The following is a 66,890-nucleotide window of genomic DNA, read 5'->3' on the forward strand; positions in this document are numbered from 1 at the left end:
TAAAAAGATATATTAATTAACTTATGGAACCAAAACATGATTAATTTATAATTTTATATACTTTTCTAACTCTCCAAATCTCTCTGCACAAGGTCTGTCCTAATTTGAGGTTAGCCTGATATGAGGAAGGTCGCCACTGGGGATGATCAGTTGATTCGGTTGAGACCTAATAACTCCAAGTTGACTTCTCTCTCTCTCCCTCTCTCATGACTTAGCTAGCATAAGTAATATTATACTACTGAAAAGCGTGGGTTCTTTCTTCCTTGATCATATGAACCCTATACAATTAATCTCTATATATGCACTACAAGCAGTTTCAACCTTTCCCAGAGAAAGATCTGAAAACCAAAATAAGTAGACAACATTTCAGTCTCACAGGAAGGCAGATTGGAGAAGAAGAAAAACCAAAAGAATGATGTCTGGGGCTCCATCTAATTGTTTCCAAACTATGTTACAACAGCAACAACACCATCTAGGGTTACAAATCTATGAAGATCCTCATCAGGTTTCTTCATTTTCACTCGAACCAAACTCCTCGTCATCATCGGTTCCTGACAATCACTCAACCTCTCTCCTCTGCAACTTCTCAGTCCTAAAAGAAAAGGTTCATCAAGCCAAATCACTAGTCAGCATCCTCATCTCTCCAAATCATCATCAAAGTCAACCCCAAGAGTCAGCCACCATCGCCCTAGCAAGCATGAGCAATATCATACAAGAAATCATCGTCACGGCTTCTTCTATGATGTTCACATGTCAACAGATGGCCCTTGTTTCCACTACTACTCCAGGTAACAACATCAACAACACTAATACTAGCACCACTACTACTGGTCAATGTCTTAGTAATCCTTCTGATCATCGTGAGCATAATCGCTTATCGGAAACAAACTTTGGTGGCGGTCATGGTAATAAAATTGATCAATCTGGTTTCTATTCTACTCGTGAACAAACTCTCGATTGGTTTAACGACAGCTACAATGATTGTACCACGGCAGATACGAGTACTAGGATTGTCAATCAAATTGGCAACAATGATAAGCATGTGCAAGGCAAGGAATTGCCTGTTTCTTCGAACTACGACATTATTGAGCTAGATGCTTCGGATTTGTTGGCTAAGTACACCCATTACTGCCAGGTTTGTGGCAAAGGGTTCAAGCGCGACGCAAATTTGAGAATGCACATGAGGGCTCATGGAGATGAGTACAAGACGATCGTTGCTCTAAGCAACCCCATGAAGAAAACTAACAACAATAATGATAGTGCAGGAGGCATAGATGGAAACATGGCATGTTCGACGAAATTGCCAAGAAAGTATTCGTGTCCGCAAGAAGGGTGTAGGTGGAACCAAAAGCATGCGAAATTCCAGCCTTTGAAATCGATGATTTGTGTGAAGAATCACTACAAGAGGAGCCATTGTCCCAAGATGTATGTGTGCAAGAGGTGCAACAGGAAGCAGTTCTCGGTGTTATCTGATCTACGCACCCATGAGAAGCACTGCGGCGATCTGAGATGGCAGTGTTCATGTGGGACAACATTTTCAAGGAAAGATAAGCTGATGGGGCACGTCGCGTTATTCACCGGGCATACGCCGGTTATGATCACTTCTTTGACAAGGATTGGGAAGGTTGATCAGCAAAGCCATGGATCACAGATGTAAATGGGATGAATATTGAATGGTAAAGGATATAATGGTTTTATTTGTGTTTGATATGTACATCCTTTATCTTATGTGTCAACAAAAAGGTTAAGTTAAGAATAATTAGCAGCTTGGTTTGTGAGTTTAGAGTGCATTGTAATTAATTAACCGTACTTTAATTATTCTAGCTATGAAACTTTTGATTCAATTTTCAAGGCAAAATTTTGTACTGATAGTATTAGTCATTAGTTACTAGAATCCGGGAACCTATTTAGTTCGAATTACAATGCAATCCGATCATTATCTAATTCAATATTCTTAATCACATCATTAGGATATAAATAATTTACGACACCATAATTTTGATTTCCTTAATTCATATGATTCAGATGAGAATTAGAATGCCTTCCTAAATCACGATCAATATTCGCTCTAAGATTCTCGAATCATATTGTCGACTATTACCTTCACTTACTCAAGGTTACAGATTTCTCATCACACACGCACATACATCTATGAACAAGTCAAGGGCCTCAACAACGCATGGAACACGCCCGTGGTGGAGCATGGTCATTTGTGTTGCAACTCTTAAGGTTTCTTGCTTGATATGTAAGTAGAATTCCATGCAAGAACTCTCGATTGATCTGTTCAGTGAATTCACTCTCTATTAAGCACCTACACACTTGTCTTAGTATCTACACATAAATGACTTGAGACTGGTCATTCTCCCAATTAAGCAAACTTAGTGCATATCAGTCTTTCTGAATTATCAATGTCCATTTAATAATCATATGGTTGAGAACAGTTTATGTCATGATAGTTGGATAAAAGAATGTCTCTTGAATCTAACTTCTTTAGATCACTTCTTCCCTTATTCATTATCTATGGACTCACTGTTCGGATGTATAACAATTAATGAGATAGTCTTTACCAATGATTTTACACTTCAATTAGATTAGTTTGATAAATCATTTGTATATCCTAAAAAGTTACATATAATAATTGGTTTTTACAGCGTACAACAAGCGTAAAGGCTTTTCGAAACGTGAAAATTTCAATCTAAGCACAATATGTTAACCTTTTATCTAGAGACATTTGATAATGGTTTCAACTACTTTCGTTGCCATATTTAATTTTCTAGCATGTTGTTTACATGAACGAACAAAAATTAGTTTTCGCAAAATATTACTTGAACTACTTTCGTGTATTAATTTCTTAGATTATCAATGTCCATTTGGATCTAGGAATGTCACTTGAATCTTGTCAGTGTATATGTCTAAAACATGCGTGCAAAGCAAACAATCACAAAACTAATCTCCAAGTCACTTCCCAGTGGCGAGTGAGCTGGCTTTCAATCTTCAAGTTTTCCACACGAGGATCCAACGCCAGGCAATGCTATGGTACTAAATGATATGGACAAGAGGAAGTGCTTAAGAATATCAATGAAAATACGAATTTGGAGTTTATGGAGTAGGAACCATGACTTCTTAATATTGGGTTTATGGAGGAACTTGACCTCTGAATAATTCACGTTCACAGTTCTCTTACATTTTATTCAATAAACCCTGCACCTTTATGTAGGTGTCATGTACGATCGAACATAAAAAATATAAGGAACTCAAGTGACCATATAGATGAAGATAATCCCACCAACTAGCCGCTAATATTAGTGCGTAAGAGAAGAAAATAATTGTGCAGAAATCACATATCAAAAAGTAGTTTCTATGCGCAGCTTCTGCAGGTTTTATTATAAGAACCATGATGGTAGACCTTCGGTGGGGGGTACATTACTAAGCAATAATAATTTGTGTGGCGGAGGCTGCTGTGCTGAGGATGGGCCTTCGCTGATGCAGATTGGGTAGGATGTGTCTTTGACAGACGATATACTAGTGGCTGTTGCATTTTCTTAGGCTGTTGCATTTTCTTCAGTTGAAGATCGAGCAACCCACGGTTGCTCGATCTTCAACTGAAGCTGAGTATTGGTCTCTTGTACTTACAGCTGCACAATGGACATGTAAAATCTCTAGGGATATATTGGCTTTCCATGGCAGCAAGTCCCAACGCTAACATTTCTGCTATATCCTTAGCTTCTAATCCTGCCTTTCACGCTCGAAAGAAACATACATTGAGATCGACTATCACTATATCAGGTGGCTGATATTCACACCAAGGCCTTATCAAAATCCAGATTTCATTACTTGCAATCCAAGCTCTCTCTCGGTCCTCCTGCGCTCAGGGTTTAATCTGCAGCCACATCACAAACAGAAATGTCTACACAATGACAGCTGTGAACAGCTTACTATTACTCTAAGTCAAGATTATTAAGGTTTTATTAGCTTCGCTAATTAAGTGATTAGTGAGTTCAGAGAAATGTATATATACTGTCAGCTAATCTAGGTCATAAAAATGATATCGTATTGTTACCGAAAAAAAAATGATATCGTATTAGGCTTTTTATTCCGGGTTGTGCTGCACATGCTACCCAAATATACCTCTCTTGTATTGGTTGCCCTAAAAGCTTTTATATTTACTCTGCTCCTTTAAGTGAAAAAAAATAAGGGTGCTAATAGTAACACTCCAAAAATTTCATTGTGCACTTCCTATAAGTGTATTTTTTTGTTCTAAATATAAAAAATATGGAGTGCAAAATGAGATTTTTAGAATGAAAATAACAGTTCTAATAAATAATCGATAATTAATATGTAATAGAGTAAACTTGATATAAGTTCAATTTTGTGAGTCATTATTGGGTTTAGTTTACTTTATTGTGTTATGTTCCTTCTTTGATTATTCACATCAACATTTTGTTATTATTATTTTAATGGTGATAAATGTTTATCTTTTACTCAATTTTAAGATTAAATATAAAAACTAAATATTGTTTCTCCCTTTCCCCTCCTAATTCGGATCTCAGTTTTATCTTTTACCTCTATCACAAGTTAAATGTGTTAGTAGGTACTGTATATGATATATATAGTATGGATTTATAAATGTGTGAAAGATGAAATTTCTTTGAACTATTTTCATGGATGATACATAGATTAATTTTTATTTATTTTCATAGACCTCTATCACATGTTAATGTATTTTATCAATATATGATATAAGTATCGTATATGATGACATATAAATTTTCTTTTACCTATATTCTGTGAGAGTGGTTAAATTTTCATATGAAAATGAGTAAATTACACAAAACTACCTCATGTTTTAAACATTGCAATGTCATACCTCAACTTATGGATTCATTGCAATGTCAGACATCCGTTAAGTTTTTTGTCAGTTTAGCTATTAACTGCTGACGTGGTAGGCAGCAAACCCACTCACTCATCCAACTGGATTGATAAATTAATAAAATATTAAAAAATTAAGAATTTTTTTGTAACAACAAAATTAAAAATAATGAAAAGGGTCCCACCACTAAGCTTAGCAATTCCTTCCCCATCACCATGTGCATTCTCCTTCTCCCACACCAGACGTCGCCCTCACCTTCATAACTTCGGCAAAGTCCTCTTCTTCTCCGACCACCGGATTTTCCCCACTGGCGATTGATTATTTTTGATATTTTTTTCTCCTTTTAGGCTCCTCCAATTATGAAGTTCAAAGGTTATGGAGGAGAGAGAGAGGTGCTGGGCAAATTGACCGGGCATGGAGGAGAGAGAGAGAGGTGCTGGTAGGGGTGGGTGTGGGTTGGTTTGGGTTGATTTTAAGCCAAAACCGAAATTAAACCGACCTAATCGGTTAGGCCAAAATTGCAAACCGAAAACAACCAAGCTGGGTCTAAAACCAATCAAGTCGGTTAACTGACAATTGCGAGTTGGTTTGGATTGGTTCTCGGTTTATGTAAAGACCAAAATACATAACAAATTTCTCTTCCAAAAGCTACAGAACGTAGCACCACGATGAGTGATTGCTAAAAGGAAATCACAAATGAAGCAGCCCAAGAAGAGCACCAAAGCAGCAATTGCTGCCTTCTCCAAATGGTCCCCCTATTCTTCTCCAAATAGACCCTTAGAGCAATTCCACCCCTAAAAAAATGTGCTAGCACCCAGCGCATTAATCCACTCAGTGAACAATGATAAACCCCAATGAACAGTAACTTGCCAAATGCATCTCCACCCCTAAAAAAATACGCTAGCACAAACGATCTCCACCCCTACAAAATGTGTTGGCACCTAGCCCATTTAAAATAATTTAAATTTGTTTATAAAAGAATAAAAGAATAAATAATTAAAATAATTTTAATTTTGGATAAGATTTTTAACTAATCTCGTCACACCACATGTCATTATCCGAACGTACTATTTTGTGAATATATTTCCGCTAAGATTTTCAACCAATCCCGAAGCACCACGTGTCACTATCTGTTTACAATAATTTAGCCAAAATTCCAATAAGATTTTTAACCAATCCCGACGCGCCACATGTCATTATCCGAACGTACTATTTTGTGGATAGATTTCCAATAAGGTTTTCAACAAATCCCGACGCGCCACATGTCACTTCCGGTTTACAATAATTTAGTCAAGATTTCGATAAGATTTTCAACCAAAGTGCCACGTGGCATTGTCCAGAATCTCATCCCTTCATTTTTTGTTCATATAAACCCTACATCTATCTTCACACCAAACTTAATCCTTCTTTTTAGCTTAGAATCCTTCTTCATCGTTTTCAAATCTTCAGTTCTTATAATGTCTTCTTCAAGGAGAGTATATAAACAGTTTGAGGAGCAACATAGAAGGTTATTGGCACAACAGGAAGAATTGGTCAATCTCGAGGAAGGTGGAGGTGGAGATGAGGCTTTTGCAATGGAGAAGGATGAGGATGATGACCATAGAAGGCAGAGGGCCTCACATTCCCGCCGTGTCATGGAAGTTGTGGTCAGATAGCCAAACTCAGACGTGCCGCAAGCTTCAATAGAAAAAGGGAAAGACGAGGTAAAGATCTATTGGAAGATTATTTTATTCCTAATAACGTATTCCCTGATCATGTTTTTAGACATCGTTTTAGAATGCAATGAAGTTTGTTTGACAAAATCATGAGTGCTATTTGCAACCATGATCCATACTTTGTGCAAAAAAAAGATGCTTTTCATGTTCTAGGTCTTTTTCCTAAGCAAAAAATTACGGCTGCCTTGTGAATGCTTGCATATGGAGCATCTGCAGATCAAGTGGATGAGATCGCAAGGACGGGAAAAACAACTGTTCTGGAGTCCCTGATGTGGTTTTTCTCTGCAGTTGAAGCCCTCTAGAAACCCACGGCAAGGGACATGCGAAGGCGTATGAGGAATGGTGAGATGCGAAGCTTCCCTGGCATGATTGGAAACATCGACTGCATGCACTGGACTTGGAAAAACTGTCCAACTGCATGGCAATTAGCTTATGGTAACAGAAAATGAGCCAAAAATATCATTTTGGAAGCGATGGCTTCATTTGATACATGGATTTGGCATGCTTTTTTTGGTGTTCCAAGAGCTCAGAATGACCTAAATGTCTTTGCCCAATCTCTAGTGTTCGACGAACTGCTACAAGGAAAATCGCCGAGATGCACATATTGGGTTAATGGTCATAAATACAAGGGACCATACTACCTTGCAGATGGCATTTACCCAAGGTGGTCAACGTTTATCAAAACAGTGCCACATCCATAGAGTGAAAAAGAAAAACACTTTGCAAAATGTCAAGAGGGGTGTAAGAAGGATGTCAAGCGTTGTTTTGGTATCTTGCAAGCTCGTAGGGCGATTGTCAGGGTTGCTGCTAAAATGTTTGATGTCGAGGCTCTTCGATCCATCATGATGACATGTATTATTCTCCACAACATGATTGTGGAAGATGAATATGATTATGATGTCGTCGATGAATACGAGCCGGATTTGATGAACAACTCAAGAACACGTATCTACTGTGCTCATGACCAGACCGAAGATCCCATGCAACATGAGCCGTTGGAACGGGATGGACGTTGCAATGAATTGATCGTTCAACGATACACTTCAATACAAGATCCATACTGGCACGTAACCCGCCAAAATGACTTGATTGAGCATTAGTGGGGATTGCAAGAAGGTGAAGATAATTAAAATGAGCTTGTGGTTGAAGAATAAAGTGTATTTTTTTAAGTTTATGTAATTTTATTTAGTGTGTTTTTTTTTTAAGTTTATTTGGTGAGGTTATGTAAATTTAATTGGTGTTTTTTATTTTTAAGTTTATTTGGTGAGTTTATGTAATCTTATTTAGTGTGTTTCTTTTTTAGTTTATATGGTGATGTTATGTAATTTTATTTGGTGTTTTTTTTTAAAAGTTTATTTGGTGAATTTATGTAATCTTATTTGATGTGTTTAAATAAAGTACAAAAAATAAATTTGAAATTGCACAAATTTCTAAAAATAAATAAGAAATTACATAAAGTACTAATAATAAATAAGAAATTACACAAAGTACTAATAATAAAAAAGAAATTACATCTATTAATAAAAATAAATAAGAAATTACATAAGGTACTAAAACAAAGACGAAATTAGATAAAAATTACATAAGAAATTAAATAAAGTACTACAAATAAATACGAAATTATATAAAGTCTCTGGAGCTAGGATCTTCGTTGCTAGGATTTGTGTAGCTAGAACCCCCTTGACTTGTTTCCACATCTCTTGCATGCCTCATTCGCATGATGTCTCTTTTTTCCGATGTCCAAAAATGTTTTGAATTCGGAGATAGTCTTACTAGAGGTTTGTTCATAGTGTCACGATCTGCTTGAGCCATCATTTCTTCTCTAAGCATCTCATTTTCTCGATTAAGTGCTTATCTAATCATCTCGTTCTCTCAATTAACTATTTCTCTTTGTCTCTCAGCCGCCGCATCACGTCTCTCAGTAGCTGCTAATATTGCTGCCATAACAATAGCTTTTTCCTCATCTCTAGCCGCTTCCCTCCCCATGTTCAGTTCACCTTGGCGAGCAAGTTTGTCTATATATATAGTGTAGTCATTTTTGGAAGAACTACCTTTTTTCTTTGATGCCTTTTTACCTTAAGGCCTGAAGGACTGACGAGTTGGTTAGGTCTCCGACACTTCTTCAAGCGTCCCTTCCGTGTCTTCAAATGTGTCGCCTTCTTGTTCGGCCGTGTCTACTTCTGGCAAACTGTGTAGACCCATACCGTGCATGACAACTTCTGGACCAGTTGCCACAATTTTGTATATGGGGCAATCTTTGAAAATTTCCCAACATTCCCATTTGCTGAATGATTTGTTCTGGTTCTTTGCATTGTAGAATGCTTGTGCTTGTAGTGTCTATAAATGTGGGATAAGACAATATTAAAAAATGCAGGTGTAACACAAATAAATAAATTAAAATATTGATGCTGGTGGAATGCATATAAATAAATAAAAATATTGTCACCTGATCCGCTAAACTTGTCCCACTACGCAGATTAATGGAAGCATGAGAGATGGTGTTTTTCCAACAAGTAAAGGATGTGTTGAGTTTTTTCCAACGACCTTGAAGACCTTGACTACTTCTGGCGTCTTTTCCATTTACATTGCAAAACGCTTTCGTAATTTTACTCCACATTTCTCGCTTATCCATCTCATCACCCGTAATCGGGTCATAAGTAGTGTGAACCCAACATTCACACAACGTAACATCTTTAATGACCTTCCATGAAGTCATTTTTTTCTCTCAAAGTGTAGAAAATATTGAAATGTAGAAAGTGTAGAAAATATTGAAATGCAGTGTAAGGTGGAAGATGAAGGTTAGGTATTTATAGAACAAAAAAAAAAAACTTTAAAAATTTTCTTTATTTAAAAAAAATTCATAATTTTTAATAAATTCTAATTTAGTTAATTAATCTGGACCGTTGGATTTGAAAAATATTCAAATCCAACAACCTATAAGGTGCCACTTGGCCAACGGTCATAATTTTGATTGTTGTGCCTTTTTTTTTATTTTTTTATAATTTTTGGGGGGAAAATGTAGACTGTTGATCTGTGATCGGATGGTCCAGATCAAAATTCAAATTCAATTTTTTTTTACCACTGGAAATCCAACAGCCCAGGCTGGGCCACGTGGCCTCCCTATCTGATGGCTGAGTGAGCCTGCGTATGCGGGCCCTCTTCTGATTCCTTATTGGCTACTCGCGCCTAGTCGCATGTGCTTGGGGCAAAAAAAAAAAATTGAACTTCCCTCTGACGCCACGCTGGCGTCATATGGGCTTATCCATGCCTATGTCGATTTTGGGTTGGCCTGGAGACCAGCTTGGGCTGGGTGCCAACCTATCTGCTGGGTTGGAATGGAAAGCCTGGGTGCTGGCCTATCAGGTCCCCGGTGGTGGAACTGCTCTTAAACTAAACAGGTTTTGTTTTCATGTGGTGGAAACACAGTAACTTGTAAATAACTAATCATTTAAAATATTACACGTATTAATTATAATTAAAAAATAAAATTAGATATATGTGGGTTGGTTCGGTTAACCGTACCCTAAAAATTTTGAAAACTGATTAAGGTCAGTGCTGTTTGGTTTAACCACCGAAAATTAAAAAACAAAAAACAAAACAAAACCAAACTAAACCAAGTCGCCGGTGCTGTTCGGGCGGTTCGGTCGGCTTTTGTATTATTTATTTTTAAAATGTCCAACCCTAGGTGCTGGGGTCTGGTCTGCAGTGGCAATAGGCGTGGTGACTAAGAGCAGCTCCAACCCGAGGGATAGGCTGAGGAACATGGCTTGAATGCCCAAGTGATGAAGCCCAGCGTGTGCTGGCGAGCGAGCTCAAGTAGGCCCGAGGGAAAGGCCCGTGGATTCATGCCAGCCCGAGCGCCTGAAGGCAGTCTGATGTGGGCTAATGTGGTGTTGGGATGTCGTCATTCTTTTGCTTTGGCTCTCTCTATCTTTTCTCACAGAGTTTTACATAAGGTTTTGGATTTGGGTTTTTTTTTCTTTTTCTGAGGAACGGAGGAGAGCGAAAGAGGAGGCTACGTGGAGAGATTTTATGTCGGCTAGCTTTGATTTGGTGGTGTTTAGGGCTCCGTCGAAGCTCTGGATTTTAACTGCTGCTTGCTCTGCCATTTGCTTTATGCTTCTCTGATTTTTCCGGCAGAGATTCAATCCGGTGATTCGACCTGTTTCGATGAATTTGAGACCAAAAAGGTATGTGGGTTTTTGGTTATTTTCTCTAAATCTTTGTTAAACCATTGTGGGTTTTTCGATCTTGGGTAGAGTTTTTTAGTTTTTTCAATTTAAATCTTACTAGTTATAGTTGAAATTTGTAGGATTTGTTCTGGATTGCAATATTTTGGGGCTTTTCATATAAAAAAAAAATATTTTATTACCAATTGCCAGTACTATTCAAGGGGTGAAGATGCAAAACACGGTAACTGTTCATTAAGAGCAATTATTGTTCACTGGAGGATAGCATAGTGGATAGCCCTAGGAGTCTTCCACCATGCTGGAATTGCTCTAAAGATATTGAAGGTTTCGTGCTTCTTGATTTGCGTGGGTTGTGCAAGAATTTGGTCTATATCTGCAGGTGCAGATCTGCAGCTATCGCTGCTGCCGAGAGGTGGGGTGCCGCAGGTCTGGGGCACGGATTGCAGGAGCCGGTCGTGAAGAGGACCGACGTTCACCGAAACTTGGGTCTGGCTGAAGCATGGGGCTTCGTGATGGTTGCTGTTGAGAAATGGCGACGAGATTGATGAAGACGACATTTCTGGAGGGGAAGAGCGAAGAGAGAGACATCGTCGGTGGCTGGGCTTCGTGGTTGAGTTGCAGGGGTTGATTTGAAGCTCTGGCGGCGGGAGGGATTGGATGGGGGAGATTTTGAATCCTTGGTTGCAGAGGACCTGACTCGGTTTTTTTTTTTTTTTAGGTTATGAGGTTGCAGGTGAGGATGGCGTCAAGGAGAATGAATGCACGGGGGTGATGGGGAAGGAATTGCTAAGCTTAGTGGTGGGACCTCTTCATTATTTTAATTTTCTACTACAAAAAAGTTTTTTTTTTTTTTTTTCAATAAATCATGAACTTTTAATATTTTATTAATTTATCAATCCAGTTGGACGAGTGAGTGGGTACACTGTTTGTCACGTTAGCAGTTAACAGTCAAATTAACAAAAAATTTAACGAATGTCTGACATTGCAATGAATTCATAAGTTGATGTATGATATTGCAATGTTTGAAATATAAGGTATGAAATTGTGGTTCGATTGAAGTAGTTTTGTGTAATTTATCTTATTTAAATATTCTAATTAAAAATTTTCACAAAGGTTTATAAATAATTTTTTTAATTAAACTTGCAAAATAGAAAAACTGGACTAAATTCAACAAGAGTTCAAAATTTTAACCTAGATCAATAAAATGAAATGAAATACGCAATGTGTTTTGGGTATAGATTCAAAGGAAAATTGATGAAAAAAGCTTGAAAAATTTAAGTTTTAATTAAGAAGATAAAAATACGTTATTAGTAAATAATATCATAAATAACTTTTTAAAATAAAAATATTATTTTCATTTAAAAGTGAACAATATTAAGAAAGTTTTATTAAAACTTTGATGGAAGGGTCCTAGATTGAATCTTGAATTGTGCTTTCTTGAATGGAGGGACCCAGTTCCAGATTCGATAAGAATACAAATTATTTTCACCAAAGCGCGCCTTAAAAGCCCCAATCCCGCCAAACCCAAAAATCCCAATTTAAAAATAATTCTAAACAAATTCTACCGCTCAAACAAAACCCGATCTCCACCGTCTATTCTATCCCCGAACATCCAACCGCTCCACGTCACTGATCCGTGCGGCACCATCGCAACCAATCAAATCTCATCACCTTCCCCTATATATACAGAATCCCAAATCCAACCCATCTCATTCACTCACAACCTTCGTCTCAGATAGCTCTGCATTTCCCTCCTTTTCTGCAAACCCTAGTTTTTCAGAAACTCTGACACCAATGGCTCCCAAGGCAGAGAAGAAGCCGGCTGAGAAGAAGCCCGCGGAGGAGAAGAAGGCTGAGAAGGCCCCCGCTGAGAAAAAGCCCCGTGCCGAGAAGAATCTCCCCAAGGAGGCCGCCGGCGAGAAGAAGAAGAAGAGATCGAAGAAGAGCGTGGAGACCTACAAGATCTACATCTTCAAGGTCCTGAAACAGGTCCACCCAGACATCGGAATCTCCAGCAAGGCCATGGGGATCATGAACAGCTTCATCAACGACATCTTTGAGAAGCTCGCTCAGGAGTCGTCGCGGCTCGCGAGGTACAACAAGAAGCCAACGATCACTTCCCGGGAGATTCAGACGGCGGTGAGGTTGGTGCTCCCCGGTGAGCTCGCCAAGCACGCTGTCTCTGAGGGGACTAAGTCGGTGACCAAGTTTACTAGCTCTTAAGGATTTGGTGTTGTAATTTGGGAAATGGGTATTTGGGGATGGCGATGGAATTAGGGTTTTTAGGTGTAAAGTTTGAATTTGGGGCTGGGGTCTCGAAGGGTACGGATGCTTAGGGTTTTATGGTATTTTGAAATTTGCTTTTGTTGGAATCCAATTGGGACCATCTGCTTGATGATTTCTGGATACAACGGAAGGATTTATGTTTTGCTGACTTCTGGAAATGTTATTTTTATTTGGCTTAATTTCTTGCATTTGTTTTGCATTTAATTTTGATTATTGTATAAATAATTAGGAATATTAACACAAGATTATGAGTTGCAAAAATTGAAATGGTTTTGGATACTTAAACACTGATGAGCAGTGAGAGGGCCGTGGGGGAGGGTAGAGAGGAGCGTGAAACACAAACAAAATTAACTAAAAATGTGGTAAAATAGAGGGCCGTGGCTATAGTGGCACATATAGCTACGATTTACTCTACTTGGTAATTAAAAAAACTATTGCTACAATTGCGGACGTTGGCCAATCTGGGTGCTTTGCGCATTGCCGTCTTCTCTCCTTGAGTCTCGCCGTCTCCCCCTTGGTGTGACAATGGTTTACAAGACGAGCGAGAGAGTATGGATGTGCAATTGCAGATGTGATATGGTTGACGGCGTCAATGGTTTTTGTATCGAGCAGTTTAGGGTTTTATTGTGAAAAAGGTGAGTCAGTGATCGAGAAAGACTTGGATTGTCTGCCCTTCTATTTCGGTGCCCTCTCCGTGCCCTCCTGTTTGTGTGGTCACAGTTAAGCCACGTCAACATTTTATATTACTATTTCTTTTATTATTTTTATAAAAAAACAACATAAAATATTGACGTGGCTTAACCGTGACCACAAAACAGGAAGGCACGGGAAGGGCACCGAAATGAGAGGGCAGACAATCCAAGTCCGATCGAGAATGGGGAGTCTGTACAAGTATCTTGGTGTATTCTTTTATTCTAATAGAAAATATAGGATAATAAATGGATTAGATGGCTTTGGGTTTTGGTTGGCTTCCATTGCGCCCAATCTATAATGGACTGGACAATTATATTCAAAGGTGAAACAAAGACTACAAGGCCCAACCTTGCATTTTATTAATGAAAAAGGCCCAAAACAATTTATTGGCTTAGAAAATTATACAAAGTGTCTAAAATTATACATATTTTCTTACCCATATTTTTCTTTTAAAAATACTAACATATTCAATGTTTATTTACATATTATGTAGTAAATTGAATTAATTTATATGATGTATAATAAAATTACTTAAATCCACCGAGGCAGCTTAGGCGCTTGGTGCCAGCCCGTCGATCATAATCCGCAACTCTAATTAATGTCAGCATGTACATAATCTACAAACACGAAATTCTTTTCGAGTTCATGCAAAGCGTAAGCCAAGCCAGCACTCAGAAGCGCAAAACCTGCCAAAATGATCCGTAGCTGCAGATCCGAAGGAATCCCGGTTGATGCACAGAAAACAACGGTTGCCCCTACTAGCAGCTTCTGCCATGTCTGGAATGCTGTATAAGCTTTCTTACACGAGGAGCATTTGAGGGTGTGCTGCTCGAATCTATCCAGCATCTGCATAGCAAATTGAAAATAGAAACCCGGAAACCATAATCTAGTTTTCATTGCGAGAAATGAATGAACTGCTTATGTGTTTATTTTCTCTGAGTGGGAGAAAGGCTCCTCACCTGACGTTTTGATAAAACCATTGACGGTAAGGGTTGTTGGTCACAAGTACCAAACCACTCGGGTTGGCTGTTGCCATGCCGCCTCAGCCAGTTTCGAAATGCCAAGACAAGACGATCTGCTTGTGTCGGAGTAAATGTGATTTTTGTGTACTGCTGATTAACATCACCAGATTCATCCTTGGATTTGGCATGAAAGACCTTCTCTTGGCCCTGAAGGACAATCATGTCTCCGTCATAAACCTTATTTGAAGTCCAATGCTCTTGCCATCTAGGAACCACCTGAAACAATTACATGATGAAAAATTATGGAAAACCAAGGTTGTAAGGATATAAACTTTGAAGAAGGAAAAAAATAAAAGACAAACATGAACTTTAAGCCTCTTATGAACGTTGTGTTTCAGATTGGTTCAGTGTTATTAAGCTAAAAAATCAGTAGAAGCAAAGAATGAAAGCAAGCAAGATCAATATATTTCACACAAATCAAAGTTAAGAGTCTTTGGAAGCTCATTCAAAAGTGATATTGTTTCTTAGCTTATATGGCATCCGATGCTGGGATTGGTGTTCGCCAATAAGAAAAGTTAAACCCTTCTTCTATGGTTTTATAACTTTAAACCCTTCTTCTATGGTTTTATAACTTTAAACCCTTCTTCTATGGTTTTATAACTAATCACACAACTTATTTCATGGAATCAGTGTTTGTCAATCAGAAAAGCTAAACACCAAGTGCCCGAAGGAGAAACTTCACATATCCTCTCAGCATTTGGAAATATTGTCCGAACCCAACTTATAATGAGAAAAAGAAATTTACTTAAACATGAGAGATTTCAATTTCCACCAATAAGGATCAACTTGCTGGACAAGATGTGCTGGTTCACCTAAGATGTTGTTATGAAGTACAAAGTACGAAATAAGACAACCACAAATTTCTTACCTGCCACCAAGCGGGCCCTGGCATGCTAAACTGGAAGAAGTTTCGAGCACTACATACAATAGAGCGAGTCTTCCCTGGTGCCATTGGAACGTTGAAGGAGCAAATCCATATAACCCATTTTTGATCTCCAACTACTGGAAGCTTTGTGTCAATCTCTATTCTGGGTACAAGAAAAGGAAACCAAGTATGTTTAGTTTTAGAAGCAAGTAATTAATTACAATAAGACCAGATAAAATATATTATGGATGGAGTTTTCATGGTTATGTATGTTCTACAAATAAAGGACTAGAGAATGCCTCTAGGACATGCCATATTGCTCTCAAACGATATGACAATCCTTTGTAAATTTTGTAGAACTGACAAATATTTCTTCAATGAGGAAGATTGATGTTTAAGCGTCACATTTTCTTGGAAGTTTCTCAGTTCGATTTTGGTTTGGAAGTATTCTTACAAAACCAAACTAAGAAACAGCTCAAGATTCCTAGCCGACAAACATTAGACTTTACTAATGTTGTAGCCCTACATCAATTACATATGAAGAAATCAAGGAGTTGATGACATGTAAGTCCAGAACAAACATAATTCATATCTACAATGTTGTATCATTTACTGCTTCTACGAGGATGATGAACTTACTTATTCAAATAATAGCAAGGTGCTATAAACTCAGCAGTAATCCGTGGGTTGCCTTCATTTGCTCCAGAAAAACCCCAAGGACCACTATCCTCGAGTTTAAATGGCAAAGGTTTGGCTCTATCTCTCCTTCCGGTGACCTGATAAGTGATTTCACCATTAAGCAAAATGGAAATTTCCATCTATCAGAAAGTGTACTTAAATTTCCAAGTTTCGAAGGAAAAAAATGCATGCAAAGAGCCTCAGACTGATATGCAGCAAAAGTTCATAAAACATAGAACAGGCACAAATGCGTATAAGAAACTTCAGAACATTTGTCCTCTTAGAATATGCTCATTTTACTAGCATTCACCATTACGATTCTAACTGCATGCCTTTAACTACTCAAAGAACGTACCAAGAGATTTGCTTGAATACCAAAAAATGAAAGAGACTCCAGGTTTAGATCCAGTTGTATACCTTGTGATGAGCGAAGTCAATGTGGGAAGGATCAGAGACATTTTCCATGAGGGTATCATAGCCATAGAACAGATCACGCTGGATTGTCACTGACGAAAACTCAGGTTTACTAAATTCATCAGGTAGCCTAAACATTAAACAATTACCATCATCAAAAGATCATTAAATTATTCGGAACATAACAATTAACAACTACCCATATTAAACAGTTAAAAAAACACTTCAAACACAGTATTCAACAATCCTAATCACTATATTTATAAATTAAAGACAACAATCCTAATCACTATATTTGTAAATTAACGACAACAATCCTAATCACTATATTTATAAATTAAAGATTCACAAAAGCGATATAACATGAATCAATTACATGGTAGGCTTGGTGGCATTAGCTCTTTCCCAACCATTCTCATCCGGCCAAACAAAGAGCAGGCCTTGAGACACCAGCGTAGGAAACCTCGTAGCGCATGCTCTTGGAGACCGAACAGCACGAGATTCAGGGCCTTCAGATGAAGCTTGAGGAATCTTAACACATGATCCACACCCATCAAATGACCATCCATGGTATGAACACTGCAAGTTTCCGCCTTCATCAATCCGTCCTTCCTGCAAAATCAAAATAACTCAATTGAAAACCATGAACCCTATTCCTCACTTAATCATCCGAAACTTTAAACGCAATTGGATGCTACGTTTCATGAAGCTTATTTGATCACGGGCAATGCCTAAACCCAATGGTACCAATTTTAGTAAACCTAATCATTTAATGCAATGACCAAATTGAAACACGAGTAAGAGTTCAGCCACTAATGTGTTTGTTGCACTGGACTGTCTCGGACTGGACTAGCTTCAAGGACTAAACTGGACTGGCTTAGACTAGACTAAGTTGGACTAGCTTAGTGAAGTGTTTGATGCAGTGTTGGACTAAGAAGCAGGATAATGAAAATAGTACTGTCACATACAAGAACTATGAATCAAGAAGCAAATGTCCATATCTGAAGTAATCACTTCCTGTTTCTAATTATTAAAGTAAAGAGAACAATCTAGATATCTGAACTAGTCAAACCTAAACCTGTAAGATGATTTGTTTGTCGTACCCAGTGCACAAGGCTCCCGCTTTACGCAGGGTCTGGGAGAGGTGAATGTCGGCTAGCCTTACCCCCATTTATGGAGAGAACAAAGAAATTTACAAATTGTTAAAAGAATAAAGAGAACAATCTATAGCAATTCCCTATACAAAATATAAATGTAGAAAAACTCATACTCACATATATACTCATTGCCACTGATTCGAGTCGTTGAGAACTAAACTCAACATTCTCAATATGAAACAAGTATGACACCATTGTAGGGCAGTTGTTACTTGTTACTAAACCAAGAAGAACAAAACAATTTACATAATTTCAGAAAATAACCGTGCCCGACGCTGTAATTGGCGTTTCCGCCCAAACCCTCCCATAACCGCATGGTTTCCGCCCCACCCCCGCCTTATCCCATTTAACGAAAAATTGTTACTTTCTTTTTCCTCTGGCAAATTTAACGACATACAAATGAATATATGCTCTGCAACAAAGAACATCATAATTTCTAATAAATTTAATTAATTATACTAATGACTATTTGAGCTGCTTAAGCAAATTTATGATAAGAAATGGTACAATTTTAATTCAAACAAATGACAAAAAAAATCTGAACTTGTAACGAAAAACAATGCAAATAAAGTGCAAAAAAAAAAAATCAAAACAAAATACAAAATCCCAATTAGCAGAGAAACAACACAGAGAGAGAAAGAGAGAGATAGAGATTTATGAGAACTTACTTTACAACAACAGAGTGAGTGTGAGGTAAGGGGCGACGAAGATTTCAGAGTTCGAGAGTTTTGAGAGGTTGAGAGAAGCGGCGGCGCCTCTAACAAGTAGACAAGGAAGAAGAGGAATTGGAAGAGGAAAGTGGCCGGAGACTTACGAGGACGCGACGGCGGCCAGTGGGATGGTCCGGCAAGGTCGTCGAGCAGGACGAGGACGAGGACTGGCGGGAGGTGGTGGGTGACGCCGGATTAGGCGAGAAGGAGGAAGGTCTTAGCACTCATCAGGAATTCGGGGGGTCTCGCTAAGAACTTTTAGCGAGGCTAGTCGGAGCGAGTGAAATTTAATCCCATTAAAACCAGTCCTTCCGAGTAACAAACACTGGTTTAGACTAATTATTAGTCTAGTCTAGGGCAGTGAGACTTTTCAGCCAAACAAACACTCCAACTTGGAGCATTTTATTGCCTTCTTCTACGAGAGATTTTTCAGTGTAACCGGCACACGAGGTAATATCATTATTATATAAATGCTGAAATGTGTGTTAAAAGTTAATAACTTAGAAAAATAACAATTTTCAACATTTACATAAAAACACGATGTTATATAAATGGTGGAATGTGGGTTAAAAAGTTAATAACTAAAAAAAATAAATTTTTTTACCATTTACATAAAAACACGTGGTGTAACATTTTCCGTCATAATTAAAAAAATTTCTTCTTCAACAGCAATCCCAAAGACCAATCATGAGATTGGAGGGTTTTTCCTCCAAAATCTCAGCAACCAAACACAACCAAGAAGCTTACAGATAAGGGGGCGAGGCGATGAGGGCATCTGTCATCGAAAGCGACCCACGATTCACCATCGTACCAGATAGCAAGGTCTCGACCCAGAAGCTGAAATGGGGTCGGCAACCGAGGGTCCAAATCTTCAATCAAAGAAACTGGGTACCAATGATCCCTCCAATTGAACTTGCTCGTCGATGTCGCGTCTTCAATCTCGTCCTCAGCTCCGTAATCTTCGCCGTCCGGTTCCCTCTGTCCTTCTGGGTCAGCGGTTTGTGGCGGCGGCGATGCAGGCGCAGCTACTCTCAGAGGAGGTAGATTTTTCGCTCTGCCTGGTAAGTTACGATTTGGGTTTTTGGTGGAGATCAAGAAAGAGGGTGTCTTGAGAGATCTGGCGGGTGGCGATGGCGGCGATGATAGTGTGAAGATTGTAGGAGATGCAAAGGAAGATAGAGAAAATGCCATGATAGTGTGAAGACCGTAGGGGGTGTCTTCAGAGATTTAGTGGGTTTGTTTCTCACGCTTCAGTTCTCTGATTTTCTGCTAAAAAGTAGAGAGAGAGAGGTTTGCGTGCAAGTTTGAAATGAGTTCCCGTTTGTCTGTGCCTGGATAGAGCTAGAGAGTTCCAACGGTAATTTCGGTGGGAAAATTGTGTGCGAGATGCATTGTAATTTGTGACTTGCAAGATCTCATTGGTTAGGTTTTGTTGGGTGGTGACAGTGCCGGCCACTAGTGAGCCACCGTTGAAAAAAAAATCACAATCTGCTGATTCGGACTTCAGACCATGAGACAAGGACGTGAGTTAAGAGAAAAATCAAGATTAATTAACGGTTGAATGTCATACATGGGAATGGCCAGGGATCTGTCCCCAAACTTGTGTCTCTATCCGTGTCTTGTTACAATTTTTTAACAAGTGTCTTTTAGTTTAACTCTAAATTCACACTGTCAAAGTTTCAAGATTAAATAAATTAAAACTAAATGTTAAAGAAAATAAAACCAACAGTCACTCAAACTCCCCACCAACACCAATCCGACCGCCACACCCTCCCCAACACACAGTAATTTGTTATCGGAACATCCTTCTCTCTCTCCTCGTCATTTTTCTCTCTTTTCAAATAGTCATGATAGAAACAGTCTGTCTCCCAGTTTGAATTCCATTCTTTTTCTCCCTCCACTTCCTCCGAAAATGGAGACCCAACCCACTTCCTGAAAATTGGAGCACCACCGCCATCGCCATTTTCATTACTACTGCAAATCCAACCCCTATGGCCGCTCCCCCCTCCTTCGCCGACATCTCCCGTCGCCCAAACTACCGCACAATCCGTGCTCTCGCCAAATCCGTGCTCCCGCCATCAACCTCCCTCCAAACCCTAACTCTCAACAGGCTATCATTATCGCCCCTGTCCCCCAACCCCTCTCTGCCCCCAGATCTCCCGTCCCTTACACTTCCAATCCTTTTTGGTTTTATTTTCTTTAATTTTTTATTTTAATTTATTTAATCTAATGAAACTTTGACAGTGTTAACTTGGACTTAAACTAAACGACACATGTCGAAAAATTATAAAAGAGACACTGATAGAGACACAAGTTTGGGGACATCAGATCCCTAGCCCAATAGAATTTTCATCTCATAGGTGTGAGAAACATATTGTCTAAACATACGCCCTTTGAACAAGGGTCTTAAAATAGCCGCTTATATTAACTCGATAATGTGCGAATATCATCACTAACAACATTATCGGTGCAAAATCGTATTTGGTAAGGACATAAGTCTTGTACAGAGAATTTGTACACACCACATTACCATGTGATCTAGTTCTATGTAGGTCAAGCCACTAAAATGAACCACGAAACAAAGGCTGCACTGATATTTGGTAAGGACTAAAAGTGAGCACCAGAAGAATGTTGGATTTCTACGTCATCTATTTGTAACTCAAGAGAGACCTTCTCGGTCGAAAATACAGATATGTCCCTTTCATCTGGAAAAGCAAATTTTGAAAAAGTAATGTTATTCATACCATGTTTTTGTACCACATTTTCAGTGGCAATTGATGCGGACAACCACATCATTTGAATTAATCAAATTTTTAAATTTAGTTCATTATTTAATAAACTAATAATTAAGAAAAACTAATTAATTAAATGATGATTGTGGTATATTTGTCTTTCTCCTTCATTTCCTTGGGTTTTGCAAATTTTTCAAATAATGTGGCTGTTCACATCAGATGCCACCTAAGGTGGAATAGAAATGTGGTATAAAAATATGGTATGAATAACATTACTCATTCCGAAATGATTCAACTCAGGCATAACGCACGATAGTGTTTACTTATACGTACTCCCAAGAGCAGATATCATACCATGGTGATCACTTATTTGGGTATGTCTGATAGACAGGTCCAACGTCGCGAGAGCCAGTGTTTTATATAAGAGCAACTCCACCATTGGAGCCCTCCCCCCAGGCAATCCACTATTCAATCCACCCTTGAACAGTAACTATCTTTTGCATCTCCACCGTTGCACTTGAATAGCCATGGCAATAGGCAATAAAATATTATTAATTTTTTTTTTACAAAATAATACTAAATAAATTTATTTGTAATTTCGGATAAGATATTTTAAATCGTTATCGTTGTGCAACGTGTCATTTACCCAAAACGACTATTATTGGTCATAGATTTCGATAAGATTTTTATTCAATGTCATCGTGCCACGTGTCGTTATCTTTTCAGAATCTTTGAGGATAGATTTCAATCAGATTTTAAATCGTTCTCATTGCGCCACGTGTCATTATCCGAAAAGATAATTATTGGTGATGGATTTCAATAAGATTTTTATCCAATGTCGTCATGCCACGTGTCGTTTTCTTTTCAAAATCTTTTAGGATAGATTTCGATTAGATTTTTAACGAATAACGGCATGTCACGTGGCACTATCTACAACCTAATCATTTCAGAATCCTCCATATAATCCATCATCCATCCTTTTAAATCTCACACCAATTTTCTCAATATCTTTATCATTATTTATAGTTTCTACTTCCTTCTTCACCAAATCAAAATCTATATCATTATTCATAGTTTCTACTTACAATGTCTTTTTCTTTAAGCATGATGTGGGAAATCAATCAAGAAGAGGAAGAATTGTTTAACCTATATGAAGGAATGTTCAATCTCCATATAGCCCAAAATGAAAAGGAAAAGGATGAGGAGCGGAGAAGGAGAGACGATGAAGCAAGAATGGTCAGAAACTCACATTCCCGTCGAGTCATCCAAGCTATGGCTCAGATATGCAGGCCCACCCATTCTGGAAACCTTGATAGAAGTAGGCAACAACAAGGTGTGGAGCTGTTGGACGATTATTTTATCCATAATAATGCATTTCCTGATACGTACTTCAGACGTCGTTTTAGAATAGAACGACATTTGTTCAACAAAATCATGATTGCTGTTTGCAACCATGATTCTTACTTTGTGCAAACAAAGGATGCTTGTGGTGCTATGGGTCTCCTCTCGAGCAAAAAATTACTATTGTGTTGCGGATGCTTGCGTATGGAGCATATGCAGACCAAGTGGATGAGATAGCGAGGATGGGGAAATCAACCATTCTTGAGTCCCTGATGAGGTTTTGCGGAGCAATTGAATCTATCTACACTGCAGAGTACCTCTGGAAACATACTCACATGGACTTGGAAAGGCTTTTGAAGAAGGCCGAGATGAGAGGTGATGTGAAATATTCTAACACACAAATTAAACCCTATTAGGATAGTTGTAGTATATACAAGTAGGGATCGTTCTAGGCCGAGGATTAACTAGGGCTGCTAATCTACACAAATATGACTCAAAAATACAAAACTAGACTTAAAAACACTTAACTAGACTCAAAGAACTCAAAACAAACTAAAAAGACTCAAAACAACACAAAACAATCAAATAGACTTAAACTAGACACTAGAGGGTGAATTGGACGAAAATTGATTTTAACTTGACTCAAAATACTTAAAAACACTTAAAAACACAAATTGGACAGATTCTAACTAACTTGACTCAACAAAGTAAAGGGGATTGGGTTTTTGACGAATTTAAAGTAAAACTAAACAGAATTAAAGACTCTAAATACTTTGGACGAAATTGGTGAATTAAATTGGTGAATGGCTAGTTAGAGGGTCATTCTCCACACATGACATATGCATATAAACCAATTTCCAGTATTGTTCCTTTAAACCATGAATGACAACACCTCAAGTTAACCGTGACAGCACAAATTAACCATCAGATTTTCCTTATTTCATTGAATTGGACGGGATACGCATCACAACCAAATTATCCTTATCAAGTCTCCTAACTATGAAAAGCATGATAGAAAACATATCAAAGGTCATTAAGTTCTTTGAAAATCATAAGCATTGACGAGACATTCGTAATTATGAAAAACATGATACTCATGTCAAGGATTCACTTAACACGATCATGACTAGCAACCTCCACTACTTGTGAATATAAGTTCATAACGATTAGGTGAAACTCCCTTATACTCTAGCATCAAGTTTATGCATGCAAATTAAGTGTCGACCCTCAATCAACATACACAAACAAGTTTTAATAACTCAGATAAGCAAATTACATTCAAGACTCAAGAAACAATAATTGGATGTAATCAATTCATATAAAGCATATAATCATGGCTTCGAATTCACCTCTAACTAAAAAGAAATTAGTTCCTCATGTCTGTGAAAAGATAAAACCAAATTAAAACAAACATTGAACTAAAACAAAGGATAGAATACACCTAGAAACATCCAGCAATCCAAGCTTGAATGGCAGGGCACGACTCCAAGGGTCTCCTCTCTTTCCTTTCTTGCAAATCTGCGCATAAGTATGTATTTTCTGATGTTTTAGCTCTTGTATATGTGGTGCACGAAATTGTGGTGGATGGTGTGGTGATTTAATGGTAGAGGGTGGTGGTTTGAATTGTGGCAGAAAATATGTATTTATAGGGAGAAAAGGCACAGCAAAAAGGTTTGAATTAGGACTCCAAATCAGCAAAGAACAAGGACAATTCTCATCAGATTCCAATGATGAAAAGGAGTAGGAAATTCGTTAGATTTCTAGGGGGAAGAAGGATCAGGTTATTTGCAATATTTCAGGGCTTCTAGAATAAGATATTAGGCATTCTAATGTGATAAGGAGTCCCCCTTGCAGCTGGATTTAAGGCATGATAAGATTGGGATATGATAAGATAAGATAAGGTTAGTTTAGATAAGATAAGGTTGGATAAGGTTTTGGATAATGTTCTTCCTTATAGCTGATTCCTTATCTTCTTTATCTTGGATTTACTTCTTCACTCTTTTCAGGATATTCCTAGCCTCTTGAACTTCAAATTCATCCATCCATCTTGCTCCATTCATAAGCTATCCATTTGGTGCCCAAAACTGCCTCAAAATGCTCCAAATTGCACTTTCTTGCTAACTTTGTCATATGGACCTACAAACACACGAAAATAGCTTAAAACACTATAATAAACACAAACTAACTATGAAAATACACGAAAACAAGCTAACTAAGTCGTATAAATATGCTCCTATCACGAGGTTTTCTTAGGATGATTGGGAGCATTGATTGTATGCATTGGACGTGGAAAAACTATCCAAGTGCATGGCAAGGCGCTTATGGAGACACAAAAGGAGCAAAAATTATCATTTTGGAGGCGGTGGCATCTTTTGATACATGGATTTGGCACGCTTTTTTCGGGGTTCCAGGAGCTCAAAATGACCTCAACATCGTTGCCTAATCCCTAGTGTTCAACGATGTCCTGCAAGGAAAGGCACCAAAAGTCACGTATAAGGTCAACGAACATATGTACGACGGGCCATACTACCTAGTTGACAGCATTTACTCAAGGTGGTCAACATTTGTCAAAACAGTGCCACGTCCGTGAAGTGCAAAGGAAAAACACTTTGCAAGTTGTCAAGAGGGATGCAGGAAGGATGTGGAGCATTGTTTCGGTATCCTCCAAGCTCGCTGGGCGATCGTTAGGGATGCTGCTATATTATTTGATGTAGAATCGCTTCGATCCATCATGATGGCGTGCATCATTTTTCACAACATTATTGTGGAAGATGAGTACGATTATGAAGTCGTTGATGAATATGAGCCAGACACGATGAAAAATTCAAGAACACATATATTGTGCTCATGACGCCACCGATGAGCCCGTGCAACATGAGCCATTAGAAAGGGATGGACGTTACAATGAAATGGTCATTCAATGATATACTGCATTTCAAAGGCCAAACATGAATAATGCCCGGCAAAATGACTTCATAGAGCACCAGTGGGCATTGAAACAAGCTGAAGATAATTCAGTTCATTTAGTGTGTTTTTTATTATTTGGTATGTTTATGTAATTTTATTTGGTGTGTTTTATTTTAGTTCATTTAGTGAGGTTTGGTGTGTTTTATTTTAGTGAGTTTTTTATTATTTGGTGTGTTTATGTAATTTTATTTGGTGAGTTTTATTTTAGTTCATTTCGTGAGTTTTTTATTTGGTGTGTTTATGTCATTTGAATAAAGATTCTCTTATAGTATAAATATATTACCATATTAAATAAATTTACTCTCACTTTAAATAAAGTACTAAATTCAATAAATTGGAAACAACATAAAATACTCAATTTAATAAATAATAAATTACAACCCAGGTGATTGGAAAACTATGGGCTCCGATTACAAAAAGTACTCTATTCATCATAACTTAACCAATTTGTGGTGCTAGGATGATCTTCTCTTGTTGTGCTAGGACCATCTCCTCTTGCACGCCTCCTATGCACCACATCCTCTTTCTCCGACTTCCAAAAATATTTAGAATTTGGAGACTTCCCTTCTAAAAGCGTGTTCATAATCTCACGATCTCGTTGAGCCATTCTTTGTTCTCTAACCAGTTCCCTTTCTTGCCTAAGTAGCTCTCTTTCTCTTTCATTAGCTTGAAATTCTCTCTCAACAGCTGCAGCTTTTGCCTCATCTCTAGCCTTATCAGCCTCAAATTTCGCCATTTCCCGCGCCAAAGTCAATTCACTATGGCGAGTAAGTTCTTCCATGTACTTTGCATAATCATCCTTGAAAGCACTTCCTTTTCTCTTTGAAGCCTTCTTACCTTGAGGCCTAATTGGATAACGGGTCGAACCCGACGCTTGTTTAGGGATGGGCGTTTCGGGCACTTCTTCTGCACCATCTTCATGCGAGCCATTATCAGGTGTAGAGTGTAGAAGGGTGTTGTGCATGACAACTTCTGGACTGACATGCACAATTCTGAATTTAGGACAATCTTTGACAATATTCCAACATTCCCACCAGTTGAATGATTTATTTTTGGTTTTGGTTTTGGCACCATACCAAGCTTGTGCTTGAATTAGCTACACAATGGGGGAGAAGAAATAATTATAATCAAAGTAGGTAACAAATAAATAATACAAAAAAATAATTATAATTAAAGTAGGTAACAAATAAATAATACAAACAAAAAATTATAATCAAAGTAGGTGATGAGTAGATTTTATATTATATATTTTACCCTAATCTTAGTATATTTTGGTTAATATATTGGAAGAATTTTGATACTTGGAATTGTATTTTCAATATAGGACTTTCGACTTCCTCTGGAGCAAAACAGGATCAAATGGACGAATTTTGGAGTAATTCCAGTTGGAGGACGTTCGTGAGTCACTTAGCTTGATCGTATCAAAATTTTGGATTTTTCCACCAAGCGGTTATTTTCTGGCGATGAAATAAAGAAGCAGTGCGCAGTGCTGGAAAATGACGTTTTTGGGCTTAAATGACGTTTTTGGAGCCTAAGATGACCTCGGATGGGTTCGTGGCCTTCTGGAAAAGTGTTCAGAATATTCCAAACATCAAATCCAGCTATATTGGGCCAGTTTTGGAGCAGCTTATGGGCCAAAACGTGGCTGTTCAGATTTTAGACGAATTTTACTATTTTTATTTAGGGTTTTTTATTAATTTCAGTTGGCTAGGGTTTTTGGTGGTGGCTGAGTAAATATATTGCTTAGCCGTCTACAGTTTCAGATGACGCTTTATTTTTATGCAATATTGGAGACAGAGAGAAGTGCTAGGGTTTTGAAGATTTTCTACTTGAAGGTGTTTTCAATCATTTTCGTAATAGATATTTCTATGATTTCAATTATGAATATGCGGAACTAATTTCTATTGCTAGGGCGAAGCCTTGAGCCTTAGCATGAATATGTGATTTTTATTTAATTGCTTATGATTGATTGCATGCGTACTTTGAATTGTTAATCACCGGGATAAAAACTATCTAATTGTTTTAATGCCTGATCACCATTAGGATCTTTAGAAAAGTAATTTGATGCAATTTTGGTCGGAAAGTTCCCTGAAATTGACGCTGGCTTCTTGTGATTAATAATTGTAATTTCTCTTAGGATGAATATCACGTCTTAAGGATTGCATGGTTTTTCAAATGATTTTCATAACGCATAATGAGTCTTTCATGTTTAGATTTGATCCGAACGTCCGGACGGGTTGCATGTTAGATATACGTTCTATGTTGGAGGTTCCAAGTAGAATATGAATTAGGAAAATCTAACCTTCAAAGTGGCATGTGCAGATCATAAGTAATTGGTAAAAATTCATAGGATTGCTAGGTGATGGTGGAACCCTAGTGCTTTCTTAATTTGATTTCTCTCAAAACTGTTTTCTTTTCTCTCTAGTTTTAATATTGCAGATTGTCTTATCATTAATAGTTAAATTCGTTTTTAATTTAAGTAGGTTATAAAATCAATCATCTAAATTTCTACTTTACAATCATTAATTGGAATCTGGTTTGTTTCAAATTATTTAATAATCCCTGTGGAGAATGACCTTGCGAGATCCGTTTATACTACAATAACCTTGTGATTCTTGCAAGTAAAATAGGAGGTTTTTATCGCATTCACATAACTTGTAAAAATCCCTACCAGTAGGTAACAAATAAATAATACAAAAAAATAATTATAATTAAAGTATGTAACAAATAAATAATACAAACAAAAAATTATAATCAAAGTAGGTAACAAATAAATAATACAAACAACTAATTATAATCAAAGTAGGTAACAAATAAATAATACAAACAAATAATTATAATTAAAGTAGGTAACAAATAAATAATACAAACAAATAATTACAATGTAAATTTGGGTATAATACAACCAAATAAATAATATATTGTTACCTGATCCGTGTAATTTTCCTCACTTCGAAGATTACTACTAGTTTGTGTCAAAGCGTCTCTCCAAATAGTAAACGATTGGCTAAGTAATTTCCAACGATTGACTAAGTAATTTCCAACGACTAGACATCGATTCATTGGTTCTACTCTCACCCATTTTCTCAAGATAATTGGTATGAATAAGACTCCACATCTCTCGCAACTACATCTCATTACTCGTACGTGAACTATTAGTAACTTCAACCCAGCTAGTACACAATGCAACATCTTCAAGAGACGTCCAATTCGTACTTGCATCAGTAGTCATTTTGTTGAAAAAAAAAGGATTGAAACTTTGAGAGAAAGATAGGAATGTGATTGAAAGTAGTTGAGAACATATGAAATTGTGGTGTAAGGTAGATGATAATGAGAAGGTATTTATAGAAAAGTAGAAACATTTTTTTTTTTTAATTTTCAGAATTTTTTTTCGGATTTTTTACAATTTTACAATTTTTTTTATTCAAATAATTAATCTCTGCCGTTGGATTTAAAAAAAATTAAATTCCAACACTCCAAATTGTGCCACGTGTCACAACGGTAACTTTTCTTAATTTTAAAACTATTTTTTTAATTTATAAAATAGATTAATATCAACCGTTGATCTCAGATCGAACGGTTGATATTAAATCAGTTTTTTTTTTGGTAAAAGATTATTTACTATCCTCATGTTTTGTGGTTTTCAACATTTAGTACATCAAATTTTTTCGTATCAGATTCATATTTAAAGTGTAAATTTTGGAACAGTCTCATACATTCGTTAGTCAAACTATTAAATCAGCCGTTAATTGTGACATGGCGTCCATGTAGATAATGACCGGGCACTACGTGTCATCCACGTTTTTTTTTCTTTTCTTCTTTCTCCTTCCTTCTTCTGCAACTTTTTTTTTTCTTCCTTCCTCATTCCTTCCCCTTCTTCTCCTTCTTCCTTCTTCTTCCTTCTTCTTCCTTCCCCTTCTTCTCCTTCTTCCTTCTTCTTCATTCTCCTTCTCCTTCTTCTTCTTCTTCCTCCGAATCTGGGGAATTTTTTCTTCTTCTTCCTCCTTCTTGTTTTTTTCTTCTTGTTCTTCTTCCTCCAATTGCAACCTTTTTTTTTCTTCCTCCTTCTTCTCCTTCTTCCTTCCTCCTTCCTTCCTCCTTCCTCATTCTTCGTTCCCCTTCTTCTCCTTCTTCCTTCTTCTTCTTCTGAATCTGGGGAAGATGAAGGTTTTTTTTTTTTTTGAGGAAGATGAAGAAGAAGGAAGAAGGAAGAAGGAGAAGAAGAGGAAGGAAGGAGGAAGAAGAAGAAGGAAGAAAAAAAAAGTTGTAGTCGGAGGAAGAAGAAGAAGAAGGAGGAAGAAGAAGAAAGAAGAAGCAAGAAGAAAGAAGAAAGAAGAAAGAAGAAAAAAAAAACCTTCATCTTCCCCAGATTCGGAGGAAGAAGAAGGAAGAAGGAGAAGAAGGAGGAAGAAAAAAAAATTAAAAAGTTGCAGTCGGAGGAAGAAGGAGGAGGAAGAAGAAAGAAGAAGAAAAAAAAAAAACTTCCCCCAAATTCGGAGGAAGAAGAAGGAGGAGAAGGAGAAGAAAAAAGAAGGAAAAAGGGGAAGGAAGAAGGAGAATGAGGAAGAAAAAAAAACGTGGATGACACGTGGCGCCTAGTCATTGTCCACATGGGCGCCACGTCACAATTAACGGTAGATTTAACAGTTTGACTAACGGATGTATGAGACTGTTCTAAAATTTACACTTTAGGTATGAATTCGAGACGAAAAAAAACTTGATGTACTAAATGTTGAAAACCACAAAACATGAGGGTAGTAAATAGTCTTTTACCCTTTTTTTTTTATTACCGTTTCAAATCGGACGACTCATATTAAAGAACCGTTGAGATTGAACGGACTGTAGGAAGCCACGTGGCTTCCCAACGGTCACCTGCTGAAACTGGCGTGCGGGCCCCATGCCCTGTAAAGCTGTCGGCTGACGCGCCCCCACTCACGAGTGAGAGGCACGCACTTGACACAAAAAAAATAAAAAAAAGACTGACGCCAGGCCTGGCGTCAGCTTGACGTCACACCCACCTTGGGCTGCAGGGCTAGCAATCCTCCACGGATCTGGCCCTCGAGCTGCCCAACGCTGGAGCCCTATCCACCAGCCCTCGGCCCTTTCCCTTCGCCTGTCCCCCAAGCAACCAACAAGGGTGGAGTTGCTCTAAGGCCCTCGAAAAGTTGCCTGGGGTGATAGCGGCTTTGATGGGTCAATGACAGGCTTTGGCGATGACCTGGATAACAAAAACCACATGATTCTAACTTCTTTTCTCATGAATAAACATAAAACTATAGTGTGTATTCATCGTTTTTGAAATGACAGTCTACTTACGCCATGTAAAACGGAAATGCCAAACCTGCAGCTGCAAACATCACCAAACCAGTAGCAACAACTGCATTCCGTGACCGGGCCATTGAGAGTACCACAAGAAACTAAACATGACGTGAACAAGGAACAGAAGTGTTATATTCAGATGGATTCTTGAGTGATACTAATTGAAAAATTAAGTGACAATGAAACTAACTATTTGGCATGCTCCAACTGAACAGTTCCAAATAATGCCTCGAAAATTACAGCCCCGTATCAAAGTGAGAATAAACATCTAGTTCATTTTCATCACTAATGCGCACACCAAGTTTAATCAAAGAAAATGTTCAGCCAACTGTAAAACTGGGAAAGGAAATGCTCAACTGATAAACCAGATAGGGCTCCGATGGTAAAATTCTAGCTCAGCCAATATATATATAAAATAAACGGTTCGGATCGTTGAAATTAGATGTGAAGTGGGCCCCACACCTAATCCCCATTTTTTTCAAAAAATGGGGATCCCTCCCCTTAAGCTCTCTGTATATATATATATATATAACAGATGCAGTTTGAAGAAAGTCTCGCAATCCGCCATTTACAACTAGGCTACCAACTCGTAATTATAGTTTGTTTTGTGTTTATATTGTTAAGTTTTTTAACAAAAATAATTTTTGCACACCTCTTTGTTTTAGGGATTATATACAATACATATACGTATTTAATACAATTACTTTGTACGTGAGAAAAAAATAGACGGTCTATTTTGTCACATAAATTTTTTTTTCAGTACACATTTTATGTTTGTTTTGTCACTTATTCTCCTAGCTTCCCTTCTACTAAGGGATTTCAAAAATAATCATGTGTCAATCCAGACCGTCTTTTATATTTCATAATGAGATTAATCTTGCAAAAAATAAGATAAATTCAAAATCATTTAGCCGTCGGTGGTAGTCGCAGCTCCTCTGCCGGCTTCCCCCTCCCTCGATTGGAGAGGTTCGGACCGGCCAGGATACAAAACCAAGCTTACATAAAACTACAACAAATGAGCTAAGTCTATCACTTAATTGAACTGGTTCGTTCTTCCTTTCTTTCACCTTGCCAATGGTGATTAAAAACAAATTCAGCACATAATTCTCTAGCAAAATCCTAGTCATAATTCAAACATCTACGTTTTCAATTTCATCTCTTTGATTAGGAATCAAAGAAACATCCACAACAAAACGCAAGAACCGCCTTCAAATGAAATTCTGACAACTATACCGAGCCTTTAGGTAACTCGGTACCCCTCTCCGACAAAATGACAATGGATGAGAAGCAAACTCATACTTCAAACCAACCAAACTATCTTAAGTGCACACAATCCATTTCCAGCCATTCAGGCCAACATGGAGAGATCAGCTATGCTTCTCAACCGCTTAAAAGATAAGAACAGAAAAAGTAGAGCCACAAATCATAAATCGATAACAATAACCATTCAAATTCACCACCGGTTCTAAATCCACACAATAAAGCAGTGAACCAACACGTTTAAGACGTCAACACCAAAGCCTACTTAAGTAACAGTGACTGCCCGCCACAATTCTCCAAATGAGAGAATTACACTGCAGTGCCATAATCCAAACATGCACATTACTTTTGAACAAACGATAAACCTGTTTATCTAACATTTCAGTTCTAGAGATGACAGTGTCGTTGAGCAGACAAGGGTCACTTTGCAAGAACCTGCTGGGCTGCTTGGTTCTCCTGCTGTTGCTGATAGTTCAGTGGCCTCCTGAAGAGCATGATGTGGGGCTCAGGGCGATGAATTGCGTAGTGCACCCAACCACGGCTCTGCTGAACCCCAATTGCACGCCATTCATTCTAAATCAAAATGGAAAAAGATACAATAAAGTGTTAATTAAATTCAGATACCCAAATTTTACCATACACAAAGACGATTCACTAAAGTTATGAAATGCTTCTGATTTTAAAACTTGATTCACTCATATATCTCACTATCTCATTCTTCTTCCCCCCTTACTTTCTATCCTCGGCAACCAAACAACCAATCAAATCTTCACAGAAACAAAGAAGAAAATAGAAAACAATGCATAAGTGTTCTAAATATTGGGTTCTAACTAAAAAGAATTAATTTGGGTTCCATAAATAAAAAAATTAACCAAATTACACCAACCAACGAAATAATGGCCGCTAAGTTCTGAGTTTCATACATTTTACAATTGGGATAATAAATCTTTCATTTCCACAATCATACATACCAATTGTACCAATTAACAAAACACAAAGAACCCAATGAACATAAAATTACAAAAAAATCCAATGATTAAATAGTGAAAAACCCCAATAAATTACCTCAGAGAGAAGCCGATTCTTTGGGAGCAGTTTAGCCACATCCTGAGGAAGAACCACATGCCTGTACCAACATTGAAAAAAAAAAATCAAAATGCAAAAAAAAAAAAACAAAAACGAATCAGAAACGAGCATACCTGTACTCGTAGATATCATCGAAGTACTTCTCGGAGTACTGGATCTGACCCATCGTTCAATCCCAAACCACGATTTCAAGCAAAATCTCGAACAGGGTTTCTCAAATTTCTCAGTTTAATCTGCCAAATAAAGGACAACTTTCAAGAAATACAAAGAGATCGGAGTTCTAGAGAGAGAGTAAAATTCAAACTGAAGAGAGAGAGAGAGAGAGAGAGAGAGAGATAGAGAGAGAGAGAGAGAGAGAGAGAGCGCTTTTACCTCAGAGAGCGTCGACGACAGAAAATGGGAGTGAAAATTTAATAAAGGAGGGATGGGAGGGGGATGGTGGAATAAAAGGGAAGTTTGGGAGGGGTATTTATGTAATTTTGATTTTCTAAAATGTGCTTTTTCTATTTATATTTATTTATTTGAAAAAAAGGGCGATGAAGCACCGGATGTATTGTTTTTGAATTTCAAAATTCTAAAAACTTCCCGCTTTTGATTTGTTTTCGTGATTAGTCTCTCACAACGGTAAACGTGTGTTTAAAATATCAAGTCAATTGCAATTCGTTTTTCTTTTCCAATTACACCAAACCACAGTCACTCAGTACTATGATCTGATGGTATTTTTCTTCACTTGGAACTGAGAGGTTTTAGATTTGAATCTCATGGATAACGAATTTAATACCAAATTAGGCTACCCATTATATGACTTAGCCGAACTCCCTTTGACACACCCCGATCTAGATCGAGGCATGCTGGGCGTCACGTGAGGGTGACGTAGTCATGTGCATAGTGCAGAAGCAATATTAATATAAGAAATGCGAATAAACAAAAATCAAACCAATTAGAGCACTAGATAAGATAAGGTGCAAGTGCGACATTAAGTGTGATTGCACAACTCGAGCATAAGTAGCCTAAGTGTAGTCCAGCAGGACTAATACTAATTATACAACACCCAAAGGTGATCCTACGTTGGTGGTAATTTGTCAGAACCTCCGTCAAATCCTCGTAAGCCACCAACAAGTATTCCTACCTAAAACCTGGAGGGGCGCAAAACAGAAAGTGTGAGTAGACAAAAACAAAGCTTTTCAAAACCATTTCACTTATCAAAAGTAGTAACCCCTCGCCGTAAAACCTGTATAATTCCCAAAAAATAGCATACATGTTTATATCTTAAAACCAAATTCGAAATAACAATTCCACAAATATACCATGTCAAATCTCAACAAGAAATAAGTAAGCCAGGTGAAATAAACCAATATGAATTGGTATGCCAGCCGGAGTCACCTAACGTGACCTGTACGGCTGGATCTATAACTCATCAACTAGTTCTCTGCACACAAGTCGAAACCACCTAAAGTGGTATGTAAGACATGCTGGGTGTAAATAAATACGCTCAAGTGCTACGGTCACGTGAAGGCTATGCGAAGTATCACAAGTCACCTATAAGTCGGAACCACCTAAAGTGGTCTGTACGACAGGCTGGCACCTGCCTTGGATCCAAGGTGAGCGTGTGGTGCAGGAGGTGAACGATCACGTGAAGGCTAGGCCCTGTCCTCGGGTGGAGCACTAACACCGAGGTGCAGGATAATAAGCTCGAAATATATCTTAGCACTATTTTAGTCACTACCATCATTACCATCAATATACTCACCTGAAGTTTACTTGAGCGTCCGCAGTATCGAGCAACAATATATATAACCATACTAATGCACAATTAAACATAGAGAGCATTTGACATGGCATTTCAAAATATAAAACCATTTAATTAAGTTTTCTGGGAAAAATACCCAATATATATATATTGAAAACCAAAAGTCCACTCACTGATATGTAGAAGGGTTGTAGCCCCCGAGTCTCGCTTGACTGCGCACTTCCTCAGGATAGGTCTCACCTATATGCGAAACAATTATTTAAACGTTATTTTTTAAGCACATAAACCAACTAGATAATAACTTCTCATACATTACTCAATTGAGGTATTTGAATACACCAACGTGGCCTACTCAACCCCACAAACATCCCCGTATTTTTAGAATAATTTTTCGATGTCCCACGCGCCGGCCAAGGCACGGCCACATGCTTGGCACACCAAACGGAATCCCTAACGACATTAGGGAATATTCCATTAAAAATCAGCATATACCGTTAAAGATACTTGACGCCGTTAGAATATTTCGTCAACTTTGACGGCATATTCGCCTCCTTCTTCTTTGGCTCGCCGGAGTCCGGCGCCAGTAACCGCTGTGATCGCCGAAAACTGGAAAAACTTTAAACCTTAATATCTCATCCAATTCTCAACCAAACTTCATGAAATTTGTCTCAAAATGAAGCTTTAAACAAGTAGAACACATTCTTACCTTTCAAATATCCTAAAAACCACGAGAAATGGTTGGAAATTCCTTCACTATTCCGGCTAAACCTACAACTTCCCAAACCCGTGTAATCCGACGTTCAAAACTTTCCAAAATTGCTCCTAGAGCTTCATAGAGTAGTTCTAAGACTTCTTTGAGCCTCAAAACGCCATGAAAAATACACGATCGCCACTGAGCAACAAAGCCCTCATCGGAGGTTATGGGTTCTCGGGTTTTTCGAAGTCCTCATGTCCAACCAAAGGTACGATTGTGATCCTGAGCTTGCAAGGAACCCAAAAATCATGTCCACAACCTCGATCTATGCATGAAATGGTTGGTTGAAAGCTTGTCCGTACAATTGTACGGAAATGGAAAGAAGTCTGAGAGGGAACGAGAGAGAGAGAGTCAACGGGAGAGTGTGAGAGTGTGAGTGTGTGGTCCAGGTTGCAGCACAACAAAACTTACAAAACAATCTAACTTCCAATCGGGTCCAACAACTTAGGAAGAAAATGAATTGGTCCACAACCTAAGTTCATTTCACACAATCACAACCCAACGCTCAAGGGCAAAATAGTAATTTTCACGCTCTCGAGGATAAAATAATACATATCTTAACAGGTTGTCACACCCCCTCCTCTTAGTGTAAAAATATCGATGTATTAAAAAAAAAATTATACACCAAACCGCAAACAATGAAGACCCACCTTCATAAATGAAGGGAAAATGTCAACTAGCTCTTATTTTAGTGATAATTTTTATTCACGTTTGTTATAAAGCCAAAAAAAAAAAAAAACACTAAACTGAAGAATGTCACATTGAAGCCGAGTTATTGCGGTAATAAACTACAATCATTAGTATATACACACACACACTAAATTGAAATGTTTTATTTTTATTTTTAAAATTGAAGGAGAGAGAAAAAGAGAGAGATAACATGAGAGTGGGGAGAGAGGGAGAGAAGTTTAATTTTTTTTTAAAAATTAGAAATGTTAAAATTACCTGTAAGTGATGCTTAAACAAAAAACAGCAAAAATTTGTTTTGTAAAATTACGTTACTACTCTTAACCTTTTGTTGTGATAGAAGACTAAATAGTCTTTTCTCCCTCTTTTAATTGACAAAGAAAATTTTATTAATATGTAGTTTAGATATTGTAAGATACTAATGATCAGTTAGTCGAATAGCATTCAATTTTTGCTCGTTTGGAAAGCGGTTAGGCTCAAATGCCATGGACGACAATTGTTGAACAAAAAACACAAGAAGAAATCGTGTACGTAAAAAACGGAAGTAGAGACTCCAATTGGTTATTTCCACAATTGATTTTGCTTTTCGAGCAGATGAACAAAGGCATGAGCAAAATAACATGATCCCTCTGTTAATCTTCTTATATACTAGTTCAGATGCAAGAGGGATCATAATTCAAGTTTCGAACGACAAAGGCCGAAGGGACCGAACAAAAAGCATAACCTACAAAAATGGCCCAGAAGCAGAAATAACAGTTACAAAATTTTCTGTAAGAAGCTTCATAAACCTAAGACGACATTCGGTCTCCGAAACTGAAATATGTCAAAAATTCTATTTGCTACCCAAAAGACAAGCTGCCTGTAAGGTTGAGGTATATTTCTGCTCTTTCTGTACACCAAGAGACAAGGGAGTCATTTACATTTCGGTAGAAACATAAGATCTAGATGATCCGACATTCAGCTACTTTAATGGGACTTAAGAATTCGGCACTTGGGGACGGGCTTCCGCAGCATGTTAGTCCCTTGGAAGATCATCATTTGGTATCTTTTCCTGTAATCGTGTATCTACAAAACGAAATAAGGTAAATAAACAAGCTTAACAAAATTATGCACCAGAAGAAACCATGCAAGAGTTCACACACCTCATTTTCGGTTAACTTCTCAAAACCAAATCTCTTTTTCCATATTGATTCTGCCTCACTAGCGGCTGGCAGCACAAGGCTTTTCACGTTTAGAAACGCAAGAAGCCTCTCAATACATGAAAACAACGTCTGGAAGTAACCCTACAAAACAATAATCAGTTAAGTCAGTAAGAAAGATAAGGCCACAACCCAAAATTCCATCACTTTTTATTCCAAAAGAAAAATGTGGCTATGTGATTATCCACACGCCAGAGCAGTAATAACCTGTCCTTCAAAATCAGCACATGTAGCCACTAAAGGAAGCTCTGCCACTTCGGCTCCATAGATACGAAACATTCCAGCTGACACGACTAATTGGCTGCGTAATAAGAAAAACATGTCAAAACAGATTACCTTAAGTGATATAATATTGCACAATAAGCACTTAGAAATAATCCTTACTTTACTGTAATAATTGCACAGTACATCCCACCAAAATCTTGGGTCTGGATGGTCCTCCTGCAAATTCAGTTGATATATTCAGTCTAAATTGAACGTAATTACATAGTAGTTAACACAAGGATACCAAACAAAAGAGTAATAGTTCAGTAAAGCTCATGAGAAAAGAGAACATTCTGGCTCACCCATAAAGCATTTCTTTGATGAAGTCCTGGCGTGAAGTAGAATCAATTATTGGGGAAAAACGATCCTAGTGCACAGAAATGAAATCGAAAATTTAATACGTTGTTTAATGCCGCCTGAAAAAAGGACAGAAGTTCATCTAATAACACCACGGACACAAGAGGGCCAATATTGCACATAGGTCAGATCATCCACTAACATCACTAAATACAGCACAACATTTTCTTCATTAATGACACCTCTCGGTTGGGTACTATTATAAAAATAACAGATTCTAACAGAGCAACAAATAAGAAGTTTGCTCACATGGAAGATTTCAAGAGCCTTGGAAAGCAACTGTACACTTTCATCATCAGTAGACATTTTCCCATTCAGCACCCTCCATTTTATTTCAAGATTAGCTCCACTCTCCGGACCTTCCTCATTATGCTTCTTCCTTACAACATTCAGGAGGGAGTCTGGAAGCTTCTGTTCCCCATGAACTACCAACTTCTGCAAAGCTGAATGAACCCTAAGGCAATCTGAGCAACAGAACCACTTGTCTTGTGGTAATTCCTGGAGAACAAATGAAAATTTGATAAAAATAGCAGCAAAAATACAGAGCATAACAAAAACAAAATGCTGATCAAATGATATTCACAATAATAAAAAAGGAAGATGAGCACCTTCAAATCTTCAATTCCTTTATCCTTCAAACAACCTACATGATACTCCTTTTCACACTGGAGTGAGGAAAAGAATAAGCACATCATTTAGAGCATAACGGCTAATCATGAACAATTAAGAAATTGAAAACACTTCAAAGACAGACTCAATATGTTTAAAGATTAGGTTAGCAATGAAAGTACCTGATCACACAAAATAACTGTGCCGGGACCAAAATCAGAGCCGCTGAACTCATGGCTACTGCAAACATAAAAAACAAGACTATTTATGATAGGAAATAAGTTGATGTACCAAATGTTGGGATTTCCAGCCCACTAAAAATTGTTGCCAGAAGTAAATGTTCTGTATAACTGCATATATTTTCCTGGTTCATGACAACTGAAATGAGAAATAACCTGCACAGTGCACATCCACCAAGTTTCTCCTCGAAAGTTGTGACAATACGAATGCATCGGTTGGTTATTTGTTCTATGGAATCGACCCCTGCAACCCTTCCAGCTGCAACAGCATTGGCATTATGCTCCACATATTTCTCTCTCTCAAACATAGTCTGGCAATTCTTACAGTACCAAGTATCGCCAGGGACAATTGGTAGAGAAAGGCACTCTGCAATCGACAAAAAATAAATATATAAAACATGCAGTTCATGCACAACAAGCATACTACATACATATCGTCTCTTTCATTTTTTTTGCTTTTACATGTGTAATGCTTACAGAGCTAGCATCTAAACTAGTTAGGAAAAGAAAATGCAACAAACAATTAAAAAAAGGACTTGGTGCGATGGCAAGTGCCTTCGCCCATGAGCGGTAGGTCTCGGGTTCGAGACTTGGGAGCAGCCTCTCCATAAATGGGGGTAAGGCTAGCCGACATTCACCTCTCCCAGACCCTGCGTAAAGCGGGAGCCTTGTGCACTGGGTACGACCTACATGTGTAATGCTTACAGAGCTAGCATCTAAACTAGTTAGGAAAAGAAAATGCAACAAACAATTAAAAAAAGGACAGATTTGAATGCATGTGATAAGACTATCAATAACCATAACCTAGGTTTTTACATTACAGACTCCTGTAAACATGAGGGATAATTAGTTTTCCAATTCATGAATCCTACTATTCCAAAAAATAAAAATGATACGGCAACCTCAAAAATTTTATTAAACATACACATTGGAACTGAATAAAGAGAGAAATAATAAAAGCATAAAATGAACATGATAATTGGAGATAAATCCTAACAATTAATATTATGCAAGTCATAGAATACACATCCCTCTTAACCCTCCATGTGAAGGCAACTAAGACATTGGATTGTGCATGCACTTGCACACTTGCAGAAAAAAAGCCCAAATGTGAACCCTACCGGCCTAACCCATAAACAGTCCACCTTCCCAGCAAGCACATTGTCAAAGAACCTCCTATTTCTTTCATACAACAAAATTGCCATCATTGCCACCCCTATCCTTATGAATCTAAATTTTGAAAAGTTAAAAATGAAATAATTTATTTTCTTCATTTCCTTCTATCCGCTGCCCACTCCCCACTCTAATCCTAATATTTTAATTTTGCAGGTCACGACATCACCATCACTTGGGTGCTAACTCAATCTAAATATTACTTTTTCTAATTTTGTTTATTTCTATTGAACTTAAGTGAATCAAAATTTTAAAATATGATGAACTGGGAAACTTAAGATAGTTCATAGAGGGGTTGTAATGAGACAAAAAAATGGTGCAAACAGAAGCAACCCAATATGGAAATAAACCCCTGATTTCATGCCCATTTCCGGCCTTTATCTTTTGAAAGAAATATTACTAAAAAATATTTCTTAGAATAAAATAAATGAAATGCACCCTCTGTAACTCTTCCCGCGCTTCCAAGTCCTTTTTAACAACAGGGGTGTACAGTATTTCATTCCCAATTAAGTATCCATGGTCGGTCCCTTTTTAAGGGGGGCTCAACAGTTCAATGGATGGAAATAAAGTTCCTTTAACATAATTACTAACATATTACGAAGGGAAAAGTTCCACATGGTATCTGCGAATACGTATTGATGCAGAAAAAGTAACTGTGGACATCACCTTTGTGAAAAGCCCTTGGACAATTCTCACAGCACAAGAGATCTCCTCCAGCTTTGCAGATGGAGCATAGGTCATCATTATGCTCGGTAGACCACTTCCGACGACTAGATAGAGATAATGCCAATTCATGGAGAGATACCCCATTAGATGTGTAAATGTTCAGGTAACTGCCAAACAAATGAATGTCAAAAAATAATTTAGAAAATTATGGATAAAAAAAGTTATTACTGCAAAATTTCCCACAACCTTTCCACCAATAAAAAAAAAAAACAGGTGGGGAGGCCCATGGAAGTCTAGCAATACAATCATATCATGTGCAAGAGCTAGATCAAGCCTAACTCACTGCAAAATTCCAGGACCACTGTGAACAAGTATAATAACCAAAAAATTTAACCAACGACTTACGGCTTGCGACGTGACTTAAAACCAGCATGCGCTTCAAATGTCGAGGCACTGACCTGCCAATCAGATGTAGGAAAATCATAGATCTGTCAAAAAAACCATAGGTGGTGGTAATTCGGTAGAAAGTAAACATACCTCATTATTGCAGCAACCACAAACAATGCCAGGACCCTTTTTATAACCAACCAACAATTTCTGCCATAGAAAAAAATGACTACTCAGAAAATAACATTCCACTTCAATTAGGCAAAACAACTACTAATCAGATTTAGTGGCAACCTTTCCCTTAGAAAAATAGCCTACTTCTGTGCCATCCGGCAAGACATCTTCCTCAAAAACTAACTTGTGCAACCGAAGATCCCTTTCAATTTCAGACAAGAAGCAAATTAAGTGCACTGATTATGATTAAGAGAGGCACACAAAATAGCTCAATTGTGAAATAACAGAGCTCGTCAAGAAAAAATAATTAAATATGAGACAGATACAAAACACAAGAGAGAGATGATGAATACTTTTTGGTTACTCTTCCCTGACTCTTACTTTCTGAGGAGTGACGCTCTGGCACGTTATGAGGACGCTTTTGAACTTCAACTGGCTTTGATGAGCTACACATTGGCACAGTATGAGGATGCTTTGGAACTGTAACTTGATATGGTAAGCTACATTTTGACAAGGCATCAGGACTATATGGTACTGTAACCAGCTTTCGTGATCTGAAATGGTAAACACATGCACATCCTCAATTAGAAATCAAAACATTTAAATAAGGATCATTATGATACTCTCTTGTACTCCTATGCGATAGGAGAGTAAAAATCCTGAATTACATATAACACATAAAAGTATACAAATACGTAAAACTGAAAGTAGAGCTAGATTCACCCATCTGCATATATATAAGCTGCTAAGAAACGCAAAATGTTCACAACTCAACTATGCAATCACATGTGAGCTGTAAAAAAGTAACTATTCCAACAACACAGGGCCCCTAGTCCAAGCACATGTTTTCATTAGGCTCCTACGTGTTATTCAGATGTTCAATGAATTCAAACCAGTAAATATCACCATATACAGAAGCTTATCTTGATTGAATACCCCTTGATTTGTAAAAAGAATTAAAATCCCTCAAAATCCCAATTGAATACACCCTGTAATATTCCCTAATCATAAGATGTAGCTTCCTCTCTGTAAAAGTTACATTAAACCCACCCCATATTAGTCTTCTTAAATATGTTGCATACACCCAGAGGAGGATGAAAGATTTTTCAGATGAACAGATGGAACCAAAAAAACAAAAGTAGGGAAGATAAAGGTTTACTCGTCACTCTGGTTAGCAGCTACAGCAGGCCTAGCTCCAGACTCTTTTAACTCCATGCATGAGCTACAAAGTATCACTGCTGACCTTGTACTGTCTTTGTCAATAGATTCTACATTCATCGTATAAGAAAAAAGTTATGCATATGCATATTACTCAAGGGGAATTGCAATTAATTTATGCGGACATAAAAGCTACCTTTGCAATTGAGACAGATCGTACATTTGCTTATGGATGAGCAACCAATGACAAGTCGGACAGCTTCTTCCAAAATTTCCAATGGAGAATTTTCGCATACAGTCATGACATCCCGAAGGGTCTTCCCATTCTCAAGATATATATACTCCGGAGGACGTTTATTTGAACTACCCGCATGCAGCTCAAACACAGGAGGTGTAATAACCTAATGAAATTCAATATAATAATCTATCAACCCTTTATATCAATGGACATTATAAGACATGATACAAAAGAAATATCGTTAAACAATACTCACTTCAGTTCCTTTGCAAGAATCACAGTGACACAATATCGAAGAGCCCGTAATCACTCCCCTAAGCCCAGTTTCTCCAGATTCTCTTATCTGACAACAAGAAATATAAAACACAAAATAAGTACTCTACCCTAAACCACAAATTAGTAATCATATGCACACTGAAAAACAGTAACACCAATCGATATAATACCTTTGATCGTCTAAGGTATTTGACTGGCTGCCCCTCGAGAATACCGGTATCAAGAAGTTCTTTCAGTTTACTGAGCTTCCTCACCATCTTCGGCATTTTCGTATCAAGTTTCATTGGAGTAACAAAAGGGCTTTTCTGAATCTCCGAATCTATCTCTTGGGTATAACCTTCTGCAGGTGAATTCTGCATTTTTTCTGCCTCAAGCTTCAATGCTGACCGAGTGAACCTCCTCAGAGGCTTCTCAATCACCTCATCTTCCACCTTAACGCTGCCGTTCTCAATCAAAACAGGGACTTCTTCGTCCACCAAAGGCTTTTTGGGTTCATTATCTCCAATGCAACCGGTCTGGGGCTCGTCATCTACTGCCATCTCCAACACACCGTGCTTCAACTCGTCTTTGCCAACCCTCTCGCTTAGCACAAACTCACCCACATGGGATTTCGGCTCGTCTTCGCTCGTGAGGTCCACCACATCGCTTTTTGCATCCTCTTCGCTCATAGCCTCCTCCAAATCCTCCTTAACCTTCACAATCTCCCCCTCCCCCATCTCCCCACCCCCAAATTTCTCATCACCATCACCACCGTCGCGCTCCTCCGTCTTCAACCTCTTACAGCCATCGTTCTGGGCCCTACTGCCCCGAGTCCGCCCTAAAGAGCCAGACATTTCGGCCTGCGCCTTCAACGAAAACGCGAACTCGCGTTTCAGGCCCGTCCGGACATTAGACATCACCACAAACTCCTCCGAATCCGTACCCTTCGCCATGCACGGCCTCAGATCGATTCAAAACCGTAGAAAATTCCCAAATCCCTGGTTGAGATTTGGATTCAAAGAATTTCAAACCCAAAACCGAGCCTAAAGGTGAAACCTTTGTTTAATATATATGTCTCTGTGTGTGTGAATCGAAATTTAACAAAATATAAACCCTTGAATAAAGTTGGGATTTTGTGAAAGGGGAAAAAAATTTAGGGTTTCAGAAAGAGTCCGAGAGATTGGTTTGTAATTGGAGAGGAAATAGGAAAGGTCCGGTTGTTTTTTTTTTTTTTTTTGTTTTGAGGAAGAGTGGATGGCCACCACCAGCAAGTATGAAAGAGGGAGGGAGATGGGGAAACGAAGAGTCCATCTGTAATTTTCTTCAGGGACGAAACTACCCCTGACACCACGATGCTATTGGATCTTGTCTTTTATGGGATTTTGGGATTGTGGTCCTCTACTTTGTATTATGTTCATTTGCATCCCCATTCATTCGGACCTGAATTCTGTGCCCTGCCCCATCCCATTCCCTTCTCATTTCCTCTTATTTTTATGACCACGGTTAACGCACATCAATATTTTATATTCTCATGGCTTTTTATCTTATTATTTCTATAAAAAAATTAATATAAAATGTTAACGTGGCTTAACCGTGACCACAGAAATAGGAAGGGATGAGAATGGTATGAGATGGGAAGGGCAGACAATCCAAGTCCATTCATACTACCACCAATTTCTCTTTAAAAAATGGGATATATTACAATTTACACCCTTAGGTTTGGAATCTATTGTAACCTCATACAAGATTTTCAAAATCTTTCAATCTCATACATTTACTATTATTTCATTTCAATTTCATACAACCTTACTCAATTCGTTTAATTGGCCGTCAAATGATGATGTGGCAAATGTAAGGCCCACATATCTTTGATGATGTGGCAACAAATAATTAAATATTAAAGAATCATTTTAGAGAGGGAACAGAGATTTTGTGCAAATTTTTTTTTGAATTTGAAAAAAAATAAGATGGTGAGGGTGAACCGCAGATAATTTTCAAACATCGACAGTGGGAAAAACTGGAGGAGGTGTGCATTGGCTAAGAGCATCTCCAGTGAGGGACTTTATATGGGGTTGGAAAAGTGGTTGATATAGCTCATTTTAGAGCTTCGAGGAATCTTTAGGGTTTTATAAAAGAAGCTATCCCAATGAGGGGCTATATACCTTTCAGGTTCTAATGAAGCTATATATTTCTTTATGTAGTAATTAGATTACGCGATAAATTTTTGTCTTAATTTTTCTTAAATTGATTTTTGGACATGTTATCTTATATTTTTTTTAAAGAACTTTTCAACTAAAAAAATTCAAATTATGACAAAGTTAGATTTCATCACTTATGCACCATCGGATTAGGTTCTCTTATCTCAATCTCATCCGTTAGTTTATTCTATGAAATCAAATAAGATAAGATTTCACTTCATGACAACCATTGGATTGAATTATTTTATCTCAATCTCATCCGTTGGTTTATTTCTCTAATTGGCACATTCCGCGAAATCAAACAAGATAAGATTTTATTTCAAACAACCATTAGATGGATAAATCTTATCTCAATCTCATCCATTGGTTTATTTATCTGATTGACACATTCTTCGAAATCAAACAAGATAAGATTTCATTTCATCACAACCATTATATTGGATTTATCTTATTTCAATCTCATATGTTGGTTTATTTATCTGATTGGCACATTTTCCGAAATCAAACAAGATAAGATTTCATCTTCAACTAACTATTAAAATCAGATTTCGCATCTCAAGCTAACCCATTGGATCGTCATCTTGAATGTCATTCACTCTTTGTAAATGATGTCACACTAATTTCATAATACATAAGCTTCCAATCCCTTTACTCTAAAAAACCTCCCAACCACCAAATTATAACAGCCCAACCATGGAATGATAACTCCATGTCTGATGAGGATAATACTACTCTTTGTTGTCTGATGAGGATAATACTACTTTAGAGTAAAGGGATTGTACCCACCACGCTTCTTCCGAGCCAGGTTTCGCATGAGGCGTGAATTGTTCGACATGATCATGGAAAGAGTCATCAATTTTGACAATTTATTTCACTCAAAGACATGATGCAACTAGAAAACATAGATTCTCACCATTTGTCAAGATAATAGTAGCATTCTAAATGCTTGCATACGGAGCAGTGGCCGACTCCGTTAACGACTATTTAAATGTGTCAGAGACAACAACTTTAGAGTCTTGCAAGAAGTTTTGTTGTGCCATCAATGACGTCTAAGGACCAAAATATCTTAGTAAATCGATGAAGGGTGACTTGCACAGACTTTTGAGAAAAGCTAAGGAATGAGGGTTTCCTGGTATGCTTGGGAACCTAGTTTGCATGCACTAGGATTGGAACAAATGTCCAGTGGCATACCATGGTGCTTAAACTGGATACAAAGAACACCTAACCATTGTCCTCAATGTTGTTGCATCATATGATACATGGATTTGGCATGCATTCTTTAGACCTCCAGGTTCGTGTAATGATCTTAATATACTTTACAGATCACCTCTTTTTAATGATGTATATGAAGGACGTGCTCCACTTGTTCAATATTCCCTTAATGATATCGAACACAACAAGGATATTATCTTGCAGATGATATATATCCAAAGTGGTCGACTATTATCCAAACAATGACAGATACTCAAACAAGGGATAAAAAATTATTCTGTTGTATGCGTAAAGCATATTGAAAGGATGTCGAAAGATATTTTGGTGTACTTCAAGCAAGGTTTAGAATTGTTAAGGACCTAAGTCGACAATGGTATCAAGAAGATATGGCAGGAGGTTATGAAGGCTTGCAGAATTCTTCACAATATGATTGTGGAAGACAACCTTCAAGTCGAAGGGGAAGACTATGAAGATGATCCTTCACAATATCATGTGAAGGAAGCCCCCAATGAAGTTGACCGAGATCCAGTGTTTAAAATATCGGTATCAGTGAAAATATCGATAGGCAAATTTATGGAAATATCGATAGATATATCGAATATCAATATCAATTGGCTTCGATGGAAGTGATGGAAATTTGCTCAAAAACATAGAAATTTAAAATTATTTTTTAGGGAATGTCATATGAAGCCGCAACACACTTATGAATCAATAATCAATTATTAGATACTGTGTAAATAATAAATATGTGATATGTGAGAAGGAACACTTATTTCTAATGACAAGTAATAAAATAAAGCATTTCACTAGAACGAATAAATTATACATAACTTAAACAATAAAAAATGCATAGACTCATGGAGTTAAAATTTATAGTAAATCTTCATCTTTCATTTTGATTTGGCCTTCCTGCGTAGTACTTCTCAATTGCACCAATGCCTACACCCATTATCTTCATCTTAGGTGGCATGAGTAAAGACATCCTCACCAGTGAACGGGCTCAAGCATATAACTCCATCAGATTCTTATTCATCTTCTCCATCATTAAGTCATTTGTCTTCCTCCCCACCACCATCATTCTCTCCATAATAATTTCTCTCATCGGTAGCATCATTTGTCAAGACACGCTTTCCACTTTGAATGCCACACATTTCCCTCTCAAAAGAAGAAGTATCACCACTCTTATGTTCTTCAAAAATGTCTTTCTCAACATCAATTCCTTCAGTATTAGCAAGATAGGCTACTCGTGAATCAGGATTTCTGGCTTCATCATCCAAGTGAGCTGGCATAATCCATGCATGAAGTGGATCATTGCCATTTTCCTCACTGGGTTGGCCTGCATTTTCAAGAAGGTCTATGTAATCATTTTCTTCAGTCATGTTAGCTTCAGCTTCTTCATCTTGTAACTTAAGCTTCATATTATAATAGCAATAAACAAGCATTTCTAATCTAGAATATGCAAGAAGATTCCTTTGTTTGGTATGAATGAAAGCAAATGTGCTCCAATTTTGTTCACATACCGAAGATGACACAGTTTGTGCTAGTATACACACCGTAATCTTTTGCAAGTTTGGTGTAGAATGCCCATGCATATCCCACCAATCCCTTGTCAACATAAATCATATTATGAGATAATTGTTATTTTGTAAGTAAAAAAATATACATCACTTGATAAATACATACATACATACACATATATGTATATGTGTACATATATATATATATATTTATATATAATTCACTTGAAAAAATGATAAACTTGGCGGCATTGTCTTTCGAGACTGCACTACTAGTTCTTTGCGAAAAGACTTCTTGCATTCCCTAAAGTTGATGATCTGCAAAAGCATTGAAATTGAAGATATACTTTATATGTTAAATAATGATCTTGTATAATTACTAATCTCCACCCAAGTCCCAACAATCAAGAACAGAGAAGACTTATTCAGATAGGTAACTATGTCTGCAACCAAACAATTTTTAATTAAAATGAGTGAGATCTCACCTCATTTCCAAATTGTTGCAGCCTGAGTTGCCCACTTAGGTTCAACCTTTGAAATACTATTTGTACTGCTTGGAGTACTTCTGCATCATGGCCAACATGGGACTCGTATTGATATTTCGGGTTCGAATAATAGGCTTAAAACATGAATTTAAGTTAGTATGAGATCATACACCATGAAGTAAATCAAATGACATTGAATAAGAGAAAAAAAACATATATGTTGTATGTAACGGATGAGATAATGTGGTATCTCACCGATCATTGATTATTTTAAGAATAAATTTCTTCCCTTTAAGGCGTGTAATTTTTTCTTTCATCTTCTGAAACATATACAAGATAAAGAACATGAGAAACATTATACTACAAGATAAAGAATATGAGAAACATTATAGTACCTGATCACTAAGTTTCAATTATCATATTCTTATAATGATGTGAGTTGGCCATATGAGGAGCCACACCTTCATATATGATGTATTTGCTCACCATTCTTCCTAGTTTTTCTTTAGCACCCTTTCACAAGCCTTTAACAGTTTGTTGCTTTTGCCTTGATGAATCATAAAGTTTAGGCTCGAAAGGAGTAAAATGATTATCTTGGGTGCTCTGTGTGCGACGATATAAGTGGGGGTGGTTGACTGCTACTACCTACTCCTGGAGCACTTCTCTTAATGGCATGGTAATCATTTCCCGATGCTAGCATGGCTGCACGATAATCATCTCGCTCATCTAGATGTAGGTCTTTAGGATACATGTATCCATCATCCTCGTCATCATTCGACTCAATGCGAATACTTCTTTGGCTAATGAAATCACCTCTGAGTCCAGCTCTTATACTTTCCCCAAAGGCTGCTTTCTATTGTCTTGCTGTTTCTTTTTTCTGTATCCATACTTTCACTTGTTTTTTAGTTTCTTTTGGTATTGTCATGCATTTCTTTGCATTTTTGTGTGAATCACAACTGGCTAAATGATACTTTAAACGTCTAATGCCTCCACTTTGAAACTGAGCATTAAAAAATGAGCATATAATGCTATTCTTATTTCCAAGCAAACGAATAACATACTGCTATGCTGGATCATTTCTTCCAGAAATATGGGCATTTTGATTGGGTTCATTTCCTTCTGTAAGGGTGCTACCACTTGCCATATATTAAAAATCTACCACATAAAAAACAAGTATTAATAAGATGAGTTGGGTTTTTTAACAACTAAGGAAAAAGAAATTACAATACTAAAAGATTGAAAAGTATTAAAAATGTGAAACTTGCCTTGTATTGATGACTTGATGTCTGCAAAATAAAAAAGGTGGTGCCTGCACTTAGAACTTTTTTTTGTTCTCCTACTTTCTTGCATAGACTTGAAGATGAAGAGTTGGAAAGGAAAACAGTTATGAAATGAAAGAACACATTTCACGTTGGTGGATTTTATTTATTTATTAATATAAAAAATCTCCACCTTTTGTGGAGATAAGAAACTCTTTTTGTTTGCTGAGTAACATATAAAAGATCAGTTTGATAATAATATATATTACTACTAAAGATAGAGAGAGACGAGCAAAGATCAAATGCTAGAGAGCAAATATATCAGCACTACTACAAATCCACAATTCGAAAATAAGCAAAGTTATAATACAAAGCTAGAAGTTGATTTTAAAACTTGTCCCTCAATTCTCTCAACCGCAAGTGCATTCATTCATCCATATATGCTTATCCTCGTATTCCTCCTTATTGGCTGTTGCATCTTGGTACTGTTAGTACTCAGAAACCGGGCACTAGACAACTATGTCGAATTTGAAGCTTGATCTTGAAACCCTAATTGTATAGATGAAAACGCAAAAAAAATCATATTAAAGAGGGAACAAAAAATATTCGTCATTCATCTTGTGTCTCCCTAGAAAACGGGACCACCACTGCAAATTTTCTGCAAACACTGGATATTTCTTGAAAATATCAAAAATATCCAGGATATTAACTAATTTCCGGAAATATCGCGGATACAGGGTTAAGTTAAGACTTCACCCCTCCTTTCCATATCTTTCCCTGAATTTTTGAATATTTCCATGGAAATATCAAGCATATCCAGGATATTTCGAACATTGCTGAGATCTTACAACGCTACATTAATATTAAGTAATCGAAGTGTAGTGAAAGATACAAATGCCGACTTCGCTTTTCGAAATACTTTGATTGCACACGTGTGAAATGAACATGCACAAAGAGGCTAAGTCTTGTGTTTGTAGTATTTAAATAACTACATGTAATGACTTTACAATTTATGTCTGTTTGCTTGTTTATGCTTTCAATAACTACATTGTAATGACTTTACAATGAATATGTTCTAATGTGTTTGTGTTTGTATTTATGCATTTAAATAACTGCATTGTAATGATTTTACAATGAATATGGTGTCATCAGTGCAAAGTAAACTACTTGTGTCTATTGCATTAATTTTGGGCTCCCTTGCTTGCATAAAAGAGCCTTAGCAAAAAAGAGAGGAAATGTAAGAGTTGGACAACATGTGAAAAGTATAGGAAAAAGTAAAGAAGGGAAAAAAAATACAAACTACAACATTTTTGGATAAACATAAAATACAAACACAAACACATTAAAACAACATTAGGATACTTCTACAAGATACTCATTCTTGGATAAGCATTAGAAAAGACAACAAACTACATTAGAACTAATACAACATTTTTGGATAAGCATAAACACAAACACAAACTACAACATTAGGAAAGACAACAAACTACATTAGAACAAATATATCATATTCAAATCTCTCCTCTGATACAAATGGAGGGTGATAGTCCCCCTCAAAGTTTAAATGGCGTGCGGTTCTTTTTTTTTAGAACCTCATTTTATTGCTCTCTTATCCGTTCTTTACTAGCCGGAGTCTCAATCTTTGAAGTTTCCATCATCATAAGCTTAAGCTCTTGTTTGTTGTCAAAACTCTATTTGTAAGCCATGGAAGAGCTAGCCAAAGTTTTGCTTCTTTGCCAAGATCATGCACAATATCATTTTTCTTGTGTCCAATAGGCCTTTGACATCGGGTTGAAGTTTGTGCAATATTTTGAGTTTTTGGAACTAACTTCATAAGATCCTCATTGTCAACAAAAAAACTATTCACCATTGGAGATAACTCATTAATGGAGAGTGTTTCATTCCACTTTGGGGAATGTCGTAGAATCTCTTAACATTTCATGAAGTGGAATGATTTGTCATATTTCTTATAATATGAGAACTCGGCATCTTCTATCTATAAATGTGTGGATTAAAGTTTTAAATTAGTAATAAAATTATATATTTACTAAAAGAGAAAAACAATTGGAACACTGTTCATTCTATAGTGTTTTTTCGTTTTTTCCCTTTCTTTGTTTCTTTGGCCACTATTCATTCTACAGTGTGATTCCATTTTTACCTCTGTTTTAGTTCTTTGGTCTTTATTTGATCTCTGCATGGAATTGGAGCTCCAAAGACTTATTTCTTTCTTACACCCTCATCCGCTTGCTCAGTTCCAGAGACTTCCAATCTTTAATGTCAAACGGAAATCACAAATCCCTAAACTTTCTCACTCCCTCTTCTCCCTAGAACACGTTTCCCGCAACCACTTCTGGGCGACCACGGTTTCTGCAACTGCCTCTGGTGTGTTTTCTACGACTCCGACATCGACAACCTAGATATCTCCTTTGCTTGGTAAGATTTTTGTCCTTAAGATGAAATTTGTTGTTAAATTCTTGTTTGTTTACCAAGAGATCTTGAATATACCCATAACTTGACTGTTTTGTTCCTATTTGAATTGTCTCCGGCTGGATCGCACAATCAATGGCAGTGTGTTTTCCTTCTCCAATTGCTCTCTTTTCTTCCTTCCGGTATTTTTTTCTTTCTCTCTCTTGGTTTTTTTTTCACATTTTGTGTTTTGTTTATTTGTGTGAAGCTTCTCTTTGTTTGATGTGAGGACACCTAGTAGCCTCTGATCAACATCCGTGATACGGCGCTGGGTTTTGGTTTCGTTTATGAAGTTGGATTCTTATGTGGGTTTTCCAACACACATATGATTTTGCTTTGGGCTTTATTATAGTTTAGGTTATGAGCAATTTTTTTTTTATGCAAAGAAATTATATTGTATATGTTAGAACCAATCAAATGTTACTTATATAATATATATAAAATTAGCACAGTTTATTGCAAATAGCAAATTCAACAAAGATGTAATATATTAAAATGTTAACACTTAACGAAATTGCATGTAAATCACAAATAACTGACTTGATCGTTGCAGATAGAGGCTTGCAGAGCAATCTCCTAAGACAGAAATACGCCGCTACACCAGTGCAGTAGTTCAAAGGACGTCTATCTTGCAGGATACAACTATCTAATCCAAGTTCTTGCACACGAACTTGGATTCTTGACGAATTGGTAGTGTTGTTCTCTGTAAGGAGTAAAAGGAGCGATTGGATTGATCTATATTTCGTTTCTGAGCGGACTGCCATATATATAATGGCTTAACTTGAACAAACGCAACCGTTCGTCCTTATCAGTTACAAAACTGACGTAACTGTTCCCTTAGTTTTATCCTTTCGGAAAAACTGAATCTAAAAATTCAAAACGAAAAAATAAAACTTGTGTTTTTCCGTCAATCCGAGATCCATAGCCTCCATTTGTAAGGTCCAAGATCCATAGCTTTGGCCCAATTCTTTTCAAACCATAAAGGAGGGAAAAGACTTATAAAGAGGACTTTAGAAATATGTTTGGGCGATGTGGGACTGAGTCCCACTCACAAGTTCCAACAATACCCCACATTTCCTATTCAAACTCGAACAATACCCCACATTTGAATAGAAAATAAGATACTAACGAAATCAGTAACATCATTCCAGAGAACTGAGAGGTAATATGCATCGGGATATGTGTCTTTTGGACTTGAACCTTCTCTAGTGAGTACTTATCGGATTTACCTAATGAAGCAGTGAATTTAATATCTTGAACTGATCATTGTTAGTAGTAAATCAAAACAAGAAGTATCACACATATCACATCTTGACACACGTCAATTCATACGGTTGTGTTCATTTTGGTCCTGAACATATCCTGATTTCATGAGACCTTTAGAGAATTGTAGCCATATCAAATCTCAAAATGCGACCCCACATCAATCTCATATAGGTAATGCTAACTAAGAATAGCCTGTTCTATTCATCTCAACTATAAGATATTAGCATTATTAAGAATAATGATTCACCCTTTACGTCTTACAGGTAACACATTGTTTGCCATCATAGGAATAAGTAAGGATTGTGTGTTTCTTACCTTGAGTTTTCCTCAACTAGTTTGCCTATTGAACCTAGACCATGGGATCTCCAATTAGCTAGGTTAGGTTTCCGTCAAGTTAGAACTCATTGAGTTGGCTTTAAACCCATTCCCCTCGATGTAAATGCCACTTGATCCTTGGATAGGCCTTTTGTCAAAGGATCGGCAATATTCTCCTTAGATTTAATATAGTCAATGGAGATAGTTCCATTCTTGAGTAGTTATCAAATGGTTTTATGTCGTCGCCTTATATGTCGTGACTTTCCATTATATTCAGCGTTTTTGGCTCGACCTTGTGCAGCCATGCTATCACAATGTATACATACTGTAGTCAAAGGCTTGGGCCATAATGGAATATCTTCCAGAAATTTTTTAAGCCATTCAGCTTCATCAGCAGCTGTATCTAAGGCTATAAATTATGATTCCATTGTCGAACGTGCTATACACGTTTGCTTAGATGATTTCCATGACATAGCTGCTCCACCAAGTGTAAATACATATCCACTTGTGGATTTACTGTCTGTGCTCCCTGAAATCCAATTTGCATCACTATATCCTTCTAATACTGGCGGATATTGAGTGTAGTGCAAACCATAATGCATTGTATGCTTTAAGTATCTTAATACCCTTATTAAAGCATTCCAGTGATCTCTTCCAGGATTACTTGAATACCTACTTAATCGGCTTATTGAATAAGCGAGATCAGGTCTTGTACAATTCATAATGTACATCAAGCAACCTATAACTTGTGTATACTCCAATTGAGATACGCTCTCTTCTTCGTTTTTAGTAAGTTTATGAATTGGATCAAATGGAGTGACTGCAGGTTTACAATCATAATGTCCAAACCTTTTCAGAACCTTTTCAACGTAATGTGATTGAGTTAGGACATATCCATCTGAATTCCTTAGAATTCGAACTCCAAGAATCACATCAGCTAATCCCATATCTTTCATATCAAAGCTAGAATTTAGCATTTTTTGTGTGGAGTTAATCACATCTTTGTTCGTTCCCAGTATAAGAATGTCATCAACATAAAGACATACAATAACACAAGCATTTTTCGTTTGCTTAACATAAATGCATTTATCACTTTCATTGATCACAAATCCATTTGTGAGCATATTATGATCGAATTTTTCATGCCATTGCTTAGGAGCTTGTTTAAGTCCATATAATGACTTAATCAATTTGCAAACTTTCTTTTCTTGACCTTTGACAATAAAACCTTCAGGTTGTTCCATATAAATTTCTTCGTCCAATTCACCATTTAGAAATGCAGTCTTGACATCCATTTGATGTATCTCGAGATTGTGTACGGACGCTATAGCTATTAATAACCTTATAGATGTTATTCTAGCTACTGGTGAATAAGTGTCAAAGTAGTCAAGTCCCTCTTTTTGACGATATCCTTTGGCAACTAGACGAGCCTTATACTTGTCTATGGTACCATCCGGTCTCAATTTCCTTTTGAAAATCCATTTATGTCCTATTGGTTTATTTCCAGGAGGCAAATTAACCAATTCCCATGTATTATTTTGCATGATGGATTCCATTTCACTTTGAATAGCTTCTTTCCAATAAGGCGCTTCAGAGGATTCTAAAGCAGCCTTATAAGTTTGAGGCTCGTCTTCGATTATAAAAGTGAGGAAATCAGGACCAAAATCCTTTGCAATCTTTGCTCTTTTACTCTTCCGTGGTTCCAATTCTTGACTTTGAACTCTAGAAGTTGAAGCATGATTTTCGTCATCATTTCTTGTATTATCATCATGTACTCTTTTGTTCAATACATATGACCTATCTTTATAAGGAAAAATTTCCTCAAAGAACTCAGCTTCGGCAGATTCAAGTATTGTATTTACATGAATGTCTGCAATTTCAGATTGATGAACCAAAAATCTATATGCCGAACTATTATTGGCATGACCAATAAATATACAATCCACTGTTTTTGGTCCGAGTTTTTGTCTCTTCGGAAGAGGCACTTGAACTTTTGCAAGACAACCCCACACTTTCAAGGTTTTGTATGTAGGTAACCTACTTTTCCAGATTTCATAAGGAGACTGATTGGTCTTCTTATGTGGAATTCGGTTCAAAATCGTATTTGCAGCAAGGAGTGCCTCACCCCATAAATTATGTGGTGCTCCAGAACTGTTCAACATGGAATTAATCATATCCTTCAATGTACGATTTTTCCGTTCAGCCACTCCATTTTGTTGAGGAGTATATGGGGCTGTGGTTTGATGTATTATTCCATGTGTTGAACAAAATTCTGCAAAGTCATTAGATTCGTATTCACCACCTCTATCCGATCTTAAGACTTTTATTCTTTTGTCTAGTTGATTTTCGACTTCGGCTTTAAATGTCTTAAACATGTTTAAAGCTTCATCTTTACTATGAATCAAATAGACATAACAGAATTTGCTGCAATCATCAATGAAGGAAATATAGTAGTTCTTTCCTCCACGAGTTGGTGTGGATTTGAAATCACAAAGATCACTATGGATTAAACCAAGTATTTCGTTGGATTTTTCCACTGATTTATAAGAGTGTCTTGCATATTTGGATTATGTGCATATCTCACATTTAGATACTTTGTTCATAGAGCATTTTGGCAATAGGCCTAAGTTAACCATTCTTTGAAGAGAACGAAAATTAACATGACCTAATCTTGCATGCCATAATGTAGATGACTCAATCAAGTAAGCAGAAGAAGCACTAGGCTTGTTATTGTTATTAATAGCATCAACAGAAAGTACATTCAATTTAAAGAGCCCCTTAGACAGGTAGCCTTTTCCCACATACATCCCACCCTTGGTGATTACAAACTTATCAGATTCGAAGACTATTTTGAAACCCTTGTTACTTAGAAGCGATCCAGAAATCAGATTCTTGCGAATATCAGGAACATGCAGAACATTGGTGAGTGACAGCTCTTTTCCAGAAGTGAGTTTGAGCGTCACTTTTCCCTTCCCTGCAACGGCAGATGCAGTTGCATTCCCCATGTACAGATTTTCTCCACCATCAACAGATTGGTAAGTAACAAATAAATTTCGATCAACACACACATGCCTTGTTGCTCCTGTATCAACCCACCAGTCATTGGAATTCGTCAATAAATTGACTTCAGACACAACAACAACAAACTTATCTTCTGCAACGTTTGCTTGATTGGAATTCTCAGAATTCTGATCCTTCTTGTGGCGGCAATCCTTTGCCTTATGTCCTGTCTTTCCACAAACCCAGCAACCTCCTTTGATTTTCTTGAAGGTTTTCCCTTTCACAGCAGTTAGTGCTTTCTTTGCAGCAGCATCCTTGCCTTTGTTTTTCTGATGGTGCCTTGCCTTGTGTGAGTCACTTCCTTCCACAACATTGGCTTTTGCCTCCAGAGATGAGACATCATACTTCTCATTTTTGCGATGATCCTTCTCCACACGCAATTTGAGAATCAATTGATCCATGCTCATGTCTTCAGTTAGATGTTTAAGATAAATCTTAAAGTCTTTCCAATTCGAAGGCAGTTTCTCTATAATAGAGCCAACCACAAAACCTTCTTTCAGACCAAGACTTTCTTCATCTAACTCATGAACAATCACTTGGAGTTTTTCAACTTGCTTGACAACAGACTTTGTGTCACTCATCTTGTAATTCAGAAATTTTCCAATTACAAACTTCTTGGAACTTGCCACTTCGGACTTATACTTCTTATCCAGAGACTTCCACAGATCTTTCGCTGTCTTATATGATGAATAAACATCATACAGGGAATCATCTAAAGCATTCAGAATGTAGTTCCTGCATAGAAATTCACTGTGAGTCTAGGCTTCTATAGCCTGCAGAATTTCGGCAGGAATATCTCCCTCTTCTGGTGCTTTAGGGGACTCAGAAATAATCACATGACTCAAGTTCAGAGTTGTTAAGTAGAACAACATCTTCTGTTGCCAACGTTTGAAATCAACTCCCTTGAACTTCTCAGGTTTCTCAACGTGTTGCTTAACGATACCAACATTTGATTGATCCATTGTTTCACAATATATTTCTGTCTTAGATTGTTAGAACCAATCAAATGTTACTTATATAATATATATAAAATTAGCACAGTTTATTGCAAATAGCAAATTCAACAAAGATGTAATATATTAAAATGTTAACACTTAACGAAATTGCATGTAAATCACAAATAACTGACTTGATCGTTGCAGATAGAGGCTTGCAGAGCAATCTCCTAAGACAGAAATACGCCGCTACACCAGTGCAATAGTTCAAAGGACGTCTATCTTGCAGGATACAACTATCTAATCCAAGTTCTTGCACATGAACTTGGATTCTTGACGAATTGGTAGTGTTGTTCTCTGTAAGGAGTAAAAGGAGCGATTGGATTGATCTATATTTCGTTTCTGAGCGGACTGCCATATATATAATGGCTTAACTTGAACAAACGCAACCGTTCGTCCTTATCAGTTACAAAACTGACGTAACTGTTCCCTTAGTTTTATCATTTCGGAAAAACTGAATCCAAAAATTCAAAACGAAAAAATAAAACTTGTGTTTTTCCGTCAATCCGAGATCCATAGCCTCCATTTGTAAGGTCCAAGATCCATAGCTTTGGCCCAATTCTTTTCAAACCATAAAGGAGGGAAAAGACTTATAAAGAGGACTTTAGAAATATGTTTGGGCGATGTGGGACTGAGTCCCACTCACAAGTTCCAACAGTATAAGATTTGCACCATGAGATATCTCATGATGTAAAAGTATTAAATATATTGGTGTAAAAGAAAATGATGATTGCATATTTAGTGTAAACTCTCCTTTTAAGTTCTTCAATCATTTAGCTGAAATGGAGGATTTTCTTCCAATGGTTTCTTCTATATGGAATACCTATGTTCATGGATCTTTTCAATTTCAAGTGTGTTACAAATTGAATTTAATTAAAAAACAACTGAAGAAGATGATTGCCCCTGGAAGTGATGTTTCTGATGATGTTTTAACTACAAAGACAGACTTGGATGGTTGTCAATAGAATTGGGACACTAGCCCCTCGATAGACAATTGAGACAGCTTGAGCGTCTTAAAATTTATTAGATACTTATTTTATTTTTGAAGATTTTTTTGGGTTTTACCAATTTCTAATTGGTAATGCACAGAGTACTGAAATTATTTATGTGTTTGTTTTATTTAGCTTCAAAATTTGAGCATTCATTATTGGGTTTGTCTTCTTCATTTAGCTTTATATTAGATTGTTAGTTTAGTTACCTTGCAGGGCAATTAATTCGGATTTTTAATACAAGAATCTAGTGCTTAGTTTGCTTCAATTACATGTATTTAACTACATTTACAAGCCATGAAATAGTTTTTGCCTATTTTGCCACTTGGTTAACTGCAAAGATTCATACTTTTATAAAATTGACAGTCAACCCGTGCATTAAATGTATTGTTTATTATCTTTGAGTTAATTAGATTGAAGCAATTGAGGCTAACAATTTCTAGTTTGATCATCAATTGTTGATCTGCTACTTATCTAATTGAGGATGCTGCTTATATGCATGACCTGATGGCTGTTAAATTATTTTTATACAAAAATTATTTTTTGTAATGGTGCTAAATGATGACTTTAGTTGTTTTTCTTTTTTCTGTTAATCTTTTTCTATATATTTGATTTATAGGACTCTTGAATATTGGAGTCCTAACATGGAGGATAGGTAAAACCACTACTTCTTTTGCTTATTATTTTTCCTGTATATGTATTTTGATTATGAGACTGACTCTCAGTAGATTGTAAATTTATGGCACTTTACTTTAGTTCATACAAGAAAGCCAATAATTTTCTTTTAGTTATGAAGAACTGAATACGTTATCTATATCTTCAATGAAATGCTTTATTGTTTTTACTTTTGATTGTTTAGTTTAATGGTTGTTTGGATGCTTAAAAATATTCTTCGTTCAAAGCTCTTTTTGAACAGATAATTAAATCGATATGGATTCTATTACCATTTGTTTTATCAGTTAATCTTACTTATTTGAATCAAATGCAAATTCCAATATTCCATTGTTAAGCCCTAAAACTAGAACATAGTTTTTTCACATGAAAATTGAAGTTTTCCATGATTGAGAACTCTCTTTTTGTTCAAATTGTGTTACAAGTTTTGTGTTTTTTTTTCTTCCAGCAGGTGGACCTAAAAAAGTGCTATTGGTTTACAATTATTAGTTTTATAGTTTGATAGAAAGTAATAATTGTTATTCTATTTGGGCTTTGTTTTAAAAAGTGTTGCAAAAAGAGAATAATGAAGGATAAGTATTACATAATCAATAAACAATCAATATATACGAGGACACTATCTTTTTATGCTTCTTGAAAAATTTAGTAATTTGAAAAATTGAGGAAGAATTCTTTCTTTTGAGCAAAGCCCATCTACTAAAATGTCTAGATTTTATTGAAGGAAACATATGGTAAATACCCTAAACTTGAAGGCAAATACATTTTTGAATCCCTTTTCTTTCCAGGGTTGCAATGAAAGATGATGTGAGGACTTGCGATGGTGGAGTTGTATAGCTATTTTGTTGCATGTATAGGGATGAGCAACCAGGAATGTGAGATCACATACTTTCATACTCGGATAAATTTTGATTGGCCAACCAATCTATTGTATAAAGGTTGTTAGAGTATTTTGGATAATAAGTTGTTCATAATGTTGATGGAAAAATATGGATGATATGTGTGCCTAAATGCATTTAAGGTTTTCTACATTTACTCAAGACATTTATATTTTGTGATCTCCAAATACACTTTGGATTTTGACGGAAAAAAAAAAAACACTTTGGATGATTTTTAGATTCTAATATGGATATAAATATATTTTAATATATTTTACACGTTTAACAGAGTTTTACAGCTTGCCGCATCACGCGGGCTTAAATCCTAGTAATATACTAAAATGCAAAATACATTAACTAAACAAGTAAAATCAATAGAAACTGGTTCTCTTCACAACTACCACTCTTGGGCCTCCGCTTTATTTGAATGAGGTGTTCGGCAAACTTGCTACACTCAATATTGATGGACCCTACCTGTTTTTGAGACTTTTCGGGTTTCTTGAGCTGTCGTCACTTTTGCAGAACTCTAGCTATCGATGTTGAATACGAGCCCACATCGTAGCTCCGGCTTGATTTTTCGTTTGGATCTTCACTAATCAAAATCCATGCTTGGCTTAGCACTACATCTTCCTCAATCGAGTAATTTGTGCCTTTTTGTGATTTTTCCCCCATAGGAGGAAAAATGATGAAAGCAAATAGGAAAAAAATAAAAATAAAAACATGTTGCAAATAACAATTTGGAAATGAAACAAAAATTAAGACGTTTGTGAAAGATATAAATTTCTGAAGAAATTTATGGGGATTTTATAGCAAATATGTGAAGAGAAAAAGAACAAAAAAAACAATTGAAAAAAGAGCTGTAAAAAACAACGGTATAAAAAAAGGGTAATAAAAATGGGGGGCCACCCACCCAATTTGAATTATAAACACCAAAGAAAACAATAGGGATCAAAGAAAGGAAACAAAAACGGGTGGGCCCCATTTTTGAATTAAAAATAACAAAAAAAAAAAAGTTTAGGCTCCATTTTTGGTATGGATCCTACTAATCTTTTTGGGCTAGATGTAGCCTAACTTTTTGCTATCCAAGGAAGGAAATTGTTAGCTCTTGTGGTGGATGTAGTCCCATTTTTTGGCCCGTGGAGGATGAAATTTCTCACTACTGCTTCAAATATGGTGGCCTCAAGGAGGATAGAGCCCCAATTGGGGATGATCTAAGGAAAGAAATGAAGGTGGCTATGGTGGGACGGGGGAGATGAAGAATGGTAGGATGTGGAATGGCAAACCAAATCCCAATCTCGACCATCTGCTACCTTTATAACTCCAATTCATCTCTGTAGTCTCTTCAACATTTCGTTAAACACATGGAGGGCATAAGACTGTTCGAAATCCTCCACCTCATGGATTCCGTCCTTGGAGATTCGGAGGTCGTTTGTTTGTTTCTTTTCTAAAAATGGGCTGGATTCGAATTCAGATGTAACCCGGTTCGAAATCATTCACCCCATGGATTCTGTCCCCAGAGATTCGAAGGTCGTCCAATTGGTTCTTTTCTAGAAATGGGTTGGAATTCGAATTCGAATTTGGCTTCCACGTCGCAGTTGGAGTTGAGAATGTTACTTGAATTGTTGTCTTTGAAGATGAGGAGTGAGTTGTACAGGCACGAGAAGATTGATGAGCTTGTTGAAGTTGTCGAGAACCCTAGAAATTCGATGTAGAAAGAAACGATATGGAAGCTGTTGCTGGACCATTTGAGCGACACGCTGGTGCGGATTCTACTGGAACGGTGTTTTCTCATTCATCCTAGCTTGGTCAATGGAATGGAGAAGGAGATCAAAGCATTTGTGGAGCCGCTGGTAATTTTCCTAATCCTAAACGTGAACGTGATTGTTGAGATTTGGCAGAAGAGCAACGCAGAAAAGGCACTGTGAGGTGTTGATGGAGATTCAGTTCGAGCAGGTGGTGGTGGTTAGGGATGGGATGAAGGTGTTGAATCTGGGCGAACGAGTTAGTGTTAGGTGATGTTGAACCTCCATTTTTTTTTGGTTAGAATTATTTATTTATTTGTTTTTAATTATAGAAATTAATTAATTTTATTAATTAATCTTTATTTATTTTTTATCCACATGTTGCAGAGTTGGTTGCCAGGTCAGCAGAAATGTGAACCTCATATTTGGCCACATCATCACTTAACGGTTGACTTAACAAATTTTCTAACAGATGTATGAAATTGAAATAAAGTAAGAGTGAATGTATGAGATTGAAATGTTTTAAAGATGTTGTATAGAGTTGCAATTGAGCACAAACTTAAGGGTGTAAAATGTAATTTACCCTTAAAAAATTATCAAGAACATCTCCAACCAGATCTTGTAGTGCGGACTTCAATGCCATGTCACATGTGCAGCATGCACACGAGAAAAATTTCAGGGTTCTGGGCATAAATATAAGTGGGTTTTCCTGACTTATGAAAATTAGACAGCTAGATTTCCTTCTTTTCTTATTAAAAACACTCTTAAACTAAAATGTCATCTCAAAATCATTAACACTGTAACTTTGTTGCATAATGTCATCTTGATATTGGAGCCTAGGAATATGAACAGCACCACCTACAACGAGTGGGTAAGGTTGACTGTCCCCAACCACCATTTGCTTCAGCCACGCGATTTCGCAGTAGTCTGCGAATGCGTCATTGAACTTGAAACTGAATTTGAAAATCACCATTGATGATATAATCTACTACAAGAATCACAAAATCAAATAGATTATATCAAGGTTTAGAGCTATTAGTGAGAAAAATAAGAGTAATTTCATTTTAGAATCACATCAATTACTCAACAACATAACATTATAACATCACATCAATTACTTAACAATACAACAACATATCAATTACTCTGAAAGGCATAATCTTTTGATAACTATCCATTCTCAAGTAGAACAACCATTTCAAACACACAGTTAGGGTCAAATGTATGACCATGATTTTCCAAGGCTATAGTAAGACGAATCAGAATACGGATACCTTAAAAGTCTGGTCATGATGTATCGAACTGCAAAAACGGACTAGCGATGTCACCATCATCTTGTGTTCAGGAAAGCTAGACGAAGTCCGCCAACTTCGCTAAGATTGACCATTCTTTTTTCACAAGATACTAAAACCTAAAGTAATTGGGGATCATATAAGTCCCTATATTCTTGAAGATTCCTACAATCTAGGGATTATCGTGCAACATGAGTTATCACACCTCCTAGATATCATCTTGAATTCTCCCAATTTAATATGAATTTTATATCCTAAACTGACTCTCTCTCGACTAGTATAAATGCATCATTCTAGGCTCCATCTCTGGTAGCGCAATTATCGCATGCCTTATTTTCTTACGTATTGCTTGAGTCTCATAAGTTGCTTACTAACTTGCTCGTTAGAAAGCCTTTAGTCGGTACCCTACCATTGCCAAGGTGATTTTACAGTCATTTTCTCTTTTACAATTAGTCGAGTTTGTGCATCTCTTTCACATATGGTGGTCTGTGAATTTCGACTTCAACTGCTCTCTCTAATAGGATGGTGGGTAATGTCCCAAGTTCCTTTTTTTATAAGTGTAAAATCGATCCAACCCAACTTATCATGCATGTGTTGGTCGATTTAGGTGAGTGACCCATGAAAATGCCCACCTATAGAGTATTATGTTGTCTCATCCTTGAAAAAAAACTCACATTACGGGACCCAACATGCCGCCTTTTCACTCTAATATTGAGATTTACCTAGAAGAATCTTCTACTTATTTCACATAAGGATCAATTATGTGCTTCCAAACCTGAAAGAAAATGACTTATAAAAGTCATGCTTAAAAGAATTTGATCCTAAGACATACTCCAAGCTTTATCCTCTTGAAGGTAGGGTCAAAAAACCTTAGTATCATGCTAAAGTTTTACTATAAGAGAAAAAAAAAATCTCTTTATTTAACATTTATACCTGTCAATATGGGTACTTCTCAAGTATTTAATGTACAAAACTCATTACGCATGGTGAGAATTCGAAAAATCACATAAACACTAGAATAATTATGACCAAAATTATAAGAAGTGATTTCAAATTCAACATCGTAGTCAAGAACTCGCATCAAATAACTTAATCAAAATCCTTAAATGGTAAATGTGCATCAAAATGATCAATTAAGCATGTTAGGCGCAATAATACGAGGTTTAATACTAAAAGATATTAAATAAATAAAAGATGCTAGAAAAATATGATAATCATATAGGGATACATTGTAGCCTTAATGAAAATAATTACTTCAACATCAATGTCATGATAAAAATATTAAGAAATTACGAGACATGAAAAAAGGGTTAGCAAAACCGTTAAAACTTCTTCAACAACAATCTCTTCAAGTTGGGTCACATATTTGCCTTGTGAAGCATAAAAGAGTTTCTTAAATAGTTGTTAGAAACCTTAATTTCTTTGGGCTTGATTGTCTTCATGTGTCGAGAGGCTTCTTTCTTGGACTTAAAAGTTAGGAAACCGATTCCTAAAATTGGGCTTTTGAATATATCATATTAAAGTTTAGAATCTTAATTTTCAAATGGTGCCAAGCTTCGGCTCAAAGTCTTCAACCAATACTATTTTTTATTAATGAAAACAAAATTTATGTGCAATTTGGCCGTTTTGTAACTATCTCAAATTTGCTAGAGCATATGAAGAAAATTCAAATAAAAAGTTTAGGACACCAAAATAAACTTCAGAGTCTTCTTGCTAAAACTTGGGTTGCCTTTTGTAAAGAAATACTTAGTGTTCCTAACTTTTATTCAATGGTATTTTGTTATCATAGTTTTTGTTAGAAAACAAACTTTCAAGTCCAAAACAACATATTTGGTTCAAATTAACAAGAAAATAAGTATAAAAACTATGTCCAAAAGGTACTAAAACATGCACTAAGATGATCACATCATCTTCAAAGACTTGTTATGAATATTGTGGGTCTTAGACGCAAACCAATCCAAATTATTCAAACTTGGCTAGGTTTGGTTTAGTCTTTTCATTGTTTATTTTTGTTAAAGTTGAACTAAATCAAATTATTTTGTTATAATTAATTCAATAGTGATTTTAGGATAAAATGAATCTTATTTGAAATTGTACGCACCCTTACCATACGAAACATAGCCAAGAGCTACATGGGCCACAACCCATGCACAATTTTTGAAAACAAAAACATTTATATACATATAATTGCTTCCTTTTACAAGACAAATTGATGTTAAAGAGCTTGCCATTGTGGATTTTACAAAGACAAGTTCAAGTGGCTCCAGCTTGTTGAGTGGCAATTGTAGTAGATTAGGAGGAGTGCAAATAACCCACTTGTCCTAATTTTCTAATTCCTAAATTCTTCCTCAACATTACCATATTTGTTATTGTCATTATTCTTTCAAAATCCAAAATTATTATTATTATTTTTAAATGTATGTTGCAGATTACAACGTGTGAGAAATTATAATACAAACTATCTCAACTTGTTTTTCTGTTATAGTTCATAATGTGAAATTGAAATCGATCAAATTCACTTGTACAATCAAGTTTCTTTTTGTAGGCGTTTGCCTCCGATCCAATCGGGGGATCGAATTGATTATAGACACATGAGTTTAATTATTCGATTTATTAGCAAACAAGGAAAAATGACTATTGCTATAAAACAACAACAATTAATTACTATTGCTATAAAACAACAACGATTAATTACTATTTGAAAGAACAACAACGATTAACCTTAAAACAACAACGATTAATTACTATTGCTATAAAACAAGCTGTATTTTATCTCTGTTACATTTTCTTAATAATGAGAAACAATTTGAAAGAAGCGAGTCAATTGCTAGAGCTGCTGGTCTTAGAACTAGAGTTATGTTGAGAATCTTATATATTTGAACATATCTAACAAACAAATAGATACTCCATTAAAATTCCTACCCTTGGCTTTTTGTTGAGAGAAGAAAATATAGCTTAACACAAGCTACCTAACTTTCAAATCCTAGCTTTGTTCCTACCCCTTACTAAAAACAAAAGTAAGGGCGAATTTATGTTTTAAGGACATTAACTTGCAACTATTTGCATAGGTTTTGAGTCAGTTCATTATTACTGCTTTGGGAATATACTGAATTTTATTTTTAGTATTTTGTTGTTGCTATGTAATAATATTTTCTATAAATGATATATTATTGATTGTTGTCGCTTGAAACTAAGATCTAGTGATATTCTATTTGCATGTAAATGAGAGGTCTTATGACACGTCCGACCCTGATATCCTCCAAATACCAGAGTAGACATGTGCTAGCCGACACTCGAAGGTGACGAAGCCATACTAAAATGCATGAGAACTA

At 36.7% G+C, this 66,890-nt stretch overlaps 5 protein-coding genes and 1 pseudogene across 6 annotated transcripts; 2 read left to right on the forward strand and 4 right to left on the reverse strand.

The window, feature by feature from the left end:
- The first annotated feature begins 228 nt into the window (after positions 1–228).
- On the forward strand, positions 229–1,858 carry LOC103448042 (protein SENSITIVE TO PROTON RHIZOTOXICITY 2-like). The gene is made up of 2 exons (XM_070808890.1): positions 229–788; positions 996–1,858. The coding sequence occupies exons 1-2, from the start codon at positions 413–415 to the stop codon at positions 1,655–1,657; spliced, it is 1,038 nt and encodes a 345-aa protein (XP_070664991.1). The 5' UTR covers positions 229–412; the 3' UTR covers positions 1,658–1,858.
- A 10,612-nt stretch (positions 1,859–12,470) lies between these two features.
- Positions 12,471–13,240, forward strand: LOC103448043 (probable histone H2B.1). The gene has a single exon (XM_008387274.4). It carries the CDS (start codon positions 12,570–12,572, stop codon positions 12,996–12,998), a length of 429 nt encoding a protein of 142 aa, XP_008385496.1. The 5' UTR covers positions 12,471–12,569; the 3' UTR covers positions 12,999–13,240.
- Positions 13,241–14,124: 884 nt separating this feature from the next.
- On the reverse strand, positions 14,125–20,248 carry LOC103448044 (pheophorbide a oxygenase, chloroplastic). The gene is made up of 7 exons (XM_008387276.4): positions 19,348–20,248; positions 17,110–17,345; positions 16,737–16,863; positions 16,281–16,417; positions 15,645–15,804; positions 14,714–14,992; positions 14,125–14,600 (listed from the first exon to the last, which is right to left on the reverse strand). The coding sequence occupies exons 1-7, from the start codon at positions 19,789–19,791 to the stop codon at positions 14,346–14,348; spliced, it is 1,638 nt and encodes a 545-aa protein (XP_008385498.1). The 5' UTR covers positions 19,792–20,248; the 3' UTR covers positions 14,125–14,345.
- A 1,446-nt stretch (positions 20,249–21,694) lies between these two features.
- On the reverse strand, positions 21,695–31,260 carry LOC114819835 (uncharacterized; annotated as a pseudogene).
- A 1,125-nt stretch (positions 31,261–32,385) lies between these two features.
- Positions 32,386–33,775, reverse strand: CKS1 (cyclin-dependent kinases regulatory subunit 1). The gene is made up of 4 exons (XM_008387267.3): positions 33,678–33,775; positions 33,419–33,538; positions 33,285–33,345; positions 32,386–32,792 (listed from the first exon to the last, which is right to left on the reverse strand). Exons 2-4 carry the CDS (start codon positions 33,469–33,471, stop codon positions 32,640–32,642), a joined length of 267 nt encoding a protein of 88 aa, XP_008385489.1. The 5' UTR covers positions 33,472–33,538; positions 33,678–33,775; the 3' UTR covers positions 32,386–32,639.
- Positions 33,776–37,103: 3,328 nt separating this feature from the next.
- LOC103448037 (uncharacterized) lies at positions 37,104–44,486 on the reverse strand. 2 transcript variants are annotated; one of them, XR_003766798.2, is made up of 18 exons: positions 43,407–44,478; positions 43,217–43,303; positions 42,919–43,123; positions 42,724–42,832; positions 41,918–42,118; positions 41,685–41,766; positions 41,541–41,600; positions 41,409–41,461; positions 41,004–41,170; positions 39,321–39,531; positions 39,108–39,165; positions 38,925–38,981; positions 38,566–38,814; positions 38,262–38,375; positions 38,080–38,136; positions 37,903–37,996; positions 37,639–37,779; positions 37,104–37,561 (listed from the first exon to the last, which is right to left on the reverse strand). XR_003766798.2 is itself a non-coding variant. In XM_008387268.4 (18 exons), the coding sequence occupies exons 1-18, from the start codon at positions 44,166–44,168 to the stop codon at positions 37,463–37,465; spliced, it is 2,757 nt and encodes a 918-aa protein (XP_008385490.1). In that variant the 5' UTR covers positions 44,169–44,486; the 3' UTR covers positions 37,104–37,462. The 2 variants fall into 2 exon arrangements, 1 of the variants encoding a protein (XP_008385490.1); XM_008387268.4 differs by having other exon boundaries at positions 38,262–38,326; positions 43,407–44,486.
- Between the last annotated feature and the right edge of the window lie 22,404 nt (positions 44,487–66,890).

This window comes from Malus domestica, chromosome 11, assembly GCF_042453785.1.
Source record: "Malus domestica chromosome 11, GDT2T_hap1".
Classification (NCBI taxonomy): Eukaryota; Viridiplantae; Streptophyta; class Magnoliopsida; order Rosales; family Rosaceae; genus Malus; species Malus domestica.

Excerpts from the sequence above, each read along its gene's own strand:
- LOC103448044 (XM_008387276.4), bottom strand. The coding sequence starts at position 19,791 with ATGGCATTTTCTCTATCTTCCTTTGCATCTCCTACAATCTTCACACTA. Across the intron at positions 16,418-16,736 it reads TTGACTTCGCTCATCACAAG|GTCACCGGAAGGAGAGATAG; the intron begins GTATACAACTGG and ends ATCACTTATCAG. Across the intron at positions 14,601-14,713 it reads TGGTTTTATCAAAACGTCAG|ATGCTGGATAGATTCGAGCA; the intron begins GTGAGGAGCCTT and ends TTTGCTATGCAG.
- LOC103448043 (XM_008387274.4), top strand. The coding sequence starts at position 12,570 with ATGGCTCCCAAGGCAGAGAAGAAGCCGGCTGAGAAGAAGCCCGCGGAG.
- CKS1 (XM_008387267.3), bottom strand. The coding sequence starts at position 33,471 with ATGGGTCAGATCCAGTACTCCGAGAAGTACTTCGATGATATCTACGAG. Across the intron at positions 33,346-33,418 it reads GATGATATCTACGAGTACAG|GCATGTGGTTCTTCCTCAGG; the intron begins GTATGCTCGTTT and ends ATGTTGGTACAG. Across the intron at positions 32,793-33,284 it reads AGAATCGGCTTCTCTCTGAG|AATGAATGGCGTGCAATTGG; the intron begins GTAATTTATTGG and ends ATTTTGATTTAG.
- LOC103448037 (XM_008387268.4), bottom strand. The coding sequence starts at position 44,168 with ATGGCGAAGGGTACGGATTCGGAGGAGTTTGTGGTGATGTCTAATGTC. Across the intron at positions 39,532-41,003 it reads TCCAAGGGCTTTTCACAAAG|AGTGCCTTTCTCTACCAATT; the intron begins GTGATGTCCACA and ends TGTCGATTGCAG. Across the intron at positions 38,137-38,261 it reads ATCAAAGAAATGCTTTATGG|GAGGACCATCCAGACCCAAG; the intron begins GTGAGCCAGAAT and ends CTGAATTTGCAG.
- LOC103448042 (XM_070808890.1), top strand. The coding sequence starts at position 413 with ATGATGTCTGGGGCTCCATCTAATTGTTTCCAAACTATGTTACAACAG. Across the intron at positions 789-995 it reads TGTTTCCACTACTACTCCAG|ATACGAGTACTAGGATTGTC; the intron begins GTAACAACATCA and ends GTACCACGGCAG.